General features: G+C 37.3%; 1 long non-coding RNA gene across 1 annotated transcript; it reads right to left on the bottom strand.

Annotated features, from left to right (window-relative positions):
- Positions 1-50,020: 50,020 nt before the first annotated feature.
- On the bottom strand, positions 50,021-71,848 carry LOC116449637. The gene is made up of 3 exons (XR_004242477.1): positions 71,286-71,848; positions 58,636-58,722; positions 50,021-57,505 (listed from the first exon to the last, which is right to left on the bottom strand). It is a non-coding gene; the product is annotated as an uncharacterized LOC116449637 (long non-coding RNA).
- Between the last annotated feature and the right edge of the window lie 241 nt (positions 71,849-72,089).

Genomic DNA, 72,089 nt, shown 5'->3' with positions numbered 1-72,089 from the left:
TTCACCTTCCCCAGTCCCTTCGTGTGTGCTCTTGGTTTGTGTCAAACTTGGCTTAGAACCTGAGTGTTATAAAAGGGAAAATCATAAAAGAGAAGCTTGGGGAACAACCTCTGGGAGAGATTCTGTTTAAATAGGCCGTAGAGACTTGTGAGATGTCATGAGATAGAAAAGGAAGTGTACTACTCCTAAAAATATGGCTAGTAGGTAGAACAAATGAATTTTTCTTAATATGTAAAGGCAGTTCAGAGTGACAGCAAAGAGCCAGGCTGTTGAGTTAAATGATCTGCATGAGCAGGCAAAGGAACACTAGAATATTATCAGACAGGTACTAGAACTCATAGAAGCCAGCATTACTTTAAAGGGCTGAAAATGCCAATGTTCCCAATCTTTTTATCACCATGTCCTTCATTTAGGAAATTATTGTTTTAATTATTTTTAATCATTTTCTCCTTCACTTGTTTATAGAGTTTCCAGCCTTCTCTTTTGTCTCCGCTGTAGTACAGAGATAAAAGGAGGCACAGCTACTAGTGTCTAATTGTGTTTGACATGTAACCCATATCTTACAATAATTCTTCGTTGCTTTTCTTACCCATCATCACCTTGCTAGTTCCATACTTCTGAATCTTTGAGAGACCAAGTATGCTGTACACCCAAAACTCCCATTGCTGCAGTTGATAGGAACTGCAGTATGTCTCAAATACTATTTATCTCAAACTTCTGCAGGGTATCTCAAATAGACTGGTGAACTGCTGTTTAATGTTCAGGTCTGGAAATATTGATATATATTTTTATGGATTTAATCAAGTCAACGTGGTAGCACTCCCATGAGTAGAGTCAGTGAATACAGATGAGTGGAGTTATTGGGACTGACTTTTTTGCCCTAACATTTTCTATATGAATGATTTCTCTTGAAGAGATTACTCAGTCTGCTAGAGGTAGGAATTATCAGAGATCATGCACTGCTGTCCTCCACAGAATTTCTGTAATGTATGAATCAAAAAATAAGGTATGGAAGGAAATGAGATTTATATTTTACAGTTTGGGATTACCAAGCATATAGGTTCAAATCTTTACAATGAAATTTTTATATGAAGCAGTACCAGTATTAGAGGCTAAATAAAAAAGCTAAAGCAAAATCAACTGCTCTAGAACTGTTTTCCCAAGCATCCTATGTGGAACGTTATCTATGTAGAAAAATGGAAAGTTAGTTAGCAGTTTTGCTTTTGTGTTCCCAACTATTTACACAAAGGCTGTTTGGTTTGCTTTTTAGAAAAACACTCCCTTCAGAGTATCAGTGAAAAACATATGTTGAATAAAAGATGTTTTTACAAGAAAACTGTACTTTTTCACTTAGAAGTTGTTACTAAAGAGATTAAAATAAAGCCCTTCAAAGTTACTCCATGAGCAAATATAAACATGCAATGCCTTCTTTTGAGGAAAGCCTGCAATGATCATTATCATCCTTATAAATAAGCATGTTTATTTAAATTTACTATAACAGTCAAGAAAAATATCAAAGTGTAATGTTATGTTCAGTCACCGAATTTACCGAGCTGGCAATGGTGAGTTTAAAGACAGCCTTGGATCATCACTGTTTCATAATCAACACTACATAAATTGGTGGGTTTAAGCCTCACCAACTGCATTTCCCTTGCTGGACTCCTGGGGCATGTGGACAAGCAGAGGCTGGCATTTCTCTTTCTGTCCATGTGAATGGATGCATAGATCTACTTGTCATTGCATTAGGAAATAAATGAAAAAGGTCACAACAAATCTAATTCAGTACCAACTCTGGATATGAATCAATATTAAATTCAAAATTTTGATCCTGGAAAACCATTCTCTATCACCAAGTCCTCTTGTATAGGACTCTGTATCTCCACTTCAGGTGAGACTTTAATGACAACTAACCCGCTTGCACTTTCTACAACCTCATGATTTTATATTTGTGGCTTATTCTCGCAAGCAATTCCCATTAAATATAACTAACCTTAAAAATATTTTGCATATTTCCATGACTTTTAACTTAGAAGTTTCACAGTCAATTAAATTACGACTTATTGTTCAGCTGCTGAAATTCAGTAATTTAATTAATTTACATAATTTAATCTTGAGTTATACCAAGATCATCATACCTGTCATCATTCTTTAATTTTTTTCAATGTATAAAATGCATAACAATGGCTTTACATAGCATATTACTGCATAGAAGGACATTAATCAAATGAGATAATGTACAAGATAAAGGATAAAAAAGTAAAAAAACACTGTGAATTAGCAAAAATATTTTCACACAACTTTTTTTTTATGTGTGTTAGTTTGGCTTTTTTTTTTTTTTTTTTTTTTTTTTTTTTTTTTTTTTTTTAGATTTTGTTTCTTTCTGCTTAGCAGTATCTCTGAGGAACACTAAAGCTGATAAGGACAGAAAAGCATTTGTTTCCTGATAATTATATTTCGGTAGCCAGAAGCTGGTACTTTGTAAACTTTTACTACCAAGTGTCTTTTTGACTCAGTGGCTGAAGGGAAAACATAAACATAAACATATTATATGTTTTGGGTACCCTTCTGTAACTTTTCTACTCTTTCAGAAAAGACACAGGCATGTACAGAAGGCTGAGACCCCCAAACCCAGTCATCAGGCTTTATTTTCAGCAGCAGCAGAGCTTGCCTTCATTTTCGTCTGATGTGGACAAGGCACTGTTCGTATCACTTACTTCCTTGGGAAGTATTAAGTTAGTGACAATTCTTCTGGCCTGTTTTCTTTTTCACAAAGCTGGTAATTGAGACCAACTGATATTGCAGCTCATGCATTTCCAGAAGGAGTGGAGGAAAAGGAGTCTTTGTGGGTCTCATTTTCAGTATTAATACCTGCATTTACATATCTGATTGAAAGTGCAAAACCTTCTGTTACAATACTGTTGTAAATAACAGTGATCTAGAATTCTCCTCTTTTTCTTTCATTCTTTTTTGTTTTTTTAAGCTGACACACTATAACTAGCCTAGTTACAACACATCTAGTAGAATCCTGCTATGATTTTTGAGTTTGAAAAATAATTGAACACCAGAAGCAGAAGGGTACAAGCTTATCATTAAGCAATGTACTCAAATTTTTTCTAGGACCTCCTGGTATTAGATCCTGACATTAACATGATTGTGAGTTACCTATGTGACCTTTTTTTCCGATCTTTGTTCACTCTTTAGCATCTCTAGTGCAGTTGGACTTTTAGTTAGTTGCACAATATCAAACTATCATTGAGAAAAAATTCATCATCTTATGAATAATTATAAACTTGTGCCTAAATTTTCTGTTTAAAAATTTTTAGGAAAACAGGAACTGCTTTTAACTTTAAAGACAAAGGTAGGTTTATCATGAGTTTTCTAATGAGTGTTTTGCTCTAGCTGGCTATACTATTTTTCTGAATGAAGTGCTGAAATCCTTTTGAACTTTCCTCGCCAACAGTACCATCTCTGAAGGGGCATAACAAAAGCCCTTCAGTTTTCTGAAAGCAAAAAAGGAGGGAAAAAAGCAGTCTCTCAGCATAAGTTTTTCAAAGAAGTAGTCTGTGTTACATCACATTTCCAGTTCTTTCTTTTGCAGGTAATAAAGGCTCAAAAAGCACTCTTAAAAGAAACTGCATCCAGCTAAAAAAATCTATAGCTCCTTCAAGTCAGAGACTATTAGGCTTAAGATACCTCCCAAAAATAAAAATTGTGGTTTTAAAACTGGATTCAACTTTTAGTTGCAAAAAACCCCCAGAATTCTATCCCAATGGGAGCAAATTTAAATTTTCCTACCTGGCATGCATGTTTCTGCATTCACAAAACTATTTACTGCTCTTTATCTCTTCCCTCTTCCCTCTTCTCTCTTCTCTCTTCTCTTTTCTCTCTCTTCTCTCTTCTTCTCTCTTCTCTCTTTCTCTTCTCTTCTCCAGGCTGAACAACTCTGGTTGTCTCAGCCTGTCTTCCCAGGACTCCAGCCTGTCTGCAGACTTGCTGGGGTTGCACTTGACCCCACAGTCTGTTTCACTGATGAAGATATTGAAGAGCACCGGTCCCAAGACAGAGCCCTGAGTGACACCACTCGTCACTGGCCTTCATTGACCACAACTCTCTGGCTATGTCCATCCAGACAATTCCTTATCCACTGAATAGTCCACCCTTCAAACTCATGCATCTCCAATTTGCAGATAAGGATGTTATGTAGGATCATGTCGAAGGGCTTACTGAAATCTGGGTAGAGACACCAAGTAGTCTTCTCTTGTTGACCATTGCTGTCACTCTATCATAGATAGCTACCAGATTGGTTAGGAATGATTTGCCCTTTGTGAAGCCATGCCAGCTGTCTTGGATCACCTCCTTTTCTTGGATAGGCCTTAACATTGCTTCCATGAGGATCTGCTCCATTATCTTCCTAGGCACAGCGCTGAGGCTTACCAGTCTGTAGTTCCCTGGTTCTTTCTTTTCTCCCCTTTGTAAAACTGGGAGTGAAGTTCCCCTTTTTTCAGTGAGCAGGACTTTGTAAGATGGCCATGAACTTTCAAATTTGATAGAGACTGGCTTCGCACAGGACCCTGGGATGTATCTCATTAGATCCCATAGATTTGTGGCTATTTGGTTTCAAATAAGATGGTTATTAAGTGGTTCCAAACCTGCTCTTCACTCTCAGTGGTAGGGACTCTGCTCCCCCCACCCTCACCTAGAGTTTCAGGGAAGCCTCTGAAGACTCATTGAGTACCTCAGTCTTCTCCATATCTGTTGATACCATTTCACCCTTCTGATCATTCAGGGGGATTCACTCTCCTTGGCCTTTTCTGACTTACAGAATCCTTTCTTGTTATTCTTCACATTTCCTGCCAAGTCCCATTCCATCTGTGCCTTGGCTTTCCTGACACCATCCCTACACATCCAAACCATATTCCTGTTCTTTTCCCAGGTCACATATCCCTACTTCCACTGGCGGTGCATTTCCTTATTACTCCTCAGTGTGAGGAGCAGATCCTTGATCAGCCATGCCTGTTTCTGGCCTACCTGCACACAGGGACAGAGAACTCTTGTGCTCTAAGAAAAATGACCCTAAAGCATTGCCAGTTCTGGTCAGCCCCTTTGTCCCTAAAGTCAGTTTCCCAGTGGATCTTATCTGCTAATTTTTTAAACAACTGGAAGTTTGCTCTTCTAAACCAGTAAAGCTGGAATAATGGTGCCTTTGTCTAGGACTAAGACTCACAAATGAAACAAGCTCAGCTGTGTGGTCTAAAAATCCAAAAATTATACCAGGTCAAGAAACAGTGGAGAAGCCTAGCACAAAGGCCATTTTTCAGGGCAGGAATCCAAGGTTCATCATAAGATTAAAGATTTATCACATATCTGCGAATCAAAGCTGAACACAATACAGATAGGAAGATTAAACGTATTTTGCATGCGAAACCTGTAAAATCTAGCTGTTATTGCAAAGATAATGAATAACTTGGAATAAGAGATGGAAATGTCTCATCTTTATCATAGACAGGATATTTGAAAATATAATGTCCTACAATCATAAAGAATTCTCACGCATTTTTGAGAGTAGACACTGTGATAGACAGGAACTTGAAATTTACTTAACTCTGGCCATAAATTACAAATTCTCTGGTTTAAACCTATCTTTGTACATGAGTGATCATTAATGGATTATTTGGAATGTGTTTGCTTTACTTCTAGCAGTGACAGGTTTGTTATAGAGCAGTTACTGAGCTTGAACCAGTTAGCACTTCTTCATACACAGTGAATACAGGAAATGTATTTCTTTCTGTTGTATCAATGTCTTCTAAAGGTGCTGACAAGGACATTGTTTTATTGAGTACAGAAATCACAAAGGATGCAAGCTAATAAAAATTACAAAAACTTAAAAGAATAGCCAGTCACAGCTGCTATTCTTCTCAAAGTAACATGAAAAAGCCCTTCAGAACTTCAGAACTGCATGATTTAAAAAGAATGCATGAATATATAAATACCATCCTTAGTCTTCTTTTGTGAATCATGTTTCCCTTAAATACCAAAGGTATATTAAATGTGTTCTGTCTACATAGAGTGAGCCTTGTTCTCATTTACTCTACTGTGTTCTTACTTCTCATACAATGAAAATGAGTATCTTTGAGAAGATGCAGATTGCCCCATGTTTTCCCTCATGATTCATGGATTAGGCTACAGGCTTGCCTTTCGTTTGGTTTGCATGTTGTATGCTCATTTACAGCAGTGTGCAATGAGAGTCAAGCAAATTTGCCTGTCAACAATGTACACTCAAATCAGAGAAACAGAATTTCAACTGAATATTAAGTCTGAGAAATGTAATGAACTTTTAATTTACCTGGCAATAATCAGAAATGGGAACAAAATATTAGCTGATGGTAGATAGACTTTAAATCAATAGGGAAAATTAATTCCTGGAACAAGTTATAGAAAAATACAATTACTTATAATTTATATTCTATGTATTTTTATAATTTCTGTAAGACTTTTTCAGATACGTCTCCCTGACAAACTTGACAGCAATTTTCTCACTGGCTCTGAAGATTCATTGGGAAAATAACCAGTTTCCAACCTGACAGACTATCTCACAAGTTCTTATATCCTCTCTTCAAATTTATTCACACTGACCAGTAGTTCATTCCATGGCTTGTAAAAACTGTTCTTTGAGAGAGCTGCTCAAGAGAGGTCAACAAAATCTAGACCTGTGATTCTCCCATGTTCTAATGAAAACTGCTGAGTTACATCATTATGTAAGCAGTGCAATGATGAGAAGGGAGAGGAGATTATATAGTACAATGAGTCTTTTGGGGGTATGTGTTTGACTTTTACTGCTTTAAGTTTTCTGGAAATTTTCTGGAGTGGCTCATAAATTAACAAAGACGAAGTTAAAGACAGATACCATCCAATTTTGTGAGTTGCATAATCTTGGCTCAGTCTCCAGAAATTTATTTCTTTCCTCTGAATACTAGGGACTGCCTTTGGGCAACATATAGCTCTATGAAACTGGAAGGGTATGAAAGGACTGCTGAGGACTCTAGTAACCATTATACAGCATAATTTCTACTTTATCTTTTAATGTGTTAAATTTGATAGTCTGCATTTGGTTGTTGTAGAGGAATTCTTCCCTCCACACACATATTCTCCCCATTTAAATTGTCTTCAAATCAATGTGTCTCTTTGAAGCCAGTTTGCTTTAGGCATTATTTATCTCAGAGCAGGAAATGGAGTTGGATCAATAGAGCTTTCTCATCAGTCTCCATCTTTTTGGAAAAGCACACTGGATTGCTGTTCGAAAATGAGAAAGGAAAGGGTGAATGCATTATTCCCTTAAAAGTTTGCCTTGTTGTTTTCCCAATGCAACAGTAAATGATTGTAATACATCATGCAAAAGTAAATTTTTGGCTTTGAAATTTACAAGGCATTTAGCTGTGTACAAAGCCAGAAAGAATAGTCTCCATTATTTTTGTTCACACAAGGATGCCTGTAATTTATTATTCAATTTATTATTAGATAACTTGGAAAATTCAAATTCTATTCTTTATTTTAAAATTCTAAATATTTAATTGGGATGAATATGCAGAAGTAGTAAAACAAAACTCTGAGTCTTTTTTTTCTTCCTTCTTGAAACAAACTTAAGGCACACACTTTATTTCCTGATTTGAGTGTCATAGAACTGAGGCATTCATGAGTAAGCATGAGTATAGACAGAGGTACCAGAGATAAATTTGAAGATTATCCATTTGATAATAATGGATTAATTCTCAAAATTGGCACAGTATAACAAGAACCTTATACCTTCAAGTTACCCATGCAAGAGCATTTCTCCTTCATCAGCAATAATATAAAGCATGAATTATCTGTGTATGAATGAGAATGACTTAAAAGCTATCTTACAAATCTCAATAAAAATTTTACTTCTGTGATGAGGGAGAAAAAAGTTACCAATCTTTGTTAACTTTTTTTTACTTGAATAAACCCTAGAGAAAACTTTCTATTTACAATGGAAGAGTTGTATCTATGCTTTAGAGGGTCTGATCTTTTACACAGTTTATGTTTCTTCTTGTGACAGCACAAACAATAATATATTACAAATGTTTATATATTGTTACAACTGAATATATGTTCATGTATTTCAGTTAGGAGATTAGAGATTGCTCTGACGGGAGTGTTTAGAAGACTGATAAATCAAGCTGCTTTCAAACTTCAAGAACAAAACTTTAATAGATTCATTCATTCGTTACCAACACACTGCATGATAATGGTTTTCTCCTACACGTTAATAACCATTACCACTGTGAACTCACATAAGTTAACAGCTATGTCTGAAGTGAGCAGTGAGCACACTGTGTCCTGGAGGTGATGTTGTGTAGCTCACAATTGAGTGCCATGCTCCTTGGTGACACTGAGCTGCCAGGGTCAGGGTGACCAGCCTGGACATTTATTTGGTGAGAAAAATCAGAGGAGACTCCTGTCTTCTCCATCCTTGATCAGCGCTGTTGGTGTTTAAGCCTTCTTGCTCCCACTTTCCTCATCAACCAGGGCTTATATTGCTTTTGATTTTCCTGTTCATCCTTCTGGGGTATTTGGCAGGAAGTCCTGCCTATTGGCAGTCCTTTCTGCTTGTCTTGCTCTTTATCTTGCAGATTCTTGGTTGTATTCTCCCTTGAGCTCCACCAATCCTTCTTAGCCCCATTAGTGTTCACAACGATCCCATGTTTAAATAAAATGTTTATACATGGTGTCGCGGGTTCAGTTTCTAACCAGGCGGAAACACCAATTTAGTGTAGTGGTTTGGTCTGAAATACTCATTACTGTTTATCTTCTGTGAGATAAGAATTAGGAGAAAAGCAAAGCAGGCACAAAACTTGAAAGAATATGAATATTTATTAATAGACCTAAAAGAGGGAAAAAAAATTATACCATACCTTCAGAACTCTCCTCCTCCCCCCACCTTCCTCCCTTCTCCCACTGACAATGTTCAAAGACAACCCTTAAGATGTTCAGTCTGTTCACCATTTTTATAATAACCTTGTTCAGTCCATTTAGAAAGAGAAGTCTCTTCTTGCTCATGCTATGAAAACATTATCACAACGAGACAGCCGCCCACTTCCAAATATTGTTCAGTCCATATAGGAAGAGGAGTCTCTCTGCTCGCGATGTGAGTCCCTTCCCACGACTTGCAGCTTTTCCCGCAACTGCTTTCGAGGGTCCACTCTTGAAGTTTTTGGGGTACAATTTTAAGGTTGAGCCGTTCAGAAACAAAAACAGAGGCCCTTCTCCTTCCCTGGGAGCAAAGGGTCTTCCTCATCTTCATCTCTAAGAATATCTCTGGGAGCATCTCTAGGAACTGATGTTTTCTCCTTTCCCATTTGGAGCCAAAGTCCTCATCTGGTCCATCTCTCCCTGTCCAAACTTCTCATGAAATTACAGCTGCGTCAGCATCTGCCTATCTCAGCACAGGTGCTTTTGCTCACGAGTTGAACACTCCACCCCCCATATCTTCATGAAATTACAACGGGATACTCTGATATATCATAGCTTCACAACAGAATTTCAGCTTTAAGCATCTCCTCTGTCTCTTCCCTCAGGTTTTCAGCTCTTCACAGCAATAAAAGGGTTAATCTCACCTCGGCCTTGCAGCTGGAATGTGGCTTATCGCTGTTGGTCACCCAACCTCTGTCGGACAGCGGTGCCGCTTTGCTGAAATCTTGGCCGCAGTGGAGGGGCGGGGGGGGTTCCGAGCCGCTCTGGCTGCCCACAGCCCTGCTGGGGGGGTCATCCCGGAGCCGTGGCCCGGCCCAGCCTGGCCCGAGCAGGGGCCTGGCCGGGCCCAGTGGTCCCCGCTCGGCCCCGCAGCCACCTGTCCCAGCGCCGGAAACGAGAGAGAGCTTGGAGGGGGAGTTTGTCTATTCTTAAGTGTGGATCACAGAGGCGGTCACAACTTTAAGTGGCTTAGAGAATTGTCCATATTCAAACTGGCCAGCTGATAGGTTCTATCAGGTCCCAGAGGAAGCCGTAAGCACCCCTTAGCAAGGACATCCCTTCCGGGACTATGCTTGCTAACCTATGACACATGGTGTCTGGCTGTGCTATCACTGCATTACAGAACACTTACATGTTGCTGGTAAAACTATTTTAGTACACTTATATTTGTTAGTTGTAATTGTATCCTGATTAAAACACATAGGTTTTATAGGTGGTACAGTCAGGTCTCTACTTCAAATACTACAAAGGAACTGTAGATTACAAGATGCTTTGTGTCCTTGAAACACCCTTACATTGTGCATTACATTGCCATTACCTGTGAAGTTGCAAAGGTTTTGTGAAATATGTCAGTGTGAAAATGTGTAGCTCTGTTTGTAAACTCAGCTTGCCAATAATTGCTAATTATAGAATGCAGTGGAAATTAATTTTTGGCCCTGAGTACTTCCTCGAGAGGTACCATGATATATTAGACTATTCAAACACCATGTACATTGGCATTTAGATGAAATTATGCAGCAATTACTGTATAAGCACAGAAAGGATAAGCAGATTTAAAACACTATCTTGAATAGTTAATATGATTAAAAAATGGCCTACAGATATTTAAAACAAAAAAGGAAAGGATGATGTTGTATATTGTTGCAAGTGTTAAAAAGGATTGAGATGTGATTTTTTTTTACACTGACATAATTAAATGTGAACTGTAGAGATTAAATAAAACAGCCCAAGTATATTAGCATCTGCTTTTGTTATTAATTTGTCACTTCTACATATATTTTATCATTTAGGCTTCATCCTGATTTCTGATTTTCAGGAATATTATCTCTGTGATAAAAGATCTTTAAACATGTGATATTCTTTAATTAACTTACAACCCCAGTGAAAAGTAGAAAATAACTATGCATATTTTACAAGATATGATACTGATACAAGTTGTGGTTTTTTGTCTGAAGAAGGGTTTTTGTAAAGATACAAAAAATTTAGTTGTGTTGATTTTCTACAGCATTTTGCATTTGGAACATTTTCATATTTGATGAGTTGTGTGTGTTTTAATTAATTGCTAGTAAATATGGTTCTCTGTTAATTTCTCACATTTATTTCTGTTCTTCTTTCCTCAGTTTTTCCTAGAAGAAGAAGTAAAAATGTACACACCCATAAACCAAGAAAAACAGATGTATTATTACACCTCTTTACTTCATCCAGCTAATGAAGAAGTCTGCCACTGGCATGACAAAGTATGTCCTATCAGAATTTCTGTCAAAATTTAAAGACCAAAAAAATTAATAGTTCAGATGAAATATGCATATGTAGAGTTCTTAATCTAGGCAAGAGAAATAGAAAGTACTATATATTTCATATGATGATAAGAAAGAGATTAAAAAAATGAGGTTTTGTCTATTTTTGCAGTTCATTTGTTTATTTTACAACAGTTAGCATTAAGTGAATAATTATTTCACTGTTTTCATTTATTAGTACTATAGAGTTTCCTGGAGAAGCTCTAAAGTACCTCTTAAGTAGAGTTTATCATAACTGAAGAAGAACACTGTTTTAAAATGCTCCAATTAAAAAGCCAAAGCAATCAATAGTATTTCTTTAAATGGCATGCATGCACTTTAGACTAACAGTGATTCATTAATAATTTGAGATGCTTCTGTGGTCTAAAGTTAGCTCAATCTCCTGTATGTATATATTTAAATCCCTGAGGAAGCGTGAAGAGTTTAAAGGTATGGAAAACATGGGAGCTGAAAGTATCTCTCTATGCAGTAAAGGATCTGTTCTGTGGGAAAGGGAGAGCTTCAGGTTCAAAGACTTTGACATCAGCAGCTTCCATGAAACATTAAATTCAGTTCAAATGTATATTTCTGAAAGGAAGAAAAAATACATTGATAGAACCAGCTGCACTGAAATTTTGCTAAACATAATTGAGGATGGTTTACAAAGAAATGCAAAAGAAATGGTATGTGTGTCCAAATGCTGTTAGAATTCTAACTAAAATATTTCTTATGTGCTGAAAGTAAGCCAGGAAAATTCTTTATACAATGAAGTTCAGACTTGTGGTAAGTACCTTGGATGTTATCCTGAAATGGTACTTCTAATAAGGAGCATCACAGCACTAAGATGCACAGATTGCCACCTGCTGTGACATCGTTACAGCAAGTACAGGGGTGGTAATTATGGGAATTATAGAAAATAAATGTGGAAGTCCCGCTGTTTCCAAACACCTGCTGATATGTAGAATGCCTGCTCATATTTTCCTTTAAACGTAATTTCTGGTTTTGTCTCATCTTTAGAAGGAAGCAAACATTGTTGTGTCCAGCTGAAGAAGTCCTGTTGAAGCAGCAGACCAGATCAGGAAGAGTATGGCCACTTGTGCTCAGATCCTTACCACCTGAGTTTGAATTAACCACAGCCTTGAAGACAAGCACACAATGAAGTGCTATTCAGACTCCTGGAAAGTAGCAACATCCACTGTGCATTTTTAATAGTTTTTTCCCAGTTATATGCACATAAGATGAACTCATGGATTCAATTTCTTATTCAATTCACACAACCTTAGTGAAGAATGCTCAGTGTTTCACAAGGTTTCAGGCTTTTCCTGTTACATTAGAATGGGAATGTATAGACACAGGAATCTGGTAAGTCGTATAGCTCAACCAAGGTGCTGGGCTTTTTGGGGAGAGACAAAAATACATTGGGTTGCTGCATTCTTTTAAAAATCAAAATGTATCACATCTAGTAATTTCTGGTGGTTCTAAATGCAAGTGACATTGTGCACAAAGCAATGCATTTTAATTTCTTAACGACAGCAAGAAAATTAAGAAGTTGTGGAAAAATTGGTTTAATGACAAAAAACAAATTAAGTATGTTATAAGTAGATATATTGGGGCTGCATTACAAGGTTTTGGTAGTGGGGGGACTACAGGGATTCTTCTATGAGAAGCTCACAGAAGTTTCCCTCGTGACAGAGCCCATGCCAGTGGGCTCCAAGATAGACTTACCGCTGGCCAAGGTGGTGGTAACAGCTCTGGGATAACATATATAAGAAGGGTGGGAAAAAAGAACTGGCACAACTGTAGCCAGAGAGACCAATGAGAGCAACAGCCCTGCAGACAACAAGGTCACTGGAGAAGGAGGGGGAGGAGCTGCTCCAGGCACCAGAGCTGAGATTCCCCTGCAGCCTGTGGTACAGACCATAGCGAAGGACCTGTGTCCCTGCAGCCCATGGAGGAGCAGAAATCCACCTACAGCCCATGGAGGACCCCACACCAGAGCAGATGGATGCCTGAAGGAGGCATGGGAAGCTCATGGGAAGCTCACGCTGGCACAATCTGTTCCTGAAGGACTGCACCCTGTGGCAGGGACCTGTTCTGGCACAGTTCATGAAGAGGGGCAGCTTGTGGGGAGGGCTCAGGCAGAAGTTTTGGAGCACTGTCTCCTGTGGAAGGGACCTCATGCTGGACCAGTGGAAGAGAGCGAGGAGTTCTCCCACTGAGGAAAAAGCAGTGACAGAGACATGTTATGAACTGACCACAACCCCCACTTCCCATTCACCTATGCCCCTGGGGAGAAATAGGTGGAAAATTAGGGCATGAAGTTAAGCCTCAGAAGAAGAGAGGAGTAAGGGGAAGGTTTTTTAAGATTTGTTTTTCTTTTCTCATTATCCTACTCTGACTAGATTGGTAATAAATTACATTAATCTTCCTCACATGTAGCCTGCTTTGCCCATGACAGTAACTGGTGAATGATCTCTCTCTGTCCTTAGCTTGACTCACGAGCCTTTCATTATATTTTTTCTGCCCTGTCCAGCTTAGGAAGGGAGTGATAGAGTGGCTTTGGTGGGCACTGGGTGTTTAGCCAGTCAACCCACCACATTGGACTAGCAACATTCCTCCCTTAATGACTATTTCTTATATGACAAATAATTATCTTTGTAGCTCACAAGAAAAAATTTAATTCTGGATATTAATTATTAGCTTTTAATGTCATTAAAATCTCATTGCCAATTCAAATTAAATAAATTAATTATTATTACTTGTGGAGCTGTTATTAAAAAGCAGAAGCAGTAAGAAAAATGGAAGAAGAAATAAAATATTAATTTTAGAATTTGTGAAATTAGTCAGGAAAAGACAAGGAAATGATCTCTTTTATATTTTTTAAATATCATGTTTTGCTTTATATTATGTATTCTGTTTCTGTGTCTCAATACTGGTTTTGTTCTAGTACTATATATTCTTTCTCATCTGTTGACATTTTGACTATACCTCCTCTGACATAGGAAAACAGATACTGTTTTCCATTTCTGGCCATGCTATGTTCAGTCATATCCCTGTCTCCTCCTTCCTGGGCATACGGAATTAATCATTGCATTGACTTAATCTCTTGCATTTTTCTGGTCTTGATGACTTAACTGCTGTTTACACGCACTCTTTAAGGTGTAGCGTAGATATTAGACGTAAAATATGTCTTACAGAAGAGTCTTTTTAAAGTCCATTCCTTATTGTGAGTTGCAAATCTCCTGTCCTCACACATGCCTTTAACATTTACTCTTTTTGGTACATATTTTGCACAAGAAATGATGTAACTTACAAATATTCAAAAATACTACCAGAGAATGTTCAAGATGGAACAATATCAAGACTGGAAGATATAACTTCAAACAACTTCATATTTTTCTCTTGTGTTTGAAGCTTTCATGAAAACAGAAGGAAAAAAAATGCAGGTCTAGTCAACCTTATTGCAAAGATTTCTTTTCAGAAAATGGTATGAATTTTTTTTCTCCTTCAATTCAGTTGAATGCAATAAGCAACTATCTTGATGAAGCTGCCACATTACAATAGGCCTCCTACCACTATGGAGTTTCATAAAATTACATAAATTTCTGACGATGTAAACTGTCTTGTTTACCATTTAAATGCCAGCTTATTGTTGGAAATATTTTTTTTAGACCTTACAAGAAGGAAAATTTCATAAAGAGAAGATAGAGCTGAATTTGGAAAGGTTTTTCATCCTGCTTACTTCAGATATGATGGACAAGTCTTTTTTGTAATGCATTTCCAGAATCTATTGGCAGATTTTATTAGGAAATTCTAAAATAAATAGAAATAAAATCTCATTAAGACTGAACTTAAACAAGTACACAAAATCAATCAATGAAACAGAAAGCAATTCAAGTATTTTTCAACACCTGAAAAAATTTCTGGCTTTAATGACAGAGAACTAAGTGTGTTATCTTTTGCTCTCGGATAATGTTTCATGTTGCTTTTGTCTCTTCCTTCCTACTTAGTTGACAGGTCTATAATTGCCCAATATGCCCTTTTAGAAATAAACTTTCAACTTCCTATAGCCCATTAAGCTTTTGATTTGTCCCTGATGGCATGCCCTTAATTTATCTTCTCCCCAGCTTTTCGTGCAGTGTCTCAACTCTCCTGTAATGACTATGGTAGTACCAACTCATTATCTACTCGTTTTGCCCATTCTTTGCTCATTATATTGTTTCTGTTTCCCCATAAATGTCCTTGGAATATTAGTTCTGTGTTTCCCCAGCAGAACATTTTTATGTGTGCAGCTGGTGAGCTTCCTTCAGAAAACCTCAAGCTTCCTCTCTGTTGCTGCACTACTCCAACAGTTTATTCCCTATTTTGACATGAAACAAGTACACACATAAAGGTACTCTGCTGGGGCTGCCTGCTGCCTCTCAACTGGAGATGTAAAAACCCAGCAGGAAAGGAACACCAGCTTCAAATTTCTTTTTGTTGCCCCCAACTGTGCAGGATGTTGCCATGCTGTTAAATCCAGCTGACTTTCTGGAAGATGTAAATTTACCAAGATCTGAGGGGGATGTGATCATCCAAGCTTCTGATGCAATGTTCCACAGGAAGTCATACCTATTCTTACCACTTGCCAGTTGTCAGTCTCCTCTGGCTTCTTTCCAGCCCTTCTCACTTATTCTTGCTGACTATGACCAACACTAGGTACATTTTCTTTCTTTTGCTTTCAAAAATCCATTTGATTCCAATTTGTTCAGGTATTTTGCACAAAGGTGCCATATAATCTGCAAAAGTACTTCTCTTTTACCAGACCAACTTTCTTGGGTAAATTTTTCATTCACATAAAATTGTCCTATCTATTTGTCATGGCTTATATTAAGCATTTTTCCCAGGACACATCTGTACATTAAAATTTTTTCTGTAGTTTCAGTTGGGTGTGGTACTTGCAGCTGTTGAAAGCCAGTATGCACTTTAATTTTTGTGAGGTTTTTTTTCTCATTAGGTGATTATTCATCCTATTATTTCTCCTCTAGTTCTTTCTATTTCTGACACCTCATTCTGAAAACACCTCTTGATGTAGCTTTGCACAACATTTCAAGATACCACATGTATAGTTTTTATTATTATTTAATAATTTCGAAACTGATTCTACATAGAACTTAAAACGGAATGGCGTAGAATGCCAATTCATACATCAACCACACCTCCATGGAGCAGAGAGTAAATGGAGTAAACAACAACAATGAGATTTATTAAATATGTTCTGATATTAGATAAATTTGGAAAACTCTCTAATCCCCCTTTCTCAAGGAGAAAGAGGAGTAAATTCGCTGAATCTTCATCCACTAATGTTTCTATTTGTTCTGTTGTGTAAGTGTGCATCAAATGGATCTTATTTTAATCTATTTTCTTCCATCCTTGATGTGGTTGGACTTTCTGTCTTTGATAAGGTATTCCAAAAATTGTTCTTTAGATAGTATAACTAAATTGAAAGGCCTGGGGAAAGGCTTTGCAGTGTTGATTGTAGGTATTATAAGCATAAGCATAAGAACTATGGCCAGCTTGCTCTTTGCAATAGGATATTTTATTTTGTGAGCCTAAATGACATAAGAATCATGTTGGTGTCCATTTCACTAGCCTACCTATTCAACTGGAAAATAAACACAAATGTTCATAGTCCAAATACAATTTTTTCCTTGCTAAGAATCAGAGGGCTAACAAGAGTTCTTTGTCATAGCTGTGTCAGACTGAAAGTAGTTCATGCCTCAAACACTGATATAAAGTTTTGCTAATTATAAAGAAGCTACAACTGAAGAAGTTTCCCTGAAGAGCGGGACTTTGAACTGAAAGTCAAACTGTTGATTAGATAAAGGGAAATGCATTGTTCAGTCATCTCAGGCTGAGGGAAAGGTTTGCATCCACAAAAGGCCAAAGCCACCAGCTGCAGCTATCCCCGGCTGAGTTTGGGGTGGGGAGAGCACAGCTCACAGAAGCCAGGTTTACACAGACTCCCTCCAGCCAAGGGGGAAGGAGGAGGTTTTGGGTGCATGGTGCAACCTCTCCTGAGAGGCAATAAACACCCATCCTCCATTACACAAAGTGGCCCAGCTGTGGAACCCCCAGCCCCACAGGCCACATCCACGGGACTTTCACGTGAGAGGCTTGGCCCCACAGGACTGCACATGGTGCAACAGACCCAGAGTCTGCTGTGAGAGACTGACCCCCACCCCAGGGGGACATGCCTGGACATTGCTACCTGGCTCAAGGGTATATAAACCCATTGGATTCTGTGCTTTTGGGGGGAGACCTTCACCACCAAGAAGACCAGCTGGAGAGGATCAATGAACATTGTTGGGATCCATGGAGTGGTGATATTTTCCTTATTCTGTCTCTGTCACTCATTCTCTCCCACCCACCTATTTTCTACTTATTTCTTTCGTTCTCTCTCTTTCTTATTTACCATCAAATAAAACCCTTACTATTGTCACTGGCATATGGTCTTGTTTGCACCTTCATTTGGGCAGAGGCATTTCTAAGAACCTTAAAACTGGATCACAACAAGCCGTAAGCAGTGACATTTTGTCTGCTGCTTTTATTTTAAAAAGACTTCCATTTGTAATTTTATTTTGTCTAAATTATAGACCTATGTTTTCAACAAAGTACTTGCAGGTGTCATATCACTGAATCAAAGATGGAATTAAGCAAGTTTAGTTCCTGCTTTGCCCACAGTAGTAGTGCAAACCTAGCAGACAGGAGTCAAGAGAGTGACATTTAGAAGACAGCGGATGGTGCAGAGGATCTTACAGCTGCACTGAACGTTCCCAGATCCTCCTTGGGAATTTGTTCTGTTTCCAATGGGGAGAATGTTCTTAGGACAACCAGGGGTGCATTGGGAATTTATTTAGTTCCTTAATTTCATTCAGAATATATTGAGGTCATGTGCTCTGAAACAGACCCAGACAGAGAATGAAAGCAGAGAAGGTGGGGATAATTGAGAAATTTTGGACAAAAGCCCAAAAAAGTGTATACTTGGACTGATCTGAAAACCCCCCAAAATTATCGACAAAACCTAAGAAAATTAAGTCAATTTTGAGCCATTTCATATAAAACCTGTCCTCAATTTAAATAAACTGTGTTGGGAAAGTACCCTAAACCACCACTGATGTGTTCTAATTTTACTGTTAATAAGACCTCTCCATCAGGTTGTGTTCTTCACTGAAGTGCTGAATTTGCCTTTCTGATTGGGAAGTGTGACAGCTGAATGCCTCCCTGCTATGTGCTGTCACTGGTACCTTTTCATAAGCCCCATCTTGACCCAAATGTCATAGCTTAGAGTTCACCTGTGTACTTGCCACAAAACAGTTCATTTCTGATTTCCTCACCTGGACAGATAGACATTTTTTGCTGTATTTATTATGCTACACATATTTCAAAGCTATACAACAACAACAAAAAAAAACCCCTACAAATGACGGTTTGCTTATCTGCAGAATCTTTACTTCTGATGATGATGGCACATTACTTTTTATACACTATATTTTCATATACTGACTACATGGTTTCTCTGGTCTTTGCAGATATTCAGAACTGTTTACAACTAAATAATGAGATTTTTTCTTTAAGATAAAAGACTATTGAGTCTGTGTGGATTTCAAAGGTCTACAGATTTAAAGTAACAATATTTTGGTGTGAGAACAAATAAAGATTCCAGTCATCAATTGAGCAAGAATTTTTTTTTTAGGCTATGTAACAGATTGAAAAGGGAAATTACATCCTAAAGCACTGTTCTTTATTAGCAAGAAAGTTTTGGGTTGGGTTTTGATGGGCTTGTGTTTGTGTTGTCTTTCAAACTCCTCCTATTTGGTGACCAATCATGTCTCAGATTCATATTCTATTCTGAATTCAGTTTAAGTCCTCTATTAAAATTCATTTAATGTACACATTCAGCATGTTTCATAATGAGATCCCATCCAATAAAGAACAAAATGTATGACTGAAGTACTACTGTTGTGACAAAATGCTAAATTCATAATAAATGCCCTTTGCAATTTATCATTTCACTATTTCACACTCCAACAGCTTTAACCCAGTTGCCTGAATTTTATGTCAGATGCATCGGGATCTTTGTAGGCTACTACTACACACTACTAGAGGCAGTGAAAACCCTTTTTGACTTTGGTGACAATGGAAATTATCCTCTTGCAAACAGATTTTGTAGCCACTTGGAAAAACTCTGTAGCATTTTACAAATATTTCCTGTTAGCTAGACTAGGTAATGGTCATCAGATTTTTTTTTTTATAATGCAGTTATTTCTGTCTTTTTTATTATTTGTGGTATAATTTTGTTTATGTCAAATTTTAGATGCTCAGTCTGTTTATCTGAAAGCAGCATGTAAAAACTCACCTCAGAGACATCACATAAGGGTTAATTAATGCTTCTATTGTGCTTTGAAGTCTATAATGAAAGTCCCTGCAGGGGCTGGAATACTGTTATCGTTACTACCACTGTTACTATTTACAGTAATTCACACTATTTTTTCTCTTTGTCTCTAGTTCTTGATCCCTCTTACAAAACAAGCCTAAAAATCACACACCAGTGATGTGAGCAAGATATATATTTAGTAGCTTTACACCCTACTCATGTGGCTCTTCATCAGTTTGCCACAGGGAAACATCTGTTGCAACATGTCACCTCTCTTGGATCTTACCCTACACAAAGTTTTCTTGTTTTCTGTCTCCTTTATCCTCCAATAATACTCTTTATTTTCTCTGGTTCTTTATGATTTTATTTCTAATGCCTTGCATGCACTTCCTATAGTCACTTGCTCATTTTTATTAGGTTTTTCATTTTCTGTCATTTTGTCACTGTTTCACCAGCCATCTGGCCTGCTAATTTTCCTCTGACTTTTAGTACTTTCCTCATCATTGCCTCATGTACATTGGGAAGAAGTGATTACATCCTGCTGTCAAGTTTGGGGTTTTTTTTTGGTTTTTTTTTTTTTTGTCACCAAGATTGCATCTTTTTCTTCCTCTTGCTTAGCTTTTATTCATGTAGTTCTAGCCATCAGGAAGGAAACAACCAAGTTTTCATCATGAATTTTATAACTAAAAGAGGGGAAATTTAAAGCAGAAATTATAATAAAGGTTGCATTTTACCTCAACTAAAGTTAAAAGTCTACTTTGTAGAAATCAGTACCCCAGGAATTCCCTGGAAAGTAACTTTAATATTCAATAGAGGTAAACAGTGATTTTAGAGTATAATTTAGAAGATCCATTTCAGACATCAATACAAGCCTGAGCTAACTTCTCTCCACTAACTGTAGAAATTGTGTAGACTATTGGTTTAGCTGAAAAAACCTGCATTTGGCCGGATGAATCACATACTCGGACTCTGTGTTCAGCCGTGGATGCTAAATCTTATCCATGGCTGGTAGAGTGCTCAGTAACAAGTTAGGCCCAGAGTGCATAATATTTTTAAAATCAAGACATATGTTTTAGTAATCAAACTACATTACCACAGACTTACCATTACTTACTAGATTACCAAAATGTTCAGCCTTTCATAGTTTTTCAAGTTACTTATTTGTTTCAGAGATGGCAGCTACTTGGAAGGCCTCAGCTTTGGCTCACTCAGGCTTTGGCTTACTGAAGCACATTAGTCAGGATTTCAAGAAAGCTGAAAAGACAGTTTCTGCTGATATTCTGTACTCCTGGAAATTAACCTGCAGCTACTTCAAAGTGATCTTCTGAATCTGAAGCAAGCAACATGTCAGTCTGCCCATAACCCTGTATGTCATTTGCTTTCATTGACAATGAGAACCCTGATTGACTTCCTGAGCCCATTTTGACATTTTCACACCAAAATAATGTGGTTCTATCTAATGTATTTCTAGCTATTGAAAGGTGATACCCTTGGTACTTTCTATTTTCTTAATGCAATCCATTTTAATTGCAGATTGTGATCTCATCTTTGAAGGAATTAGAAATTGGTGTAAATACATTTTTCCTATAAAGGTCAAAACCTACTGTATGATAGTTTGTGGCACAGGTGTCAGGTCAGGGACACAAGTCCTTAGGCTATTTCTGAGATAAATAAATTCTAAACAGTTGGTGTGAAAGGGATGGAAAATGAGGAACTAGTGCTCCTTCATAGATGCAGCATCCTGTGCTGAACAACACTAAACATTAATTCTTGACAAAACTGGTTGCAGTATCTCACCTGGAATTATGGCTCGCAGCCATCTACGTTCATGCCAAGTGTCTAACCACATTTGCATGGCATAAAACAAAGAGATTGGGGTATTTTTTCCAGTTGGGTTTGGAGGTTTTTTGATAGTTATGAGTAAGCTCTGTTTATGCAGCAAGCCATTAGAATGTGTGGTTATGGCCCAGAGAACACATAATCATGGTACTGTGGTTGAGCCAGCAAAGCCTACTTAACAGACTGGTTTTCTTAGTCACTGTGTGGTGCTGACTGCAGTTGCACAACAGCCAGGTCAGAGATGTCACTTTTCCTTTTGTCATAGTTTACAATACCTTTCTTCTGCAGCATTGTAGCCCAATTTTTTAGGAAGTACTGACAGGAGTTTTGCTGTGAAACACCAGCATTCTCAAGGTTTTTACCTTTTCTTTGGGATGCAGATTGATAGAGAGGTGAAGAGAGAAAAGTTCATCTAACCAGTAATGGCAACTCCTGTCCTATAGTAAAGATGGGAGTACTTACTGTAGCTGAGGAAACCAAAACCAGCTTACTCAGCTGAGCATGGACTGTGTCTCATGAACAGGGTGCTTTGCTTCAAAATTAAAAAAGATTAAATAAGTGAGGAGCAGTAACCAGGTTCTTTCTTTAAGCATCCTTTCTTTCACTTTAAAATCCATCATACAGATTTGTTATTGATATCTGTGATTCCTGGGACAGAAAAAGATAGACACTACATGTTTAACTGAAGCAGATCTTGAGGAACAGGGACAGTGTGACTCAGGAGGCATTTGTGAGTTGGTTGAAGTTTTTTGGTCATATTACTAAAGCTGCTGTTCAGCATTTACCTTGGCATTAAAACTTTGTTCCTGATACATTGCTGTTGTTCGAATGCCACTATATAACAACCTGAACAACTAAGCTTGGTATTTGTCACGAGGATGTAGCTGACGTTCAAAACTTGTATTAGTGATTCTGAACTACATCTTGCATTGCTGCCACTGGTGTTTGTGACAAGGCATGATACCATTCACTCCTAACTTCAAAATAATTGCCTCTAAAATGTGTTGCTACTACTCCAAATGTTCCTACAACTGTGTATGTGTATCATCTCACATGCCAGAGGCTGTTTGACTGCTTTCAGTTTATGTGATGATTAGCATTGTTTGATGAGACAGCTCTTTGCTGTTAATGTCTTTGAAGCTGGAATTGTTTTTATCTTGGAATTATCCCAGGACCAAGATAGATCCTCTAGTGAGTGCACTTTTTCACAGGCAATTTCCTTACTGCTCACTTCTTTTAAAGAAGTCAAAAAGTGATTTTCTTTTTGTGAAATGTCTCAATAGCTGATTCAATCACTACATTTAAATGAGACAGAAAAATATAAATAAATCAAAACACTACTGTAAACCCAGGGGGCAAGAGTGGTATTCATAGCGTGAACAGAAACATCTTTGACACAGTAGGTGAGTTGTTAGAGGAGATTGCATTATATATACACTGAGAATGTCCATAATGTTTCCTTTATTCATATATTACCAGTTCCTGCAACACTGATGTAAGAACTAGGATTTATCCTGTGAAATTGCTGATTTTTATCAGTATTTGAAAATCATCTAGTACTGTTCACTTATTAATAAAAAATTAACAAGAATTAATTATGATAATATGCAATTTCTTTTTAGAATTTGAAAATATATTTGCTATCCACAGCTGTGAATAATTCAATGCAATACTTTATGGATATATATTTTTTAACTAGATATATATGACTCTGAAGTATATTTTTTCTTAAAGCATACATTTCTTCAAATGATAGACATATTTCTGTTAGGAAAATAATAAAAGTGCATATTAGATACTGCCAATGTAACTAAAGCATGTTACTCTCTATATTGTCACCTTAATTCCACATCTCATTATATCCAAGTGTCTAAATTAGCTTGCCACCTCTGTATTTTTTTTGTATGATGGCATTTCTGTTGATCTTAGTACTGAGCAGAAACTGTGTCAGGAGAGAGTATCTCTAAGATAGCAGCTAAATTAACACTAAGTTAACTTTTTATGTAGTTTTCTACATCTTAGCAGGTCTGAATCTGAAAAAAGGAGATAAAAGGTTTGAAAAAAGGAGATAAAAATCTCAATTTTGGGGGATTCTGAGTTTTGTTTGTTTTCTTTTTCTTACAATTTGTTCTTGCTTTATTTTTCAGTAGAATTGGGGAAAGGAAATTGGAAAGGGAAAGGAGGGGAGCATGTGATGACTACATCAGCTGCCTGACTGGCGAGCCATCTGGACACATAGGGTGTCTCAGATGTCTTGGTCTCACAGTTGGCTGCAAACCCTTCCTTGAGTTGGAGGGAGGGAAATGCTGAAGCCTTTTGATAGTCAGGGGACATGTGGCTGAGGCCAGGATGAGGAATGTTTCGAGAGGACCTCATGGAAAGAGCTGTCAGAGCCCAGTCTCTGTGTGCAGAGAAGGTAGGACAGTTTGGCCTTTCTGACTTGCACCTATGAAAGCAGGATGTGTGATGACTAATACCTTCTAATACAAGATTAGCTACTTCACATGTTAAAATAAGTTTTCTGTGGCTGGATTACACTCAGTGAGTCTGGACTTGCCGTTTATATTAGGAAGTGTGAAAAATGGAGATCAGAAAGAGGAGAAATATTACAGAACAGACAGGCACGTAATGCCTGATTGGTATGAGACCTTAACAAGGCTGGTGGCAAGTGGGCAGATGGACCACTGAAAGCCGGATGGCTGCTTTCATTAGGCTGGTGGCTGCTGAAGTCCTACATTATAACATAAGACATTCTCACTTTTAAAATCCTATTTTGTTGTTTCTGAATAATGACAAGGTGATCTGTGCCTCTGACTCACAGTCTACCTTTCTGATATGTCCTTTCTTTGGAAGTCTTTAAGCAAGGATGAATTATTCCCGCTGACCTGCTTTTAAGGAAGGTCATATTTCTAAATATTTTTCCTCTTTGAAGATTAGAATCATATGAGTCACATAAAGAATAAAAAAATGATAAATGCTGCTCATGTTAAGATGCAGATTTGTCAGCAATTTGAATATGAATGATGAAATAGGATGGCCATATCCAATAATACTGTTTCTTGCCAAGAGTTTAAACAGTATGTAGGATCTTGATAAAATGATGTAATTGTTAATAAGTTCTGCTAACTATTGACATGAAATAGGTTTTTGAACTAGGTTGCAATACTGTCATGTCTGACCTTAATTCTGAATGACCTAAAAATATCACTCAGTATAATTTTCTAACATTAAGCATCAATTCTGCAAATAAAATATGAATATCTCTTGCACAACTTCTCCATTGGTTTTCTTAACTACACTTTTACTTCTGCAGAAATTTTGTTCTAGCATTTCAATGCCTGCTGAAGCAGCTATATGATTTTAATTCAATTTCACTGTAGTTTTTCTATTTTTAAGTATAGTTTAGTATCCTGAGAATAATGTGACTATACCAGCAAAAGAATCAGAACACTTCTATCCTGTGTGAAAGAAAATAATTTTTTCTTGCGTCTCTATAATTGCATTTTCATTTTCAGGCTCATCTCCCTAGTTAATAACTAAAATATTGATTCTCAAAGAAAAGTAGTTTAAAAACACAGTAAAAATACTTTTGGATAAAAACATAAAATGGGATGTGTCATGAAACTTTGGAAGACATATTCTTCTAAGACAGAAGTTCATCTATTTTTAGATGTCATGAAATGATATTTAAGATTTGCATTTTAGCAAAGTGCCTTGGTGCCTTTCATTTCATCAAAAGGCAGTTTAGCTGCTATTTTTTTTTTCATTTTATGGCCTTTTTTTTTTTTTTTTTTGGAAAAATCACCTTGAAATTAGTTTGGCTAAATAATTTAAAACACAATTATATTTTTTAGTGTAGAAGCAAAATTTGGTGGAAAAAATAGTACTATGTTTATGTAGTTGTCCAATCCTTCTACTTACAGGTGGATCTCTTGTAGTTAGGATAATTATGCCTATAGTTGTGCTGTCCAAAGCTTACCTCAACAATACTCTTACAGTCACTTATAAATTTGTCATCTCTATTAGTAAGGTTGTCATTTTCCACACTGAGCATTTGTTGGTAATTTAAAAAAGCAGTGATTCAATGTAACAACTTATGTCTTTTTATGCACAGCAACAAAAGCATACAAATACTTTGCAACCACTTCATGAGCTTCACTTTGCTATTTTAATGTCCTTTTATATTCTTTCATGTATTATCTGTCTTCTTCTTTTCCTTTTGTTATGTGAAAGCATAAGAAGTACAGTAGCTTTTACTTTTTTCAACTCTCTTCCTTTTACCAGTGTTTGATATACATTAATCCAAATGTGTAATGGTAATAATGGTATCACATGCCAACGTGGAACCCACATCCAGATCCTTACACATAAAACCCTCAGGTTTGTGAAGGCACTTGGAATCACAATAATTTTTGATACTTAAAGCCCAAATGAAAATATAATTTTTATAATTTCTTTATAATTTTCTTAATTATTTATATCTTTTGTGTTCCACAATATTGCCTTGGTTCTTGGGCTATTTATTTGGGCAGAAGTCTGAACTAACAGCCCTAAAACTGAATGATTTATTTTAGCTCCAATAAGGACAACCTGCTTTTTAATGTGTCAAGACTTTAGTGTTCCTTTTACTTGAAATGGGATTAATTACACCTAGGTGCAATAGATAAAAGCCTAACACATAATAAACATTGAGTGTAACCAGTCCCCTCAGCATCCTTAATACCTGATTCACAACTATTTTTTGCCGTCAGTTGTGTTTGGACTTGCAATCTGAAGAGTAAGCAAAGGGTGTACCATCAGAGAGATGTTCTGATAATAGAATGTCTACTAGAAAAGAATGCTGAGATGAACGTGTTTTCTACATTCTGTAGTAACTTTATGGCTAGCTAAACTTTTTGTTGTCTCTTTCTGTAGTTCAATGGTCTTACTGCTGATTTCTGTCTCTTTTTAAAACTCTGATATATTCAATGTATTGCAAATCTGCCTGGATTTCATGCTGTACTCTATGCTTTCTGAAGTATCCAAAGACAGACAATAGGCAAAATTTCTTTTTTTTTCCCCTTTGCCCCATGATACTGTGCTAAATGTGCCTACTCAGCTGCTTTTATTTTCCCCATCATCAAATCAGCTCAGGATATTTGTGGCTCAGTTATTCCTGTCAAGCCCAGAATCAGGCTGGAGACGGTACAGTCTCAGCACCCCAAAAAGAATAGTAGAAGAAATATACTCTTAGGACATAGTCTTCCAGAGGTCAGGGATAGAAAGAGCGAAGGTAAAATAAAAACTACTAAAAAATATATATGTTAAAAAAAAATTATGTGACAGAAATAATAATTTCTACAAAAAAAGCTAATCTCATTTCAGTTATTCTCAGTGGTGCTCTAAATTACCAACAAGTCCGTAAAACATATTGTTAGTTTGACTAAGGATAGTTCCAAGGTAGATATTTGCTGGAGAAAAAAAATTACGTTCAAAATTTTAAGTAAATGCTTGGGTTGTTATTTGCTGCTATCTTCATGTCGTGCTTTAAACCCAGCTGGAAATTGAGCCCCACACAACCCCTTCTCAAGCTGCTCACTCAACCCCTTCTTCCCCCCAAGTTTGGTGGAATGGGCAGGAGGAATGGGCAGGAGGATCAGTACAACTTGTAGGTTGAGGTAAGAACAGTTTAATAAGGAAAAATAAAGTACAAGTACAGTAATAATGGTAAATTATAATAATGACAGTAATGAGGTAAAAAACAAGTGAGGCACATTACAAGCGCTCACCACATGCTGACCAGTGCCAGACCCTCCATCTGAAATCCAGATTTATCCCCCTTTCCCAATTTATATGCTGGGAATGAGGTTCACTGCTGGGTAATATCCTTTTGGTCAGTTCGGGTCACCTGTCCCACCTATGCTCCCTCCCAGTTTCTTTTGTGTTCCGCTTCACTGGCAGAGCACGAGAAGAGTTAAGTAAATCCTTCACTTAGGATAAACACAACTTAGCAAACAACCAAAACATCAATGTATTATCAACGGCATTCTCATTCTGAATCCAAAGCACAGCCCTGTAACAGCTACCAAGAAATTAACTCTATCCCAGCTGAAGCCAGGGCACTTCGTTACCATCATATTTAAGATGTCTGTACAAGACTCCTGTATCCTCTGTAGCCATGACTAATGTAAAATTGTTTGATACACCTCCTTGAGATATACTATCAATTTCTCAAATTTTACCTTAGTCAGTCAACTTCAAGGCTTTCTCAACCATTTCTATATCAAGAAATGCTGTGTCAAGATGCATTGAATGTCATTTTTTTATTAGCACTGGAAGTGAAATTATGACAGAAATGAGCATGCTCTGTGAACAGTGTTAACAACAAGAAGGTCCAACTCATTTAATTAGTTACTATTTCCCTAAAGCTTTGAATGTGTGAAATGTTCTATAAGCAGTGAAATATTTTATTATCACTTTACTGAAGGTCCTAGCTAGGCGTAATGAGGGAAATTTGGATTTTCTCATAGGAAATTGGACCAAAAAATTGTCAACCAGGAATCCTGGGAATTGAGCAGCTAAAGGGATTAGAAAAACCCTGAGTGCAACAACTTTTACTGTGGAATTAAAGCTTTATTTTTAATAGACTTTGGCTCTAAATTCATTAAAACTGTTAATACAAGAAACAATTAAGAGCCAGCAGAAGGAATTGGGCAAACAAAGACATTAATCAAGGGTTCTTCAAAATGAAAAATCTCTTTAGAAGTTATACAGAATATCATATATTGTCAAAGTGAAACCCCAAATTGTTCTCAAATGTACTGCAGAATAACAAATGTCCAGATGGAAGAAGACTTGAAGTACTGCATTCATTAGGGCTAGTAACTCATGCATTCTTTTGAGATATACTAAGCTATGTTGGATCACAGTGCTCACTACTGTGTAAACTGAATCTCTGAGAATATACACACATAATCGTAACTATAAGCCTGGCTAAATATTGAAAAACTTAAGCCTATCATTACATTTCCTCCTTTGAAAATACGAAAGTGAAATGTTGTAAAAAGTAACACATCTTCCATCTTTTCCCCTTCTGATGAAGATTTTTTTATGAATAATTCACAATATTTTCCACAGAGACAGAGAATGGGAATCACTGATGGGATTGTAACTCTGTACATTTCCTTTCTGTAGTCAGCTTGGGACACTGAAGCAGAGCAATGATTTTAACTTAGGTTCCCCTTTTGTATCATAGATATTAAGCAAATCCCTTCTACTCAATATTCCAGGTTGTATTCTTGACTTGGGAAAAAGTATTCTGAAATTTCAGTTTGGCTGTACTAAACAATGCCCTTATGCCATTCTACAGCATCACTGAGACTCAATCACTGAATCATTTTAGCCATTTTTTGTTGTAGAAATGCAATGCTTTGTGAACTTTAGCTTTATACTTCAGTGTTTTTATTACTAAATAAGGAAATTATGAAATGTTCTTATTCTTCTATTCCTTTTTTTTCCCCTTCCTTGTATGGCAATTTCTAGTAACATTGCTATTCTCTTTTTTTATAATGCTGTTGAATTACTTCTCTCTAATCTTAAGGAGCTCCTGAATGATAATTCTAAACGAATCCCCAACCTAGGAAGGAAGCAAGGGCTGTATTTTTCAGTATTAGTTATACATTATATCACTATGCTTTTCTTTTTTTTACATTTTCACATAAAAATAGTACACCTTCCAAAAATACATCAAAATTATCTTTATTGCTTTCAACTCTCCCAGTAGATATGCATTGTGAAGATCAAAGAAAGAATCATAAATAAGCCACAGTTACATGATTAATGCTATCACAGATGCTGGAAGAAAAAAAAGACTAATTTGTCATTTTAGCTTATCTTCAGGAATGCTGACTTGATTTGATTGTTGTAACCTCAATAATTCGCCAGGAGATTAAGCCCAAGATTCTGATGTTATATCTGAAAATGGGAATGATCCTTCTCATTCATTATGCATCTTGAAAAAATGAACCCTTTGTCTATTTTTCTGCCAACACAGCTTTGTAGTTCATTGTGCACTTACTAGTGTTTTGTTTTGCTGTTTATTGTGTCACATTGCTGCTTTCCCTAGCAACCCTCACCAAGCTTAAAGGATTTTAATGTAGGAATTTATTTGCAAGGCTCAGCTAAATCCTTTCCACTTTTAATTTAAGCTTATTTTACTGTAATTTTAAATTAAAATAAATTAAAAATGCAGCAGTCTATTTTTCAAGAATATGTTATGTTATTTTGTGGTCAACAGGTGAGATAGATTGCCTGGAGAGTTACTGATCGTATTTGGGAAAGGAAGAGTCAATAGACTGTATAAATAGCCAAGGGGAAGTGATGGATCCTATAGTTATGACAGTGAGGAACAGGGGTACTCTAGTCTAAGCAGACAAACTGCAGGGTTGAAGTGAGGTGCACAGACCTTTATACTTGTGATCTGTCTTCTTTAGTTGTTTTAATTTTGCTCTACTGTAAAATAAAAATAAAAGTTGAGCATCTTGTTTTCAAATTCACTTATTTATTTTCTTAATTTCAAAAGCTTCCCAGTCTTTCGAAAAGAGTTGTTTATAAAAGGAAAAATCTGGACTGAATTTCCTTAAAGTAATTTCCAGTGCAGTGACATTTCAGACATCAAGGTAATGGAAGACTCCTTTTATCTGTGGGAAGACCTGAAAGCCCCAAATAAAAGTAGCTGAAAAGAGACAAGGGAATGCCATAGGAGGATGACTGGTAAATTGAGCATAAGTGGGGCATGTGCCAGTGAAGTCAAAGGGTGTAATGTAAAGTGCAACTGTTGCCTTAATCATCCTAGGATTTAATTTTTGATTGTTGTTTTTCTCCATGTCATGCAGTGCCAGATGAAGTGTATCAATTCCAGTTATATGGAATGACATTTGGAACACATAAGGCCTTGCAGCAGGGCAATATGGGTAAGGGATCTCACACAAAAACTCACTTTCTCAATCATCAATATAACAAACATGGAAATTATTTTATCTCTAAAAATGCCACTTAATGCTGGTCCTCTCTCGAGTCTTTTGCTTGTGACTACAAGTGATGGCAAAATGGAATAGAGTTCTTTCAAAATATTTGTTTTTAAAGTCAGGATTAGTATTTTCCAAGAATTTCCCAAAATGTACTTTGAAATAATAAGTGAATAAATATAAAAATAAATATATTTAAATACAAATAGGAATCTTGGAGCTATGTTTAATTAATCTGAAGATAACTGAGGAACTACATAGGAAAGCCAAGACATAGTATATCAAAATTATTAGCAAATAAATCTCATGATTAAATTTATCAAAATCTGGAAAGGTTCTATACTGAGCAAAAACTAAAATGGGACAATCATTATCAATACTAGCTGACTATACTCAGTTTTTACAAGGGCAGTGTTACAGATAAAAACTGAAAACTGTATGAACAGATGATTATTATTCTGAATATGAAATAAACATTGGAAAAACAATTTTCAAAGGCCATTGCTCAATTACTTTATTGATTAGGATTAAGAAGACTAAATGATCAACAACCCATTGTATACTGTGAAAACTCTGGCTGTTGAAACATTTAGGAAAAGAGGACAGCTCAAACATATGATTTTAAACACTGATATTTATACCTCAGTTCAACTTAATTACAATTTGTAGCCCTATAGAATTATCTAATCACCATCTGCTCCTCCAAAAGCAGTAAAAAATGATGAAGATACCATACAAATAAACTGCTCCTTAATAATATCCATTTGGAACTCCTTAAAGAGAAAGCACCAGAAATAGAATAAGAATGAACTAAAAAAACTCACAAAAATACTAGGTTTGAATCAGAAGAAAAATCATTACTGAGCAATTACTTATTAAAACAGTTAATTACAATAAATAGAAGAAGAAAATTCTCTACATTTTATTAAATGGTCTTGGTCATAAACAAATGCACATGTATGAACTAGAAACAGTGGATACAGACTGCTACTTTCATGGCTAGATATAGGTTTAACGAAAGAAGAAAATCTGACAGCTAATAATGCTACAGATTTGTCTTTGAGAAGGAAGAGAGACACTAATGATGGAAACCTAGAAAGGATGTGTAGGGAAACAAGAAAGGTGAAGAATGAAATATGTGGATAATGGATTTTATTACAACTGTCCATAAACTCTGGAGACTCCATAAGGACTTTTTGATGGGACTTTCTTATTTCTGACATGGACATCTATCATCTGTTATGTACTGTCTATTTGCTGTGGATGAGCTTCTGTTTAGCCTAGCTGACCCCAGAGCAACATTTATTGGTTTACTATTCAAGTTTCTTTTTATAAATTGTCTGATTGGTTCAGTTGATAGAAATATTGATGTATCTCTTGATTTTGGATAGAAGTTTGGGAATCTTATGCATATCTTTGAAGATTTTTTGTTCCTTTTTTGGAATACAATGTTTTTGTAGAGGGATGGGATGGTGAGGTCTGGGTTTGTTTGGGGGGTTTTGACAGCTTAACTACTTTTTGTTCCTTTTGGAGTTTCAATTTACAACACTTTAGTGATATTAGTACCCTATCTGATCTTCCAAATAAATACCTGAAATAGTTGAAATTGATTTAGAAACAAAATGCAATGATCTCATGAATGCAGGACCTTTTTTCCTCGTATTTTAAAGACAGAGATCTCTCTAGGAAGGATCTGTACCTGTCAGTACTTAGAGCATGCAGTTAAAATGTCTCAAAAAAACTGTCCCCACAAGATAAACTACCATGACAGGCACAGATGGCAAACAGGAAGGCATTAATTTCAGGCCTTAACAGAGGGGAAAGGCTTGGAATTATCACACTGGGCAAGATTCTGCTGTGCAGACTGGGAAAAGCACAGAGGCAACAACGAATGCCAGGCCTGGTGAGGCAGATCTGGGTAACCTATTTGGACAAAAACTCCCACCATAGCAAATGGTGGGAAAGGAAGCAACTGATTGCACAGATGCTATTCCAAGTTGTAGAAACGACATGGACACCTCTGGATAGCTGGGGCTTGCACTGTATAAAAGTGGTACCTCCAGAAGAACACTCTGGGGACCCCTACCACTGAGTGGACCAGAAGAGGAAGGGCCAGCAGGATGCTGCAGGAAAAAAAGACACTCTTCCAGTGGAACTTACATTCTTTATACACAAGCAAGTAGGAATAATAGTTTTAATGGATTGTTCATTATATTAATTAAGTGCACAACCCCTTAAAATTTGCAAGGAACAGCCTAAAGATATACCTGTGAATGCTCAGGGTACCTGCAGACTAAAATTTTAGCCATCATCTTTCTTCTAATGTGCATGTATGTTCTATTCCCAGTAATTCCAGTTGCATATGCGTGGTGGTCATTGTGATCTGAATAATTACGAACAAAAAGCATGAATACAAGAAAAAGGTGACCTTGAACATGGTGTAATGAATGCATGTGTAAAGACTCCACTGCACATTAAGACACAAGTTATAGCCACCATTGTTTCTTTGTCAGTCTTTATTCGGAGTTATGTCTACAAGTAAGCTGCACTAAAATATTCAAGAGGAAGAAAGAGAGATTTACTATTTGGGCTCCATATATTTAATATATACTGTATTAGACTTTCTACAGTGTCCAATTCATTTATTGATGGGAAATTATCCTTGCCAACCTTGTTATACTTCCCCAAGAAATTTGATTTCTACTACTGCTGAAGGCACACTTAAAATAAGTGTACTAAATTGGGCTTTTATTAACTCTTTTGGAGTTTAATCCCATCTAGAGACAAGCTCTTTCGCAGTTCTTTGGATAACCTTCCTTTAAAGTCTTTGCAGATTTTCAGAGTGATGCTCTCAGTGTGGTACCTGGCCCCACAGCTCTTCCAAGGACACACCAGAGAATATGACACAGAAGGCACTTGGAAGCAAAAATAAAAAAGAAGAAAAATATTGTAGTGGAAGGTTGTAGATAGGAAATAGAATGGGTTTATAAGATGCTACATGTCTTCTGAGCTTTTCCACCATGTCTCTGTAAAACACTTCTGAAGCTATATGAGAACTTCTATTACAGACTGCCACAGGAGTATCACCTGCACGCTCTGAGATAATTTGGCTTGCATCTGCTGTGTGCAAGGATGTCACTCCACAAAACCAAGGAGAAAAGCCAGTGCTCCACTTCCAGAATGACAGTGGAACAAAGGAGTGTGAACCTGGGTTTTTTCTAGATAAACCTTGAAATTTTTACAGTGTTACTAAACATTAGTGCAAGTGTTGTGGTTCTCACCAGAGTTCTGGAAATCAATCTACACAGGATTTTGCCCCAGGCAAGCCCCAGAGTGGCCAGATGACTGGAAGCCCCGACCTGTGTGGGGTTGATTATGGGAGGCGGGAGCACATAAAACCCACTTCCCTGAGATGCACATGGTCACGTCCCTATTGTCCTTGGATTTTATGGCAGCTGAGACCATGCTAGGATCCAAGGATGCAGCTATTTCTTGATTTTCTCTCTTTATCCCCTTTTCTACTCCTAATTTCCTCCTCTTGATATATGGGTAACTTAAGGCTGGATGGGAAGAGTTGGGTAAGTTGATGCTCTCTTAAAAGATTTCTTTGGATTGAGTGTTGTTTTAACTTTTGCCCAATTCCTGATCTTCTAAAACTTGGCAGTGAAGTTTGGGTTTTAACCTTCTGGGAAATTTTGTCAGGTTCTCCTTTGTGCTCACCTCAGGGAAAAGTAGCACCTTAAGCCCATTTTAAATAAACTTGCTGAGCAAAGGCTGTGTCTCAACACGTGAGCTGTAGAAGAAAATGTGCCGAGATTTTTCAGGGGGGGACCGTGCAGCAGTAATCACTACAAGTACAGGATTTTTAAAGGACTGTACAAGATCACTTCCTCCAAGTTCTTCCATTACCCAGCAAACTTTACTTGCTCAGACACTCTGATGTTATGCTTCATCACACATAACTCACCCTCTCTGTTCAGTGCTATGAAAACATTATTCTGCAGCCATGCAACACAACCACTGTCTTATTTTATGTGTTTTGAATAGGATACACACAAGGTAATACTGGAATAGAAGGACATTCTATAGGGTTCAGTGGAGACTTGGTACCAAGTGTTGTATATTGTGGATGATGCCAGTCTATGCCACTTGGCTTAGGATCAGAGAATAATTCCAGGCTTGTTGCTTTTAGTGAATACCTATAGTCTATAAGGTTTATAAATGCAACAGTGTTAAAGGATTTCATAGCACATGTAAAATTCAATATTTTATTATCTTAAATGAAATATTATATCTCATAAAAAATTAAACTATTCACCTCTAGCATTTTGAATGATTGGCTGATACTATCACATACTCATGGAGCTGTGAAGGGAATGTAGGGAATGAAACAGAGTAAAAGGCTTTAAATAAGAGAAGCATTAGCCTCAGACAATCTTCTAATAATGCATTTGCCCTGGATGAATGATGTAAGGCAAATCTATTATAGCTGTGAAGAGAAACAAGAACATGATGACTTAAAGGAGCTACCTGAAAAGAGTTTTTTCCATGAAATTTGAATCTCTGGCTCCATGTACTTACTTATTGATAATATTTACAGCAGATTTCCAGTACCTTTTGAAATTAATGTTTTTATGTTAAATGTTCAATATATGTTCAATATGCATAACATGGTTATTTTAAAAGGTTATTCTAAATTCCATATATCCTACCTTATGCTATTCATTATTTTGCCATTTGGTAGTTGTTTATTAAGTCCTCCGCGTCTAAGCATAAAAAATACAGAGAAAATAGGATAAAATATGATAATATGCAGTAAAGAAATACACAAAGAATCCTTTACAGGAATAGTAAAGGAAAGATCCTTTACTCTTCTTACACTTAACATATAAATACACATGCATATGCCATAAAAGCTAAAAGCTGGTTCTGAAAATTCATTGTGGGTTTACCAGCTAGTATATTTATTTAAAAATAAGTGTGTTATTTTTAAAAGGCTGTGGAGATACTGCCAACTTCTATGTAATCACCTATCACGATTGTGGCAGCCCAGGAGGTGGAAGACCAGCTTCTTTGTCATGCTTGTACAGAGGCATTAGGAATTTCATCATGGCAAGAGAGCTTGCTATTCACCAAACTGCAGAGCATTTTATGTAGGGACTTTCTTTTAATGTGTTTCTCTGTATTGTTAAACTGTGACAAAGGTTTTCATGCTTTTGAATGAAAAATATTTATAGACTGAAAATTGTTGCTTGGTAAGTCAACTATGCAACCTTATTCAAAGTGAAAAGAAATGTCAAACACTTAGTATTTCCTCCTAAGAAAGAGCTTCATTTTTAATGTAGCACTAAGAAAAAGTATAATTGAAAATTTTAACAGAGAATGAGCTAGAAGACTACAATTACATCGGAGACACTGTTTGCATTCTAGGCATTTTTTAGAAAAGGCCCAACATGATAACTGCTACAACAGATTTCAGGAAAAAAGGGTTGTTAAAAAAAACCAAAAAACCAAACCTAATAAATAAATACGTAAAAAATCCAACTAAAGCAGCAAAAATAAAATATCCTGTCAGAAGACAATGATGAGGTTGTTTGTCATGGATGTATCATAGATGAGAAATACAGTGCACTAGCTTCATGTGGATAAAACTACATATATAACCAAGTACAGTACATTTTTCCTTACACTCTATAGCTGTGTGTTATCACTGGATCATTATTTATTACCAGCCATAATGACCATGTTCATCCACAGACTTCAAATATTGGCATTGAAATAGGGGCTGTTGTTTGGTTTTGCTTCTCTGATCTGGTTAATCACTTGCTTGTACATATTTATAGGCAGAATTGTTTTCCTATGGAGAGTTATGCAGGAGATGTTGTGCCACCCAGTCAGGCTCACATAAGAAGCCCTAATATAGTGCTACTTCTGCTGAATTCTAGCTCCTTCCAAGGCCCCAGTTCACTCAAGTGCCTTGCTGCCTCCAGTTCCTATTTATGGCACTCTCATTTTTATTGTTTTAAGTCAGTTTGAGGTTAAGCACATGCTTAGAAATCTGGCTCAGTTGAGATCTGAGTAACTGACCTGAAATTGCACATTTTGCGTGGTATAAATAAGAAATTTGCAATCAGTATAGCAACATCTGCCACACTTGGCAATAACAAACTCAGCAGGAACACATTCAGGAGAGGATGATGGCAACAGAGCAATTGCTGAATTTTTTTTTTTTTTTTTTAATCAAGCTAAATCCAGTGGTTTTGTCACTGGGACAGTAGTGCTCCTTTACCAACCACCAGGTTACTACTAGATGTAGTTCTACATAAATTCTGAACAGAAACTTCTAAATAAATTAACATTTTCAAGTGTCACAGATGAAACCACTTACAATTATTCAGAATATAGGGTTTAATGTGATTTTGAAATCTAGTTTTCTGTGTGAAACACACTAAAACATGTATTGCATTTTTTGATGAATTGCTGACTTTCTGGCGGGGGAAGACATGCAGACAATCAATGTGATTGGTAATGCAAGCTTCGTTTATTAGCAATACAGAGGCACTTATATAGTGTGAAAGTACAAGCTTATCAGTTCTTTAATTAGTTTAAACTTACAAAAGCACATTCTTACTTCTACGTAATTGGGTTAGATAAAAGACTACATTTGGCAAGCTTCTATTATTTAAGTTTTGTCTTGAGAGATCAAAGATTTTCCTCCCTTCTCATGGTCAGTACATTTTATCAGCACAGGACTGTACCTCCTTAAAACTCCTTTTTGGTTCTCAGGCCTGTTTCTCACGCAGGCATTTTCTCATGGAGGCTTTTTCTCATGCAGGCCTTTGCTTGCAGGCTTTTGCTTTGTACATTTCTTTTATTGATTTGTCTTTATCAATGATCCATGTCCCTGATCCTCTAACCATTCTCCAACAATGAATAATTAAGCAAAGAGTTAGGTTAAAGTAACAAAACCATACTAATGCAAAGTTTAATGGAAAATTTAGCCTTGACCATCCTTTCCCCTCTTGCTCCCACTAAACACCTCCCACCACTCCTTCACATTTCAGTTCAAAACATGTTTTTCAAATTATATTGATGTAGAAAGAAAAGTCAGAGAATGCAAATACAGGCAAATCAGCTAACTGTTGTACTGTATGGTGCCACAGCCAGGGATTCAACTATTTAGACCATGGGACTCGCTTTGAGAAACTTACTCCTCTGGGGGCTGATAGAGTCTGCCTGTGAGAGAAGGGGAAGAACATCCTCAGTAATCGGCTTGCCTAACTGCTGAAGAGGACTTTAGTTACTGAAGGAGGGGAACTTCGATCCATCCCAATCCTACCACTTTGACGGCAGTGGCAATGGGACAAGCCCAGAGCCTGGAGATGGAATTCCAGACACTTCAATCAGTAAGCCAGCTTCACTGAGGGTGCAATTTAAATGCCTCTATTTTAGCATATTACATCTTTGTTTACAATCTGGAGACATGGATGTGATAGATGGACCACTTGGTGGATAAAAAAATGTGGCTGGATGGTCAAACTCACAAGTTGCATTCCAAGTCCAAGTGGAAGTCAGTGACAAATGGTGTTTCTTTAAGGTTAATGTTGGAACTGGCACAGTTTAATATATTTGTTGGTGACACGGACAGTGGGATTGAGTGCATCCTCAGCAAGTTTGCTGGTAACACAAAGCTGTGTGGTGCTGCCAGCATGCTGGAGTGAAGGGATGTCATATACAGGGATCATGACACAGGAGGGCCTGTGAACCTCATGGAGTTCAACAAGGCCAAGGTCCAGCACATTATTTGGGGAAATCCCAAGCACAGGTATAAGCTGGGAAGAGAATGGATTGACAGACTTCCTGAGAAGAAGGACTTGAAGGTGTTGGTTGATGAGAAACTCAACAGGAGCTGGCAATTTGCACACAGAGCCCAGAAAGCCAATTGTCTCCTAGGCATCAAAAGAATGGTGGGCATCAGGGCGAGGGAGGGGATTCTGTCCCTCTGCTCTGCTCTCATGAGATTCCATCTAGAGTACTGCATTCACCTCTGGGGCCCCCAACAGAGGAAGAACATGGACCACCTGAAGTGAGTCCAGAGGAGGGACAGGAAGCTGACTGGAGGAGTGGAGCACATCTCCTATGAAGACAGTCTGAGAGCACATCTCCTATGAAGACAGTCTGAGAGAGTTGATATTGTCCAGCCTGGAGAAGAGAAAGCTTTGGGAACACCTTATAGCAGTCTTCTATCTCCTAAAGGGGACCTACAAGACAGCCGGAAAAGGACTTTTGACAAGAGCATGTAGTGGTAGTATAAGGGGGAATGGCTTTAAACTGAAAGAGAGTAGGTTTAGATTTTTATAAAAACTAAATTCTTTACCATGAGGGTGGTGAGACACTGGAATATGATGACCAGATAAGTTGTGGATGTACCATCCCTGGAAATATTTAAGACCAGGCTGAATGGGACTCTGAAAAAGCTGGTGTAGTAGAAGGTGTTCCTGCCCATGGCAGGAGGGTTGGAACTTGAATGACTTTTAAGTTCCTTTCAAACCCAGCCTCTTCTATGATTCTATGAATTTAAATAAAGGGGTTTTGATAAAGTGAGAGCCAGAGTTCTTAAATTAGGTTTCAGCAATAGAATCATTTCAGACTGAATTGACATTTCATTGTTACATCAGTCCTTTTTCTGTCATGTTGGAACTGAAAAGGTTAATGAGAACCTGAAATTTGCAGTAGAAAGTTCCTTGATAGATTGATTTTTTTTCAAGAGGCCATGTGCTGCCTAGCAGGGTCTGTGTTTCTTAAGAACACTTGTTGAAGCTGTCTACCTATGAAGCACATTTACCAAGGCGGTACCAGCATCAATCACAACTACATGCAGAGTGCTCTTAACTCTGTGGAGATGTGTAGTAGCAGCAGGGTCTCTTGCCTCCTGCTCACCACCTACAGTCTGCCAGTCCCATCTGTCTTCAAGGGATCACATTGGTAATTCCACATGAAGAAAGGTAATTTGGTTGGAGATTACCCTCAAAAGTGGCAGACCAGGCTTCCTCCTTGACAAATGCTGAATGATTAATACGGTGGGTTAACAAGGAGGGACTAAGACAGTGAAAAATATATACACATAAAACTTAAAAAAACAGAGACAGTATAAGATCTTTTTATGACCAATTTAGATAGAATTGAAACTGTTGGTTACATGAAGTGCCATATTTTTGTCTAACTTTACAGACCATATTCAAAAATATGAATTAAATACCAGTGATACATGTAATGCTTCTACGTAAAGCTAAGCAGTATGAGAAAACTAATATCTTATTTTAAACAGTAATCTCATAGTGAATTAGGATGTAAAGTAAACTTTTGAGGGTATGAGAACTGCATTCAGAAGTCCCTATTCTACCAAACTCCTTCAAGTTTGTTCAAACAATGGCATAGCTGTACAAATAGGGCACCATCAAACAGGTCCAGTGTAGAAACACCTGGATTTTAAAGTCTAAGTTTTCTCACATTTTAACACATATCAGCTATAATATTTTGGAACTTGACAATTAGAATTACTTCAAAGCAAGAGCATTAGCTCAGTTTCGTGTTGAGAAAATGACTAAAGAAAGTTTTTACACTATTTTCACTGCAATCGTTGGTAAATAAGCATTTTTCCTGGCCAGCTGAGGTTTGGTTGGCTGTTTTTTTCCACTTTCTTGATCAAAGCCAAAGAAATCTCTCTTCAGTCATTATTGATTACTCAGTCAGATGAGTGACCAATGGCAGTGATTAGACGAAAGAGATATTAACTAAACCGACCACCACCTGATTTGAAAATAGCTGTTTGATTATTCTTCTATGACAGTCTATGGTGCTCAGGTTTCATCAGGATAAACCTTAAATAATCTTTATTTTAAACACACACACATATGTATAAATGACATGTATCTTTTTATGGATTGATGTTACATCTGGCTATTCTATTTCCAGCTTTCAGTGTTGGGGGCAGAAATTTGCAACTTGCTTGGACAATCAAAGAGATTACAGTAAAGTCAACAGCTATCCAAGTCAGTCTAATATACATGTCTTAATTCATCTTGTGGATAAATGCTTGCAGGATCAAGGCCTAAATTGTATCTTGCTTTATGTTCATGTTCTTTATGTTAATGCAGGCTCTCATGATTTTTTCTAACAATTCTGTTCAAAGTGTCACTACTCAACAGATTAAGAATTTAGGAATAAGAAGATAAAGTAATATAAACAACAAAAAGTGACTGGTTCCAGGACAAAAGCTCTGTTAGTTTTATGCTTATTGTATAATTTTAAATATGAAGACAGAGATCTGTATTGAACTATGTCTTTTTAATGCTACTGATTATCTGTTCATAAAACAAAAAAATCTACAAATTACAGTGACAGTGTTCTGAAAACCACACGATATCATATTTTTGTTGATTATGATTTTAGAAAATTGTATCCTTTTCTTCACACAGCTCTAGTACTCTGGTTATAATAAGCCTTTGCAAGTCAGTGTATCATAGATCATTTACTCACCCTGGAGCTAATCCAAAGCATTAAACACCAGCATTGGGTGAAAAAGATATGAAATAAGAGAGAAATACAAGAAAATGGTGTTTAACTCTCTTGTGATTTTTCCAAATATGTGGAGAGAGAAGGGAAAGATGGAAAAATTAAAACTCTAGTTTGGAACTTTGCCTTTCTGCCAGTAACAATTTGCAGAAACAGTAAATAAAAGTTAAGTAATAGTAATGGTTGAGATATGACAAAACGAGGTGTTGTTCAAGACACACAAACAGTGAGTAACAAGTATTTCTTCTTGCTGTCTCTATTTAATATATATTGGAAATATGTTTTTAATATTTTTCACCTTTGAAGTTTTCTGAGGAAATGTAAATTTAATTTCCAAGGAACTATATTGAACAGGACAGTGGTGTTATATTGACAAGCATTCTAGAAACTCAAATTCATTTCATTCAGGTCTTACTGTAAATGCATCTTTTTCATAGATGTCTGTAACTCACGAATACACAGAATACACATACGAGCAAGAAATTGCAGATTTAGCTCTTAGACTAATTTTATTTGTAAAGAAATGCAAAATAATATAAAGACAAGATTTAGTGGCATATGAAAAAACTTGAGGAAGGATTTCCTAAAGAAAAATCCCAGTGGTACAATTTCTCAAAGACCCCAAAGCTTTATAGGTGCGAAGTGCTTACTGAAATGGAATTTGGACTTGATTTTTTTGTAATCATGATTTAATTCTATGTTCCTGAGATGCTTCAATAAGAAACATAGCCACAATAAGCATGCTATTTGATCAATTAAAAGATTAATCCCCTTGTGCAGAAGGTGATTAAAATCTCAGGGGGATTGAAGGTGTTTACTGGTGTCCATAGACTGCGTAGAGATCCAGGGCAATTTCAATCCTAAATTAGATTCCTCAGTAGGACATTTAACTCTTTGTGAGATAATTCACTATTTTGTGCCGACCTTTTGTTAAACTCTGAACACACTTCCTTTGTTGCTTAATATTGACATTGGATATTTAAAAAGCTAGCTTGTATTATTTGTCCAACCCCACAGATGAGTACTGCTTATTCATGTAGATACCGTGGACTTTCAGCCTTAAAAAGGTATCTGTTGGAACAATTCCAAAATGACCCCTTTTTTACTCAAGGAGGGATAGAAATGAAGCCATGTGTCACACAGCAGAGCCAGAAAAGGCAGGTTCTTTCAGAAAAGCAGTCTTTTCCCATGTGACATGTCAAAACTAGATCTGCTATTTTCTCCTGGTTTGTATTAGAGGAGTCAAGGCTGACTGTATTTCCCACAGGAAAATGAGGTATAGGTTTCAGAGCTACTGTACCTAGGGAAGCAAATTCTGCTAGAAACTCAGAAAGAAACCCTGTTTGACAACATTATTATTAGAAAGCATTTTAACTGCTTGTGGATAGTGGCCTGTGATGATTTATGATAAAAATATGCCACTGAATAACACATAAATATAGCTATACATATGTATGTTGCCTGCTTATCTGGAGAGATGGTCAAACAAGATCAATTTGAAAAATTCTAGGTTTTTTGATTTGTTTTCTCAGATTCATATATTAATATAGCAACAAAAAAATCAATAATTTCTCTGGAATCAGACTTCATCAGACAGTTAGGAAGCTGGGCATGGTATGATTTGATCTCCACATTTACTGTGTTTTAAATTGCTAGGGCAAAAAGAAATCCCTTGCTGAAAAATTGGGAACTGAAGAATATAACACTGAAAGGCCAAATGTTAAGATCTAGTTCTCTGAGCCAGATTCTGCTTTAAAAGAAACTGAAGAAGGTAATTTAAGAAAAATGTCACCTTTTTAATTTTTTTTTTTGTAGTTATTTTCCACATCATTGCATCTAATGTTAGGAGGAATTGAAGCACAAAAAGTCTGTGATGCTGTCTGAGACAGTGACTCATTGGTCACTCGATGGCTTTCATTCAGTGAAAGCTTCAGTGATGAGGCAGAAGAACAAAGACCTGTATTTGTCACTCTGCGAGGGAGACAGTCAAAGACATATCAAGAAGGTACATTTTACTAAATTCCAAGTTGGAGCCTGATTCAGGCTTAAATGCTGCCTTTAGGTGTAGTCCTAAGTATGGGAGAAATGAGAATGTATAAAGCCTCTTGAGGGATTGCTGAGAAGTACCTTTAAGTCATTTAAAAGAGATGACTTTTCTGCAGCACAGTTCCCTTTTATGATGAAGTGAGAGTAAGGGCTTTATTCAGCTTATAGCTGCCTAAACCTGGCTGCTTTTAAACTGGTAAAGCTTTCTCACCTTAAAGAAACTCTAAGAGCATGGGTTTAGGAAGGATTTAAGTTATCTGGGTATAATGTGAATATATAAAAGTATAAGAGAAGGGTTTTTGAGCCTTTTCTGCAAAGGGTCTGTCTTCAGTGGTGATGGAAAATCATGGAGCGTTACTTTAGGATATAATGTGTATTTTGTGGTCTCCCTCATGTAAGTAGTGCTACTTGCTTTCAGAGGCCAAAAGAAAAAACTAAATTGAATTATGAGTCCTAACAGATGGCTACTAATTGAATACATGTGTGCTAGGGGTCAACATACAAAAGTGAACTTTTGAATTCCCTGACAAAAGCCTGCTACTTCTGTGACCAGGACAGGCTGGTGGTAAATTCTGATAACAGCCAGATTTAAAAAAAAAAAAGTGGCACATTTTGAGTCCTCCACATACAGAGACAGAAGACAGAATCACCAATTTGAAGGCTCATCATGTGCCTATGTGCCCTTCTGCACATAGGCTACTAAAGTGGGAAGACTGGGACTTTCAGGGCTTTGAAGAGATGGTGTCCAACTGAATTGTTCCCAAGAAGCAGAATTGGTTTCAGAAAGATGAAGCTCCTGACTGGAGATAGGCTCCTAGACACGGGGTAACCTCCTGAAGATGTGACAGATGAGCAGAGACCGGTGCTGGAGCCATGACCACTAATCCCTGAGGCAGGCAACAGTGAGTGATGGCACAGCAGGAACTAACATGACTTGCTGCCCAACTGACCCAGTGCAGGGGCCACCCCCTCACTGAAAGTCAAGGAAGTGGGTACATGAAATTAGAATGTAGGCTAAAGACCATTGTTCTTCTTTGTTCTTGAATAAACTGCACTTGGACAAGCAAGGTGCTCGTATTCAAAGGTGTACCAGCCTTCATCACCCCAGCAGTTGTTACTGTAAACAGGAGTGCAGCAGGAAGACAATAAGGTTTATGTGTTTGTTTGTTTTTCCCCTCAGAGAGCTGTTTCAGATTCCCTGATATGTGTCTGGAAGAAGCACAGGTCTGTCTTAATCACTGCAGGATGTTATCTTTGGAATTGTCAGATTCTAAATTAATTATTTTAAAGGATGTGCTATATTACTTCCTAAACAAGAATTTTTTTTTTTTTTTTTTTGCTATTAAAAAGTGCATGTTATGCATGATTTATTGCTGTGCTACTCTTTAGGATGTTTCCTCTCTTGCAGTTCCACAGTCTATAATAGCTCTTACCCTTCTGCCCCCCATTTGAACCCATACGCACACGCTTCTGTGACTTAAATCCTACGACTTTTCTAATTCATGTACCTCCACAAAATTAGCCACTCAATATTAATACCTTCCTGAAAATATTTCAGGATATTAATAACTTCACTAAAATATTTCAGAGTAAAGAATGAAATCTGTATGTGACCCTTCCAGTCCTCTTTCTCTCTAAACCTATTTTTGCGCACAGTTACGTAAGAACAAGGAAGGGGCATAATTTTTAGGTTTTTTTTTTTTTTTTTTTTGTAAACTAGGTAACCTGCTGAGGTAGATGTAGGTCTGTCTGCATGAAATACCCTGTGAGTCTCAGTTCCCTCTTTTCCAGGCAGAGACAATTTCTCAGAAGATCCAAGCTTTGCCATATCAGTGTGCTGTTAATATCTCTTCTGTAATCTCTTAAGTGAATCTGGCAGTTGGTAGTGATTATTAACCTTGCACTGAACCAGCAATTAATCTGTTCAGGCTGCAGAGGGAGAAGAAAGAGAGAGAGAAAGAATCAGAGAACATAACCTGCTCTGGCTCACTGATTCTGGTGAATCTGAGTACCCTGATCTGATATTGTTTAAACTCATTAGTATTCTCTATCTAATCTGCAGATTTAATTCATTACATACATCATTTCCCCATAGCCTATACACCCATTTGTAATTTCCATGACATATTTTTCATCTGCATGCTTTATCCTTGGCAGAGAAAACATGAGGTTAGGAAACAAAACCTTTGATAAATATGTATTTAGTGGTATGTGAAGTAATAATAGAAAAAAAAAAAAAGGCTTTTTTCTGCTATGCTGCATCCTGCTGCATCATGCTGACCACAAAGTGAAGCAAAATTTGGCTCTATATACCTTTAAAATAATCTTATTGCTGTTGGCATTTCACTGAACTTTATGGAGGATGCATTATCATTTTATTGTCAAGTCAGAAATGAGTAAACATAACTGCATTTTCCAATATTATTGGACTTAGATTTCTGGAGAGACTAGATCTAAGGTAAGTCATTTATGACTGCATCTTTACCCAGTCTGATGCATTTGTTAGATGCAGGAAATTCAGAGGTCTCATCACCTAAAGGCAAGGGTGCAAACCAATCAAGAATGTAAGAGTGGCTGCGTGGAGCCAGTGAGCAAAATAAAGAGCTCTCTTTCCAGCTTTCACCAGCACCACCTGTCCACAGAAGAGCAAAAGGGAAAGACAAGCATAGAAAGAAAAATATTTTTCCTGTTTAATTACCCATCAGTCTGTAGCTCTTGGCCTTCATGATCCAAAGGATCAAGTTTTCTTTGTTTCTCAAATTTTTAGCATCTACAGTATCCTGTGGCTAGTTGTGAAACTTCTACCTTTATATTATGCGAATACTTTAATTTGTTTCAAAAATAGCACTTGTTAGTTTCATTATGGCCTTAAATTCTTTTCTTAAGACACAAAGAAAAATTATTTTCTCTTTTCTGACTCAGTGCCAGTCACAGTATTTATACAGCTCCATCATACAACCCCTCAGTCATTTCTTTCCCTATCTGAAAACACTTAGTCTATTCAGTCTGTGCTGGTTCAGGAGCTGTTCCATACCTTTTATTTTTCTCGTTGCTGTCTCTAAGCTTCTTCCTATTCTGCTACATTTTTTTGAGATGAAGGCACCAGAACTGCACATAACATCGAAGATGCTGACACACACTGAAATTATACAGTGGATGAATGTGTAATTACATCCTTTCCTCTCCACTTACTGCAAGTTTTTCTATCATCCTCAGACGCCTCTATGCAACCTCTCCTTGCTCTGTGAAAATAAACACCTTCCAAGGGTAATGATTTAGGTACTCTGTAAGACTGCTAAAGCCATTAGGTACCTCCCAGTCTCACCTCACTTTATAGGCAGTATATCTTCATAATACGCCACCATGACTACATGTGTAATTTTATTCTGTATGTCTTGAGATTGTATTTTGCCTTTTTGCAAGCATGAGACAGGTTGCAGAATTCTCTTTAGCTGTGCACAGAAACATTTGCATTCTTTGATCATCTCAGTTCTTCTTGATGTCCCCTTGCTTGTTGATATATAGTATCACATAATCATTTGCCTGATTGGTCTCAACATCTCAGGAGAGATAGAGGAACCACTTTTGCTTCTAGGCTGCTGAGACCCTTCATACTATATTTTGGGTTTTTTTGTTTAATGAGATTTTTTTCTGCATCTTTTGCAATAGACTTTTTGATTCAGAGAACTCCATCTGTAGTAAAGTCTTCCACAGACAGGTCTAGTGAGAAATCTTCAAGGTTGGTCATTACCTGAAGAATTTACTAATCATAATTTATCATCTCAGAATTTTATTAAAAGTATATACAAAGGAGATAACTGAGAAAGTGTCTCAATACTGTCAGTTCATTAAAATACTCATATTATTTCAAAATAACTTCTAATGGTTAACTGTTATATAGGTCTGATCTGATAAAAAAGACCTTACGTATTTTGAAGTGAAAGATTTGTAGGGAGTGGTAATGTTTGTAATGTGTCCTATTTCTATAAAAAAAACAAAGCAAAAGCTAACAACAGCAACAAAAACCCCAAACAACCAACCCAAAGCAGCAGCCTCTCTTGTAGAGGTAATGACAAGGAGAAATCCCTCTTGGAGGTCTTAAGTTTCTTATAGATATTAGGTGGCATCAAGAGATGTAGCGCCACTGAAGTTCTTTGTGCTGAACATTTCAAAAGCCATATTGAATTCTAAGGGTTCCTGTAGATGGATCCCTGAAGAAGCAAAAACTGGCATAGACATACATGGAAGCATATAAACATATTTATAAACAACTCTCCCAAATGTCAGTTATAACCCTGAAGTTGATATTTGCTTCCGAGCTTGTATGTCGTTGAGTCAGTGATTTTCTAATCATAAAAATTTTCCTCAGTCTTCTTTGGCCCTTGGGACGCCTGTTTCCTGTTGACTTTTCTCAGCACTTGCATGAGCCACAGTATCTCAGCTCCTTTCATCACACAAAGGCTCAGTCTCTGGAGTCAATCCTATAGCTCCATAGATGCTACCTGGGAAAGGAATTCTTCAGAAGATCTAAGTACATACCTGGGAAGTCAGATGAAATGAATATCATTCACAACAGCAACAGGTAAGGGCAATGGGAACATGGCGGAATCCCTTATCAGGGCAAGGGAGGGCTTACACAATGTTTGTTGCTTTCAGATCCATATATGAGGTTTTACACCCTGATCTCTAGACATGAAGGCATACACATGCTGGAGCATATGCAAAGATACATTCCTGATCCCAAGGAATAGGCTTTGTTACTTCTCTCCTGTATCACTGGCTACTATTTGTCTCATCAGGTTATTCACAGGCCTAACAGAGGCATCTCCACGGGGCTCTGCAGGTCAGGTGCGTGGCGGAGGCCGGTATTTTGGATGTTTTTTCCCTATGCTTATGATGTGGTCAAAACTCCCACAGATGCTGCCTCTGATCTTTCCCACAGTGAAGAAGGTATCTTTGATCTTTCTTGTTTAGTCCATCTGGACAGAATTACTAGGGTAATAGGCAGACTTTTTTCCCAAACTAATCTGAATAATCAGATAATATTACACACTTTAGTCACCCCATGTGGTGGCCAGTTAGCCTGTGGTGCAAAAAACAAAGAGAGTTGTTGAGTAAGACAGTCCCTAGTACCAGAGACTTCTGTCAGGTTAGGGTGAACAGAAAAAGCTTCCCCCAGGCTGCTTTGTGTTGCTATGTTAATGTACCCCAGTTCTGCGTCCCTGGTTGGCCGTTGGCCTCTCTGCCCCCTTTGTTACCTTATGTGTCTCTGCCCTAGAAATTTCGGCACTCCAAGTTCCCCCATTGGCCCTTGCCCCTCGCCACTCCCCCAGGGCTTCCCCATTGGCTCCCATTCCCTAGTCCTGCCTGTGTACTGCCCTCATGCCCTCAGATCATTGGTCCCTGATGCTCTCCCTGCTTCTGTACTTAAACCTGGACCCTGCATTGTCTTTTTCCTTTGTCCCTGGACTTCTTCATGGCGTGGCTGCAATAAACCTCTGTCTGTGGAACTCTATGCAGAGACCCTTCCTGCCTCTTTGCCGTTGACCCAAATTACTGAAGCTGTCTGTGCGTTTGTGCGTGCATGTGTGTGTGTGTGGCTGCCCTGCTGAGCGGCTTCACTAATGAGATGCTCTTGGAAGGTCGCAGCACCTCGCGCTCCAGCACAGAAGCCGTGGAGCCCAGGTTAGCAATAACCCCATGTTGCTAAACACGCAGTCCTTCCAGGAGGACATGCTGGCTCTTCAGATGGTCACCACCTAGGCCATTTAATTTCTCAGTGTTTTAGTTCTCTAAACCGTAAAATAATTACACCCATCTTCTCAGACACCTTCAAATGTGCTGTATAGGAAGCACCTGTTACTGGTTTTAGAGAAACAGCAAGCTATTCCATTTGCTGTCCATCTGCATTTGAACAGTACTCATAGCACTTTAAAATATATATATTTTTTTTATTTGTAAAGGATTATGTCATATATATCAGTGATTTTAGCTGCCATTATCTGCACTAAATTGCTAATATGTTTCAGGCAGAATTCTTCTGTGAAGAGCAGGTGTCTCACACACACTTTAACTTGAACTCTCCAAAGCGGCGTCACATACTTCCACTGGAAGTGGCAGCTCCTTTTCATCAGAGATGCAGAACTTCAGTAGTTGCTTTGTTATCAAGCTTGGATGATGAGACAGCATTAGCTTTGAGTAGGAATAGATTTTTTTGTGTACGTGTGATTTCCTATGAAAATACATCTTATGCAATTATGTTATCTATTTGTATGAATTTTGTCCATTCCAATTTGCCTTCTTCCTTACCTGTCAAACAGTTTTCTCCAGAACTACTTGTAAGCCCTTTCATTATTTTCAGCCAGATTTGAAAATGCAGCAAGAAGACCATTATGGGCAATAAAATATTTTTTAGGTATGCATAAGAAAATTAAATTAGGACACCTAACAAGAAAAAAAGTAGGAAGAACTCAGCCTCATATCTTCCATTTGGTAGTAGACAGATTTCTGTCCATAATGAGCCTTTCAGAACTATTTCTCCTCAGATGAACATTTCACGATGAAGCACTGGGACTGCAGGTGTACAAACATGTGTGAAACTAGGTTTCGTTACTTTTTCTTCTTATTGAATAATTTGATAAATAACCTCTTTCATGACTCTAATGTTTTCCAAAATATTCTTTGTGCCTGATGAGGATCTCTGCACAATGATCCATGTTCTAGAATGCCGTCACTATTATTAGAAAGGGGAAGCTGTACATTGTTTTCTTACTGTCTCAAGGCTCTGTTCTCACAGGTGTAGGTTGCCATAGGCAAAGCCTGATTCTGTACTAGAAATTAGGTTACAAACGACTTCTAACTTTTCTTTCTGACGCTTTATTAGGAATCATTTTATTTTCATTGTTGATAACTCAGTTCACAGTACAGAGGAGATATATTTATGCCAATTGAATAGTAGATGCAGAAAGATCTTGGTGTACAATGAATTTTCAAGGAAGACTAGAATAATTCCAAGTCTGCCCACACCTCGATGTATCCTGACAAAATTTTTCCTCCATAATTAGAATGACATTCAGAATAATGGCTACCATTTTCCCTGAAAACATAAACAAACAAACCTTCCCCAATTAGTTTCACAAAATGACTGAGTGAGCAGAGCTAAAGATTCCATTAGGGGCTTACTATGCTAATCTAATTAGCCTGGGAAACACTCACATATTATGGAACTGGAATCAATAAAAACTCTGAAAAGCTAGATTTACACTTCAATCACAAAAAGGATTATGCAGACATCTCACCATTCTTCTGCTTATAATTTTCATGAGCAATAAGCAGAACAAACACAATTCTTATCTAAAGGGTCACATGTAAATATGCATGACATGGTCTGAATATTCTTTGACATGAAAAATTAGCAGAATTAATTTACGAGCTTTAATGTAATCCATAAACAATTTACACACTGCATTGTTTTTTCAGTGAGGAGAAAATATATTCAGCCTCCTAAAATAATTTTGGAGCTTTTAACAAGTAGAAATTCTTCCAAATCTAGATTCCACTTCTACCAGTTATGTAAGTTTATATGGAACTTATAAGAACACTCTCAGAAGTTGTCAAAGTAGTGGGAGCTCATCTTTGTGGTTTTTGCATCATAGCTTTTAGTGCAAGAAGAAACTATTATCTTTAAATAAGCAATAGAAATTTCAGAAAGTGGCTTAGTTGTTTTCAAGGACAGAGGCTCTTAAGCTATGTTCCCCACAGGTTTCAAAGTCTGAGAAATTTCCCTGAACTTTTCCATCTAGAGTGAAATCTACATTTAGTTTACAGAACAAAATGAAGTAAATCTGCATGAAGAAATACATACTTATAAACATGCAAATGCTTTAAGACTACAGTGATATTGACAAAAATTGGCATCGAAGAAGCAGCATGGCAGTGTCATTGTTGAAAAAGTTTTGCTACCGTCAAATCATGTGTCAATGTGCCTGCCCTTCATCATCACTGTAGCCACTCCACATTGCTTGTCTGGACAGCAAATCTACCTCATTCTGAAGCTTCTGTCCTCCTTTTGCCTATTATTTCGCTATGCATCAGGTAGCTTCTAGGCAGCCTAATTGTTTCTTCACACTATGTAAACCATTTAACTTCTCTGGCATCCTGCAGAAATTAAGCTCATTATGGACCCAGTGGCCCAAATGACACCACTTTCCCACAAGGTACAGCAGGGAACCGTATTAGTGGTAAAGCTCAAAGGAAAGAATATATCACCTGTGACACATGGCTGTAGAGGGAATGGAAGAAGAAAGCAATTTGTCAAATTTTATTTGTAGTGGTCAAGTGAGGTTAAAAATGGTCAAGGGTTACAAATACTGATTCAGAATCTATTGTCAGAAAAACTGACGAGGGGTTTTCTCTTTCATTATGATGCAACCTCCCTTCCTGCCTCCTCCCCTGTGAATTCCCCCCCAACACTCTGTCATCCTAAGACATCTGAAATCCTTATCCTTTAACTAATGAAATTAGTTAAACAGTAGAATAAACGTAAAAGAAAGGGGGAGAAATCCAGACGTTATTATTCAGTAGGATTTGTTGGTCAAATAAAGATTAAATTGAATGAAAGTGATAAAATTTTGCCCAGCATTTGTTTGAAAGCTAGTCTTTTTGGGTTAGAAACTGGTGTTGAATCTGAGTGTTCCAAAATGTGATTCAGAACACGATTTTCTCTAAATGTACTTGCCAGAGGTAAATGTAATAATTTATGGAGTGTGCAGGAAATGTTTTCTTCACCTATTTGCTATTCAGAAAAGGTTTTCCTTTGCTCTTACTGTTAGGCTTTTATGCTGGCAGTCTTATTAAGGTCAAGCCCTATCAAAATATTACCTCTGGGGTCAAAAGGGTAGTGTAGTCCTTCCCAAGGCTATTACACATTTTGGTGATCAACTGCTAGAGGGCACTTAAGAGAGATCCAGAGCAGTACACCAGCCCCTGGAGAATGAAACAACATCTAGTTTTTGACAGCTTCCTGTAGCCATGAACTGGGAGATTTATGAGGTTAGATTTGATCTCTAGTCCTGTCTAAAGCCAGGTATGCTGTATGCTGCATTACTAAACAGGCTAGTAGGCAAAGCTAATATAGCTTCTTAAAGGTGAACTTGAAAGGCTACTTTTAAATCTCCAGCTAGCTAGCTAAATCCATTTTAATGCCAGCTTTGAGAATTAGGGAAATGCAATCTCGCAGGTACATTTTATTAAAGCAAATAGCTAAAGAAACACTCTGTGTACTTTCTGGTAATGTTTCTTCAGCAGCAATGGAAGGACAAGCCTAGAAAGCGTGAATTTTCATCTGTTGTTTAAGATTTCTAATGTTCTCCTGTGTTGAAAGTAGTTGGGACCATCTCTTCACCCAGTTTTGTAAGCCCTAGATCAGTATGGTCTGACTCAGCATCTTAAGCATGCTAGGAACTTCAAATACTTTTGTGCTCTTTCTGTGTTATATTACATTCATTTAAAAAATAATAAGTTGGCAGAAATCTAGTAACTTCCTCATAAAGAATAAGGTTTAAGAGACAAATTGTTAAATGACACCTTACACTTTTGTATATTATATACTGTGAAAAAAAGTAAAGATTAAAATGCATTTGAGTGCTTGAACTGCATGAAAGTCAGCTTTAGTATTTTACGGATATGATAAAACTGCTGAAGTAGCTATGAAACACCTGGTTTCATGTGTTTGACTGGAGCACAACTTTGAATTGGCCTGTAATTATTTCTAGCGCCCTAGAATCCGGTACCTGAAATCCCAGACCTCAAAGTCTGTGAATAAACCTTATGTCAGTCAAATAATAAGTGAATAACTTCATGAAAAAAGGTGCTTCTTTAAGGGAAACAGAATTATTCTGCTGTTTGCAAACAGAAGAGAAAGCAACTTCGGGAAGAAAATAAGAAGGATATTCCTGACAAACACCAAAAGATAAATCCCATAGGATTTATCCAGAAGGAGGATCTATGAGACGTGATCATACAGCAGAGAGAATAAGGCACAAGTCATACTTGTTTACAGCCCTTACTGGGTGTGTGTTGCTAGCAACCATCGTTCTTCCTGAGTGAAACCTTGCTTCATGTAGCAACCCCACTAAAACCAATAGGCATGCTAATCTGACTCTCATCAGTGCTAAACAGATCTTTGCATTTTAAAAGGCTGTAATTCACCTTTCTGTAAGTACAGACAAATGATTCAGACTTTGCCTTAGTATTTACCTTTTTCTCCTCATTTCTTAATTAAGCTGAAATGCTAAAAGGCTTTCTCACTGCACTATTTTATTTCCTTGCCTTTAATTGATATTGTTTCACAGGAGATATTATCAATTATGAAGATGATAAATGACTGGGTGTCTTTCCAGAAGCTGCTTCAGCAAGCTGTCGGACATGAGATTTATTCCTGACCTTAAGGTCAGGATTAGTTTTAGCATCAAAATGCAAAACAAAACAGGAGAGTCAAACTTAGTTTACTTAGAATTGGTGCAACTTGTCAAGTATGGTAGTGTGTTGTTACTTGATAATTAGTTCAAGACAAGCTTGAAGCTGCTTCAAAGTACATTTTAAATCAGACCACACTGAAGAGTCTTTGGGGAGGCATCAGTTACAATTCAGTGGAAGAATAGGATGCTGTAAATGCTTGTTATTCAAGTATTTCCTTTCCTTATGCATGAGTTATATGGAAGCAGTAAGAGCATGTTTCTTCTTTTTCTCTCCCTTTGATGCAGATAAAAATACAAGTCAGCCAAAACACACAGTGAACTAAGAAAGGTGAAGCAAAACTCTCTGCAGACTTTAATTCAATTTCTAGGTTACCAGAGATGATGACAATAAAAATAACTAATGAGAAAATCCTGAGTATGTATATTTCTAAACTAGCATAATATGGAACTTTGAACAAGAGCAAATACAAGAAAAAGAATTTAGGGTCTCTGGGACTTTACATGCAAGTTTGAAAAAACCCTTGGGTGCTGAGTTCCTGGTCCATAACTGAGACCATGGATGAAACAAAAAAAGCATAAAACTTAGTAAAATCTTGCTGACATTAAAAAATCTAGAAAACATTGCATTCATATTTTCTAATATGAAAGGGTTTTTTCAGTAATTTAAATGTTCAGTACCTTTAATTGCAATTTATATTATCATCAGTTTTCACTTCAAAGAATTCTATCTTTTAGATATTTCTCTTTCTCTATTATTCATCAACAGGTAGGGGAAGTTAAGGAATTGTGTATTTTACATAGGATGGGTGAGTATATATTTTGCACAGGTTTTTTTTGTCTTATTATCACCTTGAAGTAATATACTCTATTCTAGATAAATGGCAGGCTTATCCAATACTACAATCTGTCCAGTGTTATTTTTTTTGTGTGTCATTAACAAGATGTTGTAGTTTGAATTTTGATCACTCACACTAACAGTTGACTGATACATATTTTAATAGGGGCTTAGGTTCACTGAAGGACTTGTGCCTGTCTTCAGTGATCATACAGAGAACTACAGAATGGTCAAGAATGGAAAGGGTATCTGGAGGTCATTTCATCCAATTCCCCTGCTAAAACAGGTTCCCCCAGAGCTGGTTGCCCTGGACCATGTCCATCTGGATTTTAAATACCTCCAGGGATGGATACTCCACAACTTCCCTGGGCAATCTGTGCCAGGCCTTGGTCACCCTTACATTGTGAAAGTGTTTGCTAATGTTCAGAGGGAACCTCCTGTGTTTTAGTGTGCACCCATTACCTCTGGTCCTGTCACTGAGCACGTTGAAAAGAACCTGTCTTCCTTATACCTTTCCATCAGAGATTTATATACATAATGAGAACCCCCTGAGCCTTCTCATCTCCAGGCTGAACAGTCTCAGTTCTCTCAGTCTTTTCCCATTAGACCAGTCCCCTCATGGTCTTTGTCGCCTTTTGCCAGACTCCAGTTTGTCCAAGCCTGTCATGTACTGAGGAGCCCAAAACTGTGGAACACTCTGGGTGTGGCCTCACCAATGCTAAGCACAGGTAAAGATTCACCTTTCTCGATCTACTGGCAACATGTCTCCTAAAGCAGCCCGCAATACCTTTAGCCTTCTTTACTTCAAAAGTATAGTACCAGCTCCTGTTCAGCTTGGTGTCCATCAGCACACCCATGTTCTTTTCTGCAAAACTTCTTTCCAGCTGGGTAATTCCCAGCATATATACTGGTGCATGGAGGTGTTCCTCCCCAGCTGCAGAAATTTGCATTTTCCCTTGGAAATTTCCCTGTCAGCTCATTTCTTCAGCCTGGTTAGGTCTCCCTTGAGGGCAGCACAATGGTTTATCAATCATTCTTCCCAGTTTTGTAGCATAAGCAAACTTGCAGGAAGGCCTTATCCACTTGTTCTTGCTGATCTGGTGGCCTGTGGGAGACACCCACTACAATGTCACCCATACCTGTCTGTTGGAATGTCACCCATATCAAATATGAAGGCCTATGTTCCTTTTCTTTTCTGAACTGTACAGAACCCAGTCGGAGCATTTTCAGGATTTTTTTGGTGGTCCAAATCCATTTTTCCATACTTTGTTTTATTGTTCTCTGAAATTCATTGCTTTTGCTCAGCATGGCTTTTGCTCTTTGGAAGTGTAACCACTAAGAAATGGTAAAGGAACATATGCCCATCATATATTTTGCTTTTTCTAAGACATGTACTGTAATAATAGTATGTAAATTACAAGACATGATATACTGAGGACCTGAGGGGTTTACACTACAAGGCAGGTGATAAGCAACATTTTCTGCATGGTTATGGCAAAAAACCATTATGATATTCATTGGGAATGCATTAAACAGTGCTTTCCTTATGTCTGAATTCCTGCCAGAGTTAGATACCCAAGGGTAAATTAAGTGCATTTATGCCAAGAATAACGCCTCTGTGAGTTCAGTAAAACCTTCATACAAACAAGCATACCATCTATTTTTAAAAATGCTTTAAATGTCTATACATTCATGTTTGGTTATAGAATATCCAACAGGGTTCAGCAAGTGGTTGGGTATGATATTGTCACAAATTTTATACAAAAATAAAAGCAGAAAATAAATCTTTGTACTTCTACTCCTTTTTAAAACAGTGTGAATTTTTTATCTTTAGAAATAATCCCAGTGGTTTTATACAGGAGGAGGGAGATGCTACAAAGCTTGAAATGGGAAAGAACTTTATCAGAAGTGGTATTACATTATTTGCTACTATTGACAACTTCTACCATTGACCTAATCTGTGATATGAGAGTAAAAGAGAAGTGGCACAAAACTCACTATATCAAGAATATATATTGAGCTCATGAAAAGAGAAAATAAAATAAAAAAAATTATTAACCACTGAAATAAATAAAGTACAGATTTTCAAAGATCATTAAAAATGTTTGACTGACCACTATGCAAAGTAGGGAACAAATCTTAAGTTAGAAACTAAACTAGGTCTGTGTCCTTCCTATGCTGAGGATCTCAAGAGCTGGACACTCTACTCCAGGTGGGGTCTAATGAGAGCAGAATAGAGAGAGAGAATCCCCTCCCTCACCCTGCTGGCCACACTGCTTTTGCTGCAGCCCAGGACACAACTGGCTTTCTGGGCTGCAAGATCACACTGCCAGGTCATGTCCATCCTCTCCTCCCCCAGCACCCCCAAGGGCTGCTCTTGATCTGTTCATCCCCCAGCCTGTGTTGGTATTGGAGGTTGACCTGACCTTTGTGCAGGACCTTGCACTTGGTTAAACCTTATAGGATTCCCAGGGGTTCCCTTCTTGAGCTTGTCCAGGTCCCTCTGGATGGCATCCCATCCCTCAGGTGTGTCAACTGCGCCACTCAGTGTGGTGTCATTTGCAAAGTAGTAGGGGATGCATTGTCGCCTTGTCTATGTCACTGATTAATTGAATAGCATTAATTGAATAGCACCGGTCCCAGTACAGACTCCTGAGGGACATCATTTGTCACCAGTATTCATCGGGACGTTGAGCCATCAACCACTACCTTCTGGATGCTGCTATCCTACCAATTCCTTATTCACCCATCAAATCTATCTCTCTCCAGTTTGGAGAGACTGTGACTATGTGAAAACTCTTACAGACTTTGGGTAGATGACATCTGTAGCCCTTTCCCTGTCCAGTGATGTAATCATTCCATTCTAGAAGGCCACTAGGTTGGTCAGGCAGAACTTGCCTTTGATGAAGCCATGCTGGATGTCTTGAATCACCTCCCTGTCCCTCATGGGTCTTAGCACAGGTTCTTCTGTTCCATGATTTTTCCAGTGACAGAGGTGAGGGTGACAGGTCAGTGGTTCCCAGTGGCTTCATTTCTATTATAGACAACTGAAAACATTTTCATATGTCAGATCATGTCCCAAACAACAAATTCATGCTGAAGAAAATGATAGCACATGTATGACTTGTAACACAACACAGAATACAGCATTTCTGCATTTCCTGAAAGTGTGGCACAGTAGGTGAGTATTAAGAATTTTAGATCAGTGTGTAAAAGTAGTACTTTATTGAATAGAGAATATCAGCCATGATGTAAAGCTTTCTTTAGAAAGCCAAACTCCAAAGAAATTTAGAAAGCTATCTGTGTGCTTGGGAATGACACAACCCCAAGTAACAACAAAATACTCACTGAATTATTAGGCAGAAAGAAAAAAATTGGTCAGACATTATCACTATTTTTTTGTATATTGATTTCTGTAAGTTCTTCAAAGGTGGAAATGAAGTGAAATTGAATGAAATGTGTTGTACTTCTTCTTCTTTATAATTTATTAAATCCTACCTCTGGCTACTAAAAACCCACACACAGTTTTAACATGAAGCAAGTATTTCTCTCTCAGTATTCTCTTCTGTGAAAATAAAATTTGGATTTATCCTTTTCAAAGCAGCAAAAAATACAGTCTTGACATGACATTTGCATTGCAATGAAAGAGTCAATGAATCTGGGGTAATGAATTAGCATTGAATTAATGCAAAAAGGTACACTTTCTCTTGCATTCTTAAATGGGAGAAAAGGAATTTATATGATCTTTCATATGATCTTTGAGGAGATCTGATCTTTGCAAAATTCTGAGATGGAATGAACTGACATTCCCTGCACTCTTTGCAGATGAGGCACTTAAAATGAAATTTAAATCTATGCTTGCCTATAAAATTATTCAGAGTTCTTTAGGTAAGTTAAACAAAAACAACATCCAACATCTCAATAAATTTATTGAAATGTCTAGAAAAACTATACTTTTAATGGAGGAAGAAATTAATGACAAAGATAGAATAGGATGCCTTTCTTTCTACATCTGGTTTTAGCTGCAGATGGATGCAAAGAATCTTTCTGAGGTGAATTATCAGAAGTGAGAAATAATTTTTTTCACACAAACAAGTGGTGATATACTGATTCTAAAGAGTAGGTAAGGCACTATGTCTGTCAGTATATTAAAGAATTTTAAAGATTTCATTCCTACCCATATGATGTGACTGATTCCGTAGTCGCTTATTCTAGGTCGTGAATTCACATCTTTTGGAGTTAGCTGAACTCACTCGAGAGAGAGCTGTAGAATAGGAAAAGCAAAGAAGAATTTTAGTCTGAGTCAACTATAAAATAAGCAGAGATGTGTAGTGATCTGGTATGGTCATGAAAGACACCACTCATACTGGGCCATAAAGGAAACAGAGACTTGTATTAGACACTTACAGTTGATAGTCATACACTTTTTACTGCTGTTTCCATAACATAGTTTTTATAGCAATCACTTTATTTTACATGGTAAGTGCCCTTAAGTTCAAGTTTGGGTACAGAAACCAGTCTCTAGCACTGTCAATGCGTAGTACTTGCAGCAAAACCTGAAATGGAAGAGATTTAAGTGGGTCTTTTACTTTATTTCTAGGTCTTCAAAGGGAAAATATAATCTGTTGGAAAAAATAGTGGTTCTTTTTCTTGAAGAGACATCTCCACTGCTGCTACATGTATATATACTGCATACCATTATTTTCTATTCTCTTGATAAATATATTAAAAATAATGCTTTGATGCCTTTTTATTTTTAACCATCTTTCCTCAAGGAAGTTACAGTTAACTATATAATATATAGTACTATAAACTCTTTTGCTATTGTATGAAATGCTCTTTTTATAATTTTTTTTCTGCAAATTTGCTGCACAACTCTAATGTTTCAGACCATAGCTGTTTATGTTTAAAGAAGGGATAATAATTTTCTGTACATATAATTTATGTCTGGATACTTTGAAAACACATACCAGCAATAAATACTGCACATGGTTTCAAACTGTATGTGAGGGTGCAGGAGATAACAAATAAAACATTTTTTCTAAGGTCTATGATTCATTGTTCTACCTGATAATTGTTTATGTAAATAATATATGAGATATATGTAAACAATATGTCATGCAAGAAATGCTGAATTCAAGAAACCTTTAAAAAGAAAATCTTTCTTAAAATTATTTTGTTATCAAATTGGAAAAGGGAAAGGACAGATGATCTTATTCAGTATTTATTAATAGATGAAAGAAGACAGGAGGATCTTAGGTGTGTACCTACACAGTGTATAGCAACACAAAATAAGTTGTCCTTATTCTATATTGTCACTTTTATCTGTGTATATAACAGTATGGCAACCCTTATTTTAGAGGAGAGAGGAGACAGAATGAAAGAAGGTAGTAATGTTTCTTTTTCTGAGAAACCTGCATTGCTAGCTTTCCCCTGCAAGCTAAAATGGCACACTTCTAAATGTAGCAAAACAGCTCAAAACAACTCAAAACAACTCCTTAAGATTTCTGCTAGATCCAATACTTAAATTACACCATTATACCTCTTTGGGAATTATATATCCAGATTTAGGAAAGAAAGTGTCATACCCCACATGGCAAAACATCACTTAACAGAACGAGAAGTTCTATGTCAATGTTTCTAAGCAGTTTAATTCTGAAGGCATAAAATCACATTAAAAAAAATAAGCTCATTATTAATTTATTAGAGGTATATGCTGTTTTCTTGGAGAGAAAAAAAATGCAAAACCCCATAAGCCAAACTTTGAATTGCACAATATCAAGAGCTGTCCTTTTAAACAGATGAGTCTGTCACATGCATAATTTCCATTCATAGCAACACAGACATTAATGCAGTAACAAACCCACCAAAACCCACCAGTACCTTGCTAAAAATATTTGTCCTTTATTAAGAAGTGTCCTGTTTCCTAAACTGGGTTACCACAATATTGGATATAAATCTGTGATAAAGCCTAATTTTCATACACATTCATGGTTTTGTATTAGCACCTGGGCTATGGTGGTTTTAAAGGGAGAAAAAATATTTATAAGCTTTGGATATGAGTTTATCTCTAGCTGATTTTAAATGTTTAGGAGCCAAATTATACTAAACCCCAAAAGTCATGCTCAAATACTTCCATTCAGTGAAGCAGATCTTTCAGCTGTCAGGTGTCTGCTGTCATATCTTCATGCTGTAGGAACACACTGACACAGGAAGCACTGAACAATGACTGATCTAAGTCACAAGGAATAAAAGGGATTTAGGAATTCTGCAGGTGTCAATTTAGCTTCTTAACAGATATAAAAAAAATTGATTTTGTATTACTAGAGTGGTTTCAAACACAAAATAAATCCAGTTCCTTTACTGGAATGATTTAAGGTCAAGAAAATGCGTTTTTGTTTATAAGTGCCTTGGATAAGTAAGGTCTTGGTAATTTACCTTATGAAATTGGAATGGTGAAAGTGAAGGTTACCATCATGATAATGTCAAAAGTGGTTTTCTTAGGAATAAGGCTGTCTCCTTGGTCACTTAATTTTCCAGAACATTCTGATTTGGTAATGTGTCACTAGAGGGTGCTGCAAAGTTGTTTTCTGATGTATTATATAGATAACTAGTATTTATTTTAATGTTTGTAGAAAATACAGGTCCAAACTTCCAGGATAGAAAATCTCTGTGAAGTACTGATAAGCTATCACTGGCTGATAGGCTTGAATGTCATCATCTGCAAGAAAGGTAGAAAAATTTTTGAGTTTAAATGAGGGACCCAAAACATAAGTTAATGAATAGTAGTATGTTTTAGGTTTTCATTATATGCATTAGAAGGGGTCTTGATTAGGACACCTTTGCACAATTTTATAATAGTTCAAATTTATTTCAAGCATGTCTTCTGACCATTAGCATGCCATTATGTTTAGTCAAGATTAATTAAGACAGTAAGGACTGTACTTTTCTGGAAAGACTGAAGTAAAACCTTGTTCTTTAATATAATATGAGGACTAGGTCTTTTTTTCTGTTTTGTTTTTTTTTATTGTTGTTACAAAGACTTCTAAATGGAAACAACAACCCGATAGAAGAAATAGTGTGTGGTATGGTGTTGGCTGAATTGTGTATAAGTAATACAAATCACAGCCTACACTTCTGAACTATCGTGTGTACTTATGACCTCTAAAAGATGGTGGAAAACATTGTGACTTTACCGAATCACTAAATTACAGTGAGGGGCACCTGCAGTATCTAGACTTCTGGCAGATTTAAGACACTGGAGAAATAATAGAGGAAACAGCTACCAATTAAAAGCCTCCAATTAAAAAAAAAAGTAAGATAATGAGCACTGAAGAGTGATACAGGAGTATGTGTGATTAATGTATTAGTATGGGTGTCATAATTTCAGCCAAATGCAGTTCAGATGTGATAGCAGTACATGGTGGTGAAGGATTATAAAAGAAGCCCATCTTATTCACGTACATCCACTTTGCTTTTGTTTGATAACTTTGTTCCCCGAGCTTTCCCTTACTTGTGATAACTTTATTAAAATCAATTTCCAATGCATTTACAAATCACTTATTATATGCCCAGTAACAAACTATGTTTACAGATACTGTTTTTGAACTTAAAGGGACTAGTACAAGACACCATAATGTATTTGGAGACCTGTAAATCCCCAGGACCTGCTGCTGGCACAGCAGTGCAAGCTACTGCCCCTGCTTGCAACCCTTCAGCGCCGCTGGAACCATGACACAAAGGTTTCCACCTGTGGGAGCAGTGTCTCTCATCAAGGAATGAGCCACCTTGCCCACAGGAGGGCTGACATGGTTGTGAAGTGCACAGATTTAACACGTTGCTTGGAAAACATTTTCAGGAACTGTCTTTTTGACTGCACAGGCATTTTCAGGGAGGTGTGGGTTCTCTTGGCCTGTCCTCTGCCATGGAGCAGCTGCTGTATATTGGTGTAGTAGTGTGCCACAGATGAAAAGCTGCTCTGTGTGAAGCTCAGGCCCCATGAGCTGGCTGCTGGCTTCTGCTGAGAAGCTTCCCCTGCTGCTGTGGCTTGCATGCTACCCTTCCTCCAGCACCTTCGGTTGCCCACAGAATTCTGACTTTCCTCAGAGGTAATTCTCTTTACTTTCCCTGTCAAGCTCAGATGCACTTTTCTATCAGGCAACAAAAGAATGCAATGAGAACCTTTGCACACTATTCCATGTAACTGTTGGACGGACTCTAGGAGCTCCTCACAATGCTTTTCAGTCCTTTAGGGCTTTGAAAACAGCATGAAAGTGCTAGAAATAGGGTGGAGGTGAATATTCTCAGCAAGGTCACAAAAATGATCTAGTTGTTATTGACATTTTTGCCTCTTACAGCCACCCATCTAAGAATAGAATGAAATCCTTGTCATTTATCTCCCTCAGTGGATCCTAACCCTGTCACAAACTGAAAATTATTTCCTTTCCACAATAGATAGTGCTATATCTGAGCAGTAGTTAGTAGTTACTGTGTCAGTGCAAAGCAATAGGCAACTCTGATAAGTAGCTTATTGACACAGTACATGGTAATTTCTCAGCTGGAACAATTGTGTCAATACACACTTGGGAAATTTGTTATTCATGGAAATGCTATTAGTAAATGATAAGTCATTATGGAGAGACCTCTAGTCCATAGGTTTGCACATGTACTGCCATGGTCTGCTTTAGCAGTGAATTGATACATTCAGAAATAAATATTTTAAGCTATTAATATATTATACTTAATGTTAATGATAAATAAGCATCCCCAAAACAACAGGAAGAAACATAGCACTTTGGAGCTTTAAAGCTTAGCTCTTACTGCTAAATTAATAGAGAAAATAAAAGCAGTCACTGATCCTAGTTACCCATAAACAGCTGTAACGTTTGTGGATTTCCCTTTCAAAGCATTTGAGCTACAGTGATGGTGAAAAAACATCCACAGAGTGTCTTCATTTTTAACTGTAGTCTTCTATAACTTCATAATATCTAAACCAATTTAAACCTGTATTAATAAAAATGCTTTGAACTGAGACCTTGCATGTCAACTTGCAACACAGAAAGAATTTTTACTGTCAAGTTATGATCCTCTAAATTAGAAGTTGCTTTATAATTGAAATGCTGACACAGTCTTCTAATTGTAGAGGTGTTGGCAGGTGCTGCTATGCTAGCATTATATTAGCAACTTTTGCATGTGAATCTTGTTCATTAAAGGTTATGCTTATATCACATGCATACAGATTATAGGCTGTAGAATGACAGCTGTGTAAAATCAGTCAAATTAAAACACACACTATAGATAAAAACAGTCACATATTAAACAGATTAAATTAGTATCCATCAAAATTTCTTTCACTTTAAAAGCATGTATGGAAAATATTTTTAGAGCTACCTGCTTAAAAGTAAAATAGTTTATGTGATGGTTTCCGATACAGCATTAATCGTTAAGGGAAAATAAAAATATGTCTTCTCCTTTAACTAAACATTAAATTAGCTCAACTATAACAGTAGTCTGAATTGCAAGTGAATAGAGCATGGATCTAATTGCTGTAGTGTTCCAGCCCTCCAAGCAGTGCAGATGTTATCCAAATAGATTTGTGTTCATTTTCAGATTGTAAAATCTGGTCCTTTTTGCAAAACCAGAATGGATACCAACATGCATGTGCCCAGAGTTTAAAAAAAAAAAAAAAAAATTCCCCTATATCTGGTTACTAGAAAAACCTTCCAAAGCACAGGCTTGTTTTGAGCAGTGTTAGTGACTGATCCACACCAAAACTCTTGATCAAAAGGTAGTAGACTTAGATAAAATTTGGATCTAAATCTCACTGAGCTGCTGGTTTCACTGAGGGTTTTTGTGTGTGCATATTGAGAATGTTTGGGCTGTGAAGTACCCGTGTGCTATGTTGGTACAAATGTGTTTGTAAGCCTTTTCTATGCTGTCTCCATCCTGCAGAAAATCATGGTCCCAGTGTGGAAATTGCCGATACGTTCTGCTGGTGTGTTAGCTTATTTCTTTCTCTGTCTAATGATAATTTACCATGTAAGTCCCTTAGGGATGAGACCTGTGGTAGATGTTGAAATAAAAAAAATCATCCGAGTTTTGAAAATTGTGAGGGTCCTTTCAGCTGTCTCATGTTTCCATACGCCTTCAGTGGGGAATTCCTGCTATTCAGGGTTACAATGCAGATGCTAGTAGATTTAATTATTTAAAATACAAACAAAACTATAACCAAATTAAAAAAGAAATATTTAAACATTTTAAACGTTTTTTTAATTTCCTTTTTTCTTCTTTTCTTTTTTTTTTTTAAGAAGGTAGTCAATTTGATGTTAAAAACATGTATTTGTTAATCTGGTTCTGTGGTATTAGCTTATCCTTTTTACATGGAAAACACACATTCATCAAGTCACCTCCCACCAGTATATGTAAAATCACTGTTATTTTTAGTGGATATTATTTTAAGTAGATATCATAACTCTAATTCTATGTATATTTTATTTGACAAGGAGGGGGAAAAAGATGCAAGGATAAAAATACTATTTCATGGAAATATTTCAGTGTTATTTATTGCAAGAAGTTGCATTCCTTATTCGTCCCATCTACCTCTATCCTATCTATTCCTTATCTATACCTATCTTTACTGCTTGCTGAATTACATAGATTTACATCTCAGTTTGATCCCAAGTACATTTGCATATAGTAGTTCATTCCTATATTCAGGCATGCAGATAAAATTATGAATTAGCATGTCGTGAGATTATTTGCTTAATTCCTAACCCAGCTTGTCTGCTGCTGTCATGCTCCATAATTTTTTTTGTCTAGTCACTTTTTTGTGATTCATCAGGGTATTGGACCACATGGACATGATTGCCTTAAATTTTTGTTTGAAATTTTGAGACAAATCACTGATGTCTTTGTATAAATTCTCAACATAAAATGTCAACTAAATCTCTTATTGATATAATTGTTTCAAAAAAGCCAAAATTTTAATAATGGAGTTCTCTTATTTGGCAACTGCATCAGAATTCTTTTTTCACTGAGACGAAGTTTTATACAGAACTACTTGTTTGGGAATTTTTTAGGTACAGTCAAAGCTTAGGCACTTTTTTCTTTGGATAACAAGCACATATTAGAAAAAAAGAACAGAGAGAAGACAGCTGGATACGTTTTCTATTCTTGTTCTACTTCTCTCACATTGTATTTAAGAGGAGTGATTAAGAAAGATCCTGCAGCATTCTTTCTTCTCTTGCTATGGTAAAGTGGCTCCTCAGACAGCAGACTGCAAAAATACTTTCAAAACTTGTCTCCAACTGAATCCGTGGAGAGAATTGAAAAAAAAATTGACTTAATACTAGTAATTATTATAGTTTAGGAAAAAAGTGTGCTATGAGTAATTTTCTTATTAAGAAGAGTCTCAGAGCCTGACACAGTTACTGGAAGGATGCGTGCATTGTCAGGAAACATAGAAGACAGGCACATTTTTGAGGTTGAATTAGTATTTTCTCCTTTATCAAAAGAAGTACAGGACAGAACAGGTGAGCCAGTTATAATGCCTTTATAAATTGCTCAAGTATCTGCTGCCAGACTGCTATAAGTAACTGTGAATTAGATAGAGAAATAAATGAACACACAAAGCACTTGCTTTAAAAGCCTGCATTAACCATAAATAAATAAGGTTTTTCAACCAAGCAGTAATTACATATTTGCTCTACTCAGTGTCTCAGACTTTTTCCACTGCACTTATAGTTGCAGAGCTGGGGCTTTACCTGCAGAAGTGCATGGTTTTCCTCGCTTGTAACTGCAAATGGCTTTAAAATTGATATTTTTATAACAAAGTAAGATATGATAAGAGGATAAGATAAGAAAACAGAGATATCAGAACACTCACAAAAATCTTATTGTTCTGAGCATACAGAAATGCCAATTTGATTTCACCTCTGCCACCTGGGGGAAGCAGATTTTGCAAGACTTTACAATTACTATCATTATGATTATTATTACTTCTCCTTCCTCTACTACTACTACAGCTACTACTACTATTAAACAGATTTGTTAAAGTGACATATCACGCTGTTTATAAATGTCTACAAATCTAAAGCAAACAAAACTAAAAGGAAAATTACTTTTTTTACAGAGAGCACAAACCTTAACCATGTGCTACTGAAACAGATCACATAATTTCAAGTCAAAAAAAGGAAACTGACTGAAGTAAAAATGTCAGCATTAATCCATTAAAATATCACCATCATCTGATGCTGTTTTGTGCCTCAAAAATGTGTTAGAAAACCTTTAAATTTTGAGTAAAATTACTATGGACTGCACCTAGGTAATACTGCGTTCATAGGTGAATAAAACTGTTGCCACCTAAAGAGCAACAGTAGATTGGCATGAGCGAAATGACCTTATATGTGTATATATATACATACATATATATGGGTGAGTATGTGTGTAAACATACCTGTATATATATATAAAGATATGAAAATATAGATATTCTTTTATCATACAGATGAGTTTCCCCCTTTTATAAACCCAATACCATTCTTTTCTCTTAAATATTTAGATCTGTCAAAGCTATTCTTCCACAACATTAAAGAAAAAATGTTTTGTGCCATGATATAATGATGGTTTAGCAGGAAAAACCTCTGTTGAAGGCAGAACAGTAAAGCCCTTCAATTCAAGGCAGGGATGACTTTAGTTAAAACAGTGTTTGTGGTCTGACACTGATTTATGATTTGCAGCCTAATTTTCTTCACAGAATCATGGAATCATAAAATGGTTTGAGTGGGAAGCGACCTTAAAGATCCTGTAGTTCAAATTCCAATCCCCACTATGGATAGGGATACCTTCCACTACACCAGGTTGCTCAAAACCCTATCCAACCTGACCTTGAATATTTCCAGAGATGGGGCCTCCACAACTTCTCTGGACAACCTGTTCCAGTGCCACACACACTGAAAGTACTGTGTTTCTTCCTAATATCTAAGGTAAATCTGCCCTCTTTCAGTTTGAAGCCATTCCCCCATGTCCTATCACTACATGCCCTTGTAAAAACTCCTCTCAGTTTTCTTGCAGGCTCCTTTTAGGTATTGGAAGGAGGTAATAAGGCGGCCCTGGAGCAGTCTCTTCCCCACTCAAAAAGCCCAGCTGTCTCAGCCTGTCTTCATGGAAGACATGCTCCACCCCTCTGATCAGTTTCATAGTCCTTATCTGCACTCATTCCAACAGGTCCATGTCCTTCCTGTGCTGGGACCCCAGAGCTGGATGCAGTGTTCCAGGTGGAGTCTCATGAGAGCAGAGCAGAGGGGCAGAATCCCCTCCCTCACCCTGCTGCCCACGCTGCTTTTGATGCAGCCCAGGACACAATTGGCTTTCTGGGCTGCAAGAATTATTGGGTCATGCTGAGCTTCTTATCAGGCAACACCCTTAAGTCCTTCTCCTCAGGGTTGTTCTCAAGCCATTCTCCTCCCAGTCAGTATTTGTACTTGAGATTGCCCTAACCCATGTGTAGGACCTTGCACTTGGCCTTGTTGAACCTCATTAATTTCTTAGATACCATTTCTCAAGCCTGTCAAGGTCCCTTTGGATGACATCCTTTACCTCCAGCATGTCAGTTGCACCACACAGTTTGGTGTCATTGGGAAACTTGCTGGGAGTGCACTCTATCCCACTATTCCTTTCGCTGACAAAGGTGTTAAGCAGCGCTGGCCTGAAAACCTAGAAACAATTGCTTGAATCACCTTTTCTGGGGATCAGATATTTTTTTAATATACTTTCTTTAGTTTTGGCAGAAAACTAAGTTCTCTTGAGGACTAGTGCTGTGCTACACCCTGAATTACTGCCAAAGATGCAGTAATTTTTCCCTTCTGCTTAATTGTATTGTGGACGCAATCAGTCATGCAGCAAAAGCAATTACATTTTTGTTTTTATTCTATTTTCTTACTATTTTTGTTAATATCAAAGTGAATATTCTGTTTGAAAAGATCTCTCTCAAGCACGCTGTCTCTCTGAGAGCAAGTAAGCAAAACAAATCCAACGGTAATGAAATAATTCTTGGTTTTGTGGTAGGCTGCAGGGTAGAAGAAAGAGATGCATATGCACAAGTACTTCATGAAAATATTTTCTTAAAGCATATTTAATAGATTTTGACTAAAATAAAAATTAGAATGATGTGTCTCCCCTCTGCAGAAAATTGCATCTGTTCAACAAAACTAAAATACCTGAATGTCAAAAATATTCAGCTGAAACGTTTTATTCACATCTGCTGATAATAATGCCCCATGGGCATTCAGAAGTCTCATGACACTACTCTCAATAGGTTTGGTTCATTAGCAAAGATTTTTCCCCTTGATGCACTTTTGGCCAACATGTAACATGACTATTTTTTTAATGTAGTGAGTTTTAATCTCCCAGGGGGGAAATATATCTGTTTGCTAAAAGTTGAAACTATTATTGAAAAAATTAAGTGATTTTGTAACTCAATTATTTTACATAGAAAACAAGCTGGTTCTCAGGCAGCTTTATTTGTAACCTTGGCATTACAAACATCCAGTGCTAGAGAGTACAATACCAGCCAAATAATGAACCAGCAGGCTGGGATTCCAGTCTCAACTACTCCATGATATGGGTAGGTAGTGTGGAAAACTAGAGTATTGGAAAAAATTTTGCTTTCTCTTTCAAGAATAATCATGAGGATTGTTTTCCCACTGATTTGTAACACAGAAAAAGGCCTTAGTCCACTGAATTGAGTCCATCACAACTGGACTCGATCTTAGAGGCCTTTTCCAACCTAAATGATTCTATGATTCCATGAATACTTCATTCAAGTATACTGAAACAATTCTGTCTTCCCCACTCTATACTGTTTGACTACATACATCATTCAAAGAGTTGGAATTATTCCCTAGTTGTAAGTGATATTCTGAAACCTCTAACGGTCTGGGAAAGGTGTTGATGAGAAAAACATCACCACAGAATTCTTTGGATCACATTCAGTGATTTCTGCCCTTGACCACACTGAGTCTAAGATTAATTACACTATACTTGACAAATCTAATTTTCTCCTGGTATAACCTGATGGAAAGTAGCGAGGATGTTTTAGTGGATAATTTGGCTATTGAATTTCTCATACATTTCTATGGTGAATGCACTTGCTAGGTGCTAAGTTTATCAAAAAACCCAGCATCTAACATGGAGAAGAGCAGTCTTGACACATTAAGTTCAAAGGATCCAACCAATCCTGATCATACTTTAATCATATATCTTAAAATCATATGAACTTTCATATGAGCAAGTTGTAATTTTAAAAAAATGCAGCAGGAAGAATAAAATTTAATAATTTTGATGGGCCAAATTTATCATCTCTAAATAGAGCTTACTAAAAGATTTTTTTTATTATTTTGATGTCAGAGTTCATCAAGTTCAAAAAAAGTTAAATAACTATTCTCCTTCTTAAATTCCTTGAAAAACAAGAAGTTGTGAAGTTGCACTTAGTAGTATGCAAAGGAGATAAACTCTACATTAACCGTGTAATCATGTAACCATGTAACCATGAAATCTAATTAGTAACAACCCATTCATACACCATAACTCTCAATGTGCAAGAAGAACAGTAGCTTCTGTTGATGTCTCATTATACTGTTCATCAAATTATAAATGTAATATATTTTCTCACATTTTGTATACAGTATTTTAAAGCATCTTGAATACATTATTTTGTGGGCTTGGTTGGAAGAGCTATGAATATATTTACCAAGTGGTTCATTTAATAGATTTTACAGGTTTTCAAAGTAAGATATTGAACTTTTTTTCATTATTCCTGCAGCCCTATTATGTAAAATATTGCACATCTTAACAACATTGATTTTTTTTTTTTCCTTTACTGGAATACTTTGGAGTTCAAATTAATATTAAGTAACTTTCTTTAAAGTTCTTTTTCTTCACTCTTGAGCTTAATAGGCTGAAATTGAATTTAATGGAGCAGAGAGGAGGGTGAGTGGGCAGGGACAGCACAGTCACAGTGGGTTCGGGGTGTGGAGTGATGCTGTTTGCAGCAGGACTCACATTCGGGGAGCTGGGCTTCTCCTTCCATGCTCAGTTCAGACTATTGCAATTTTTATACTTTACTTTCAAGATACAGCACCTCCTCCCTCTACTTCTTCACTGGCCTTCGTGTCTTTCTCTCATATTCTCACTCCTCCTTCTGAATGAAATTATTGAAGTGGTTTTTTCTCCCCTCTTAACTATGTTATTCCACAGGCGCTACCATTGTCGCTGATGGGCTTGGCTTTGGCCAGTGGTGGAGCCAGCTGGCATTGGCTCTGAGGCAATTGTCATGAGGGAAGCTTCTAGCAGATTTCCCACGGAAGCCACCACTGTAGTAGCACCCCAATGCCAATAACCAAAACCTTGCCATGCAAACTCAGTACACACAATTTTAACACAAGTTGTTTTGACTACCTCTTTCCTTAGAAAGTCAGGAGAAAGACCTACTTGTAAGACCACCTCTTGTTCCCCATGCTGCTGCACTGCAGTTTTGATCAGAAGCCCAAGCAAGCCCACACCTTCCCTATGCTACAGAACCTGAGGCTGCTGCAGGTTCTGCAGGTCCAGCCTGTTCCAGGGTCTTCCCACCCCAGGGGTCTGGCCTGTGCTGGAGTGGGGTCATCACCAACAACTGACAGACCTCTGAATCCCTGGGCAGGATACACGCAAGACAGATTTCAAAGCAGAAAATAGTGCCTGAAACAGGTTAGGGAAGGATTTCAGTTTTGGTGCTAACCATTTGATTGGAATACTCTGCTATATGCTAAAAGTGAGGAAATAAATTACCTTAGCAATTAAGTGCTCTCTCTGCTGTAATGGCAGGAGTACGAACCGGGAAACAGATCTGTTCTGTATCCACCCAAGGATTGCAGAAATCATGTGAAAATCTCAGGTACTTGAGGCAGTGCTAAGGAGTAACTGTATTCTTCATTGAAATGGCTTCCATTTAGCCCCATCATTTGGAGATGATGAAAAAGGGGAAAAGTAAAAGATGAATGTATCTACACAGAATGGTGAGAGTACGCATGAAAGATGATCCTACAGAGCATACCAAATATAGCTCTAAAGATCCAGGAGTTAATGAGAGTGTCAGTGGTGGTTAATGCAGTGCTCCGCATGGGATATGAATGAGGCCATACCTTCCCACGGTAAGGAAAGTGTAATTTCAAATTGTTTCTGGTATCAACGTGCAGCAATTGTGAGCAAACATTGAACCCATAATGGAAATGACTGCATTTTAATTGCTGAATAAATTACGTTGCATATAATAGACAGCAATTTGCAAACACTTTGCAACTTTTTAAATGCTCAAAACCTGCCTCTGCGTCCTTTTTGGAGCAGCTCCCACTTTGCCCGGTCAGCTCTGGACGCAGGAGGCTGCGGGGACCAGCCTCCGGAATCCGGGAGACCAGAGGTCCGGCTCGTGGGTCCTTCCACAGGACCGCGGCAATAGAGGCAGGTGGTGGAAGAAGGAGGCAGGCTCCATTGTGGATGAAATCCGGAAGGTTTATTGTGTCTCCGAACAGGGGACCTCGCCCCCCCCGGAGTATGCAGCAATGAGCAACTCTGAACGCGCCTGCCACGGGTTTT

Source organism: Corvus moneduloides, chromosome 1 (genome assembly GCF_009650955.1).
Source record: "Corvus moneduloides isolate bCorMon1 chromosome 1, bCorMon1.pri, whole genome shotgun sequence".
NCBI classification, from domain to species: domain Eukaryota; kingdom Metazoa; phylum Chordata; class Aves; order Passeriformes; family Corvidae; genus Corvus; species Corvus moneduloides.
Note: the sequence above shows the minus strand (reverse complement) of the source record. Positions and strands in the feature narration are given on the sequence as shown.